At 38.7% G+C, this 71,135-nt stretch overlaps 2 protein-coding genes across 2 annotated transcripts in view; both read right to left on the bottom strand.

Moving 5' to 3' along the window:
* Positions 1 to 10,880: 10,880 nt before the first annotated feature.
* On the bottom strand, positions 10,881 to 56,484 carry LOC114662114 (ubiquitin-conjugating enzyme E2 N). Its single transcript, XM_028815458.2, has 4 exons — positions 56,324 to 56,484; positions 22,420 to 22,666; positions 15,225 to 15,365; positions 10,881 to 11,605 (listed from the first exon to the last, which is right to left on the bottom strand). Exons 1-4 carry the CDS (start codon positions 56,351 to 56,353, stop codon positions 11,565 to 11,567), a joined length of 459 nt encoding a protein of 152 aa, XP_028671291.1. The 5' UTR covers positions 56,354 to 56,484; the 3' UTR covers positions 10,881 to 11,564.
* A 12,759-nt stretch (positions 56,485 to 69,243) lies between these two features.
* The window catches only part of mrpl42 (mitochondrial ribosomal protein L42), a 10,405-nt gene continuing 8,513 nt past the window's right edge, over positions 69,244 to 71,135 (bottom strand). Inside the window, exon 5 of the mRNA XM_028815446.2 lies at positions 69,244 to 69,454. Coding sequence (XP_028671279.1) covers positions 69,409 to 69,454 — 46 coding nt within the window. The 3' untranslated portion in view covers positions 69,244 to 69,408. The remainder of the gene's footprint in view (positions 69,455 to 71,135) is intronic.

Genomic DNA, 71,135 nt, shown 5'->3' with positions numbered 1-71,135 from the left:
GGCCTTTTGGGCACAGCCATCAGCAGTGTGTCGGTTTGCGGAGAGAGTGTTGACCTTGTTGAGAGGTTTACTTACCTTGTCCGCGATATTCATGTCTCTGGTGACTCTTCCTATGAAGTCATTAGATGGATTGGGAGAGCATGGGGGGTCATGAGGTCGCTGGAAAGGGGTGTGTGGTGCTCCCGATATCCATGCAAAAGGACAAAGGTCCAAGTCTTTAGAGTCCTGGTGCTTCCTGTCTTGCTATATGGTTGCGAGACATGGATGCTATCCAGTGACCTGAGATGAAGACTGGACTCCTTTGGTACTGTGTCTCTTCAGAGAATCCTTGGGTACCATTGGTTTGACTTTGTGTCGAATGAGCAGTTGCTCATGGAGTCCCGAATGAGGCACATTACCTGCATTGTGAGGGAGCGTCAGTTACGGCACTACAGCCATGTAGTGGATTCCCCAATGTTGAGCCAGCTCGCACGATCCTCAATGTTGGGGACCCAAGTGGCTGGACCAGGACAAGGGGTTGCCCATGTAAGACCTGGCTGTGGCAAATAGAGGGTCATTTCCGGAGAGTGGAACTGGACCACGTGTCTGGTGGGTGCGGCAACACACTGTACCAGTGTGTGCTGTCCATCCTGACCTGTTTTGCCTATATATTGATGCATAGTCAATGGAAGTTTCTATTATAACCAATGGCAGTCTGTAATGCAAGGTGCTTCCCCCAAGTATTTTAAATTACTTAGGTAATGTGAAATAAATATGTTTAGTTTCTCAACATGCCTGGTGTCCACACATGTCAACACCCATTAAATTTTTTTCCTACTTGTTGTTTATTTTCTGTGTGAATTCCTATATTTCCGGAGAGAAGGACATTAGTTAAATGAGAGTGTAAGTGAGCCCTTGATATTTTGGCAAGCATATGACCTCAGGCTGCCCTTTAATTGATCGCTATCAGACTTTTCTGCAGACACAGCGCTGTGTACCACCCGCGACACTCCTACATTTATTGGCAGGTAATAGTTTTATTAGTTTTAGTTTTTTATCCTAATGTGTTTGGACAATCGTCGACACACTAAGTCATCTTGGACGTCAATGGTTCACAGTTCACACCCACCTTTAAAATCGTGCTTGTTCATCTGTAGTTATGCAACTTTAGAGATAGCAACTTAAAGTGGAACTTCAGAAATCCAAAGAAAGTTTGGTTAATTCTTTAATGAAACACCCCTTTATAAATCATTCACTTGAAGAAAGAAAAGAAGATAATGGAGCTTGGACTGAACCAACCTGACTAAAGAATTCAGCAGCAGGCAGGTGACAAATTGAGTCGGCTAACTGGATGTAGTGTAAGTCAGGGGTAGGCAACGTCGGTCCTGGAGAGTCGCAGTATGTGCAGGTTTTTGTTCCAACCCAGTTCCTTAACGAGAACTCAATTATTGCTGATGAAGCACATATTGCTTAAGTGACATTTTGATGCTTCATTTTAGTGGTCTCGCTTGTTAAGGTTCTCCAACCTTAATTGCTTATTTCAATCTTAAACTGCTGCATTCAGTGTTTTAATTGCTCCTTATTAGCAATAAGATGTAAAAGACAAAGCAGCCAGCAGTTCTCCAGCTAGCTTTTTTCCAATTACATCTGTGTGTGTTCATCATGCACGGTTTGATTTAATAAAACACTTAATAGAAAAATGTGACAGACTGAAAATGATCTGTTTTAGGCTTCAAATCATTTGGATGATATCCTAGGAAAGGAAAAAAATCTACGCTATAAAAGCCTTACATTGCACAGACTAACAAGCCGTAAAATTAAATAAGGTCTGAGATTGGCAAAGATTGGTTTCTAATTAAGCAATTGGGTTGAATGAAAACCTGTAGCCACTGCGGCTCACCAGGACCGACATTGCCTACCCCTGTTTTACATCTTATTGCTAATAAGGAGCAATTAAAACACTGAATGCAGCAGTTTAAGATTGAAATAAGCAATTAAGGTTGGAGAACCTTAACAAGCGAGACCACTAAAATGAAGCATCAAAATGTCACTTAAGCAATATGTGCTTCATCAGCAATAATTGAGTTCTCGTTAAGGAACTGGTTAGGAACAAAAACCTGCACATACTGTGGCACTCCAGGACCGACGTTGCCTACCCCTGGTGTAAGTAATGCCTTTTTTTTCTATTTTGCCTTTCCGTTTGCTGTTTCAAAGTGTTGTTACCGAAGCATTGTGGGAAACCTCAGGGGTACGAGACCCTCCTTAAATGCTGTAAGTCGCCTTGGATAAAGGCGTCAGCCAGTCAAGTACATGGAAATGTAAAAACTGTGGTTAATCGGGTAACCCACTTTGCATTGCCACAGCGTGGCTTAGGACCCGCTGTGTAAAGCCAGTGAGATCTCACACACGTCATGCTGGAGTCAAACAAGATAAATAAGCAAATGTATCTTACCAGACGGTGTCCATTTTGTTCGTGCAGTGCTACAGTAGTGCCAGTTTACTTTGAGCCTCCTGTGTCCCCAAACTGAATGAATGCCTTAGAAAGACGGCTCCAAAAGTGCAGGCGTAATGATAGCTGAGACCTCCTCACTAGTGATTTCTCTGAACTCGAGGTGAAGCGAACACTGTGGAGTTTGCTCATCACTAAAGTGTTTGTGAATATTGCGGATTTTGTTGAACTACATTAAAGTCAGTGGGGAACAGCTAACTGAACTAGATTTGACTGGATTATAATGGTGCAGTTGTCTTTAAAGTGGCCCTAAGGGCCTGGGGAACGTCTGCCAACTATACTGGACTGGTTATTGTAGCCAAAAAAGTGACCTGAGCTGTGTGGCAGCACTGCCAACCACTGCACCACCACGTCTCCATGCTATCAAAGAGAAAGTACACAGTCAGAGATGCACAATCATAGATTTCATCAAAACAAAACGGAAATGCAGAAATCCTAGTCAAAAGTATGAAAAATCCGTAAAGGCAGAAATTTCGAAATGGCGTGTCACGACTGAAGCCATGCGCTGGTTTGTTCAGTTAGATGAAGTTGCACTGAAGGCTCTCCAAACTGTCTGTGCTGATGCTTTGCACTTTTCCTTCTATCTTGTATGTCTTGTAAATAGCAATAAATCTTTCATTATTATTATTTCATAGAGTCTTCTGTGTTGGCGGGCATCAGGCTCCTTCAAGGTTTGTTTTTTCATCTGCACGTGGCTTAATTACACATCATAAGGCAGGTGCCTCCTTTTCTTATACTGACGTGGCCTGCACATTTGACGACAAGCAGAGAAAACTCGTTATTTATACATCTTGAGAATCTTCATTATTATCTGTTCTACCTCTAAGTAAGTGCTAAAGTGTCTGTAATGCAGATGATCAACATTGTATACCGGGGGGCAGTCCCATCCAATGCTGGCTGTTACAGCTCTGGGGAGATGGTGCACTGCACTTGCAAAGCATTGTGGGGCGCTGGGGGAAAAAAATTCTCCTAAAGCGGCTGAATTATCACTAAATAATTTGAAGAAGGGGGAACGTGAACACAGCAGATTCGCTGCGAATAACACTTTAGTGAAATTCACAGATCAGCAGTAACAGTGTTAGATGTATGCGCCAAACCCAACCTGGTCGTGATCGAGGGGCCGCAGTAGTGGGTCTTGTTCTGTCATGGAACAGCCATTCACAGGCCGTGACTTTCCTTGGAATTTCCCACCTGTGCCTCAGTGTTGCTCCAGCCCATACATTTTTTTTGCTCAGTCTACCCCTTTATGTGGAAACCATCAAAGATGAACATATCATTGGTTTTAACAAGATCTTGCTGAAATGCTTAGAAAGTACGTTAAAATAAAAAACAACCAGGTTAAAAAAAAAATAAAAGTACTGTTATTGAAGTCCACTCTGGTTCAGGGCCTGCTTCGTGTGTGCGCAGTCTCGAGGAGTGGCGCTCTCTGCTTCAGTAGGTGGTGCAGCTTTTGTGTCCATGCTGGACTTGTGCCCTGTTTCTCAGAATTGTAAACTGCAATTACATAACATCCCTAATCTCACTTAATCCATCTGCCCCGGCAGCATGTGGCACTAGTCACATAACTCACCAAGATACATAACAACAGAGTCTCAATTTACTTAGCATACAAAAACATAAAACTCCACGTAGACGACAACTCAGTCCAGGGTGCAAACCTACGTCTGTGAGACAGCAGCGTCGTCGGCCACTTCACATCTACGCGCAACAAGCAGATGAAGCAGACGCCTTCGGGCTGGGCCAACATTGCCATGAGCTAAATCAACAAGACTGACGGACTGGATGGCCTCCTCTCATTTGTCAAATTTCTTATGTTTGTGGAATGGCAGGACCACGGCTTGATGATTTTTAAATAAATAATTAACATGAATGGCCGGCTCGATCCCCATGGGTGTGCGCCCACACACAGCTCAGGGAGTTGGTGTGGTAATTGGGGCGAGACGTGAGGGTGCAGTCTGTCTCGGCTGCTTCATTGGCCTTCTGTGGTGCGTGATTGAGGGGGGTGCTGGCATGAGAAAAGGGGGAAGAAAAAAAAAAGAATGGGAAAGGAACAGCATTGGTGGGGGGAGGCAGGACAAGGCAGTCAGCCAATGCTGGAGTCCAGCAAAGGATTGGCGCCCAAGGGGCGGATCATCATGCCACTGGAGTGGATGCGATTGAGAAGGAGTCCTACCCCAGGGATCCTGAGGTATAGCAGGTGAGTGAGAAGGGAGATGGGAGGACAAGTGACCCCCAAGTGGTCTGGTTGACCCCACTCGAGGCAGCTAAGATGGGGGTCAGAAGGTGTGGACCGCAGCAGTTAGTGTCTCCACCAGCCGAGCGAGCAATGGGTGCGCTGGCCTCATCTGTCAGAGCACACAGGACCCGGTGACTGTGGGTTTACTCTCATTTTTAAATTTTCATTTTAATCTCATGGAGTGTCGCCTGTTTTCAAGGATTATTTATTGACGAGAGCGCTGCCCTTTTCGATTGTTTTTAATAAAAGCACTGGAGCACCTGCCCCTTGCTGTGTCTGTATGTTATTTCCTCATCCGCTGGTTCATCCCTCAGGTACGTTATCGGTGGTAGCGGGCTCGAGAGGCTCCCAGGAGGCAGCCGACACGCACTATCACAATGTTCTTATCCCTTTTTTAAGTTTCATTTGTGTTTGTGGCAAATTAACACATAACTTAATCTTCAGGGGGGAAAAAACAGTCATAAGTTGAAACTGTAACGAGATTGTTTATTAGGCCTTTCCTATCAATGGGCTGCAGTTCTGTTATCGTAGTGGCGCCACTCACCAGCTCTTTGGTGGCTTTCTCTCGACTTTCTCCCAATTGTGCGTCTTTCTTGAAGTTGTGCTCTTCATATGGAGGCTCCTGTCGTCAGGCTGAAATGGTTCTTGAAGAGCAGACGAAGGCATATGTGAGGGGAATCGCCAGCCCACCCAACACAACAGCGCTGATGTCTTTCAAATGGTGGCGTTAAAATGAAGCAACACGTCTCCGGTTATTTTTTAACAGTGCCTGCCGAGTTCACAGACGATGAGGCCTATTTAAGAAAAGGTCTTAATTAAATGTCGGCATTTGAAAGCCCTTTGTGTTTAGTGTTCTGCAGGTTTACATTATTTAAAAAGCTTAAATGTTACCAAAGAGAAGGGATGCATCCACAAGGAGGGCACTGCCAGCGCACTGTGCTACCATCCTGGAAGCAGAGCCTTCTTAACAGATGGGCACTGCCTGGGGGTCTATGATGTTTCTGTTTTGCTATCAAAACAGGGGACCAATGCACTGCTTTGCCCGGGGGTCTATGATGCTAATAAGACGGCCCACCCTGGAGGAGATGCTCAGCTTGTCTCGGCTGCTGCAGATAGTGAAGCAACATTTTAGTATCCATATTGTAACAAGTGCATTTAACCCTACATGCGGAGGCTACCTGGTTACAGCTCGAAATTCTTACTGGCCATCATTCACTCTGGGCTGTGGTGTAAGAAAATACATCCATTATTCAACCCGCTATATCCTAACTACGGGGTCATGGGGGTCTGCTGGAGCCAATCCCAGCCAACACAGGGCGCAAGGCAGGAAACAAACCCCGGGCAGGGCGCCAGCCCACCGCAGTAAGAAAATACAGTTCTGATATTTCTGCTTGATCTGATGTTTCTGTGTTACACACAGACGCAATCAGAAATAATTGACCCAACCCAAAAGACTAAGATTTACCAAATCAGGTTTTTCAAAGTGCTAGATTTGCCTTGGGTGTCTTCTTTAACAGTTGAGTGACGCATACAATCAACAAAGAATGCGCACGCTGTAGTTAATATCCCTAAGTAACAGATCATTTTGTTAATATAGCCAGGTCTCAATTATTCAACACCCATGTGATATTGCTGTTTTAAAACCTTCAGATAGTTTTGATGGTATAAAGTTCCGTTAAAACTCAACTAGGCCTTTGGGAACTCTACAATGACCCTTCATTAGCTTCAGGTGGGATGCATAAAACAAATCCCACCCAAGAGTTTGTTCAACGGGAGTCACAATAACGGTTAAGACTTGTGAGCTTTCACAAAAGCACAAAGATGAAATCATTTCATTGCACCAAAGGGCATTGGTATAAGAAGATTTCCCAAACTTGTAACATTTCATGAGACACCATCAGGAGCAGCATAAAGAATGCTGTATGGCAGAGGCAGTGAAAACCTGTCTGGCCATGAGATTTAGCAACTAAATCAAGAAAAACTCCCCAAGTCCTTGTGAAACCCTTCCAGGATGATCTGATGAAGACCAGGACAAGTGTTTCAATGGCAGTGAATAAGAGCCGAACACTGAATAAACAAGGACTTCACCGAGGACTCCTAGACGCACTCTACTCTTGATCGCAATGAACAGCAATGGTCAACTTGAATGTGCCAGGAGTGATTTGGTTAGGGCGGCAGAGTTTTGAGAGACACTTCTATGGACTGATGAAACTAAACTGGAACTTTAGACATCTGGACCAGTGGCATGTCAGACAAGAGAAAGGCCAGGCATCTGACTAGAATAATACCATGCCTATGGTCAAGCGCAGAGGTGCCTCCTCGATGATGTAGAGATGGTTTTCTATTGTAAGGACTGACAATATTGAACTTGTAACTGGCTTCATGGATTCCCAGAAATGCCAGGCCATTTTAAAGAGGAATGTGGTGCCTTCTGTTGGGAAACTGAACTTAGGTGATCAATGGACTCTCCAGCAAGTCAACAAAAGCTTGGTTGAGAACAAATCCTGGAATGTTCTGGAGAGGCCTTCACAGTCCCAGGATTTAAATCTAGTACAAAGTCTTTGGAGGGCATTTATAAAAGACGGCAGTTGTAGCACAGAAGCCAACAAGCATCAGTGAGCTGAAGGCCTTTGCGTGTGAAGAATGGGCAAGAATTCCAATAGAGGGGTGCAAGAAGCCAGTCGGGAACTTCCTGAAAACCCTTGCTAGAAGTTACAAAGGCACCTCCACAAAGCTCTCGAGTTGAATAATAATAGTGCCTGGGTAAAGAATAGCCGAGTTCCAATGAAAAGTGTAAAGTCAATGTATGTTTTCAAAATAAATTCAAATATGTATCAAGAATTAATTTTTGAGGTTAATGAAGCTTTTTGTTGTATATTCTACTCGATTAACATCACTATTTCTTGAGGAGACTTAATATTTCTGATTGCCACTGTATCTTCACACACACTTTGTAAAGCCATTTTGAACTACAAAATAATTTTTTATGGGTTTGCAGGACAATAATAATTACAGCTTTTGAAGCAATGCAAAGACATTTTTTAAAATTGCAATCTTATGGACTGGGTTTGGAGTGGTGTATAAATTGTGCTCCAGTCTCAAAGGGAGGTGCGTCTACACTGCGTGGAGTGTACAAGTGAAGGATCAGATGATATCACTTGCTACGCACCACCCATGGACCTTCCTTAAAGTGCGCCAAGCCAAGCCTTTGAATCGGAGGTGCCACCAGTTCAGTGTAATTATAAAGCCATCATGGGGATGCCATAAACACATCACTAAAACTTTATTAACTCAGGACTACTGACCACCACAATAACAAAACAACAGCAATACATATTTCTGTGCTTTATTACTGGGAAAGATGGTACTTTCTAGAAGAGAACTTCCAAGTTCTGTTGAGCACTAAAACTAGTCACTTGATTTAGTTTATTATACTGAGTCATCGGACATTTAAAGAGTTGACAACTTTACAGTTGCTTTTGGAATTTTGCTAATGTTGGGCAGAACAAGTTTATATGCTGGCTTTTTGATCTAATGTGTTTACTACCTTTCCAAGGATTTCTTTACACATTAGCAAGTAAAAAAACCATCAGTACAGTAAGGGTACAGATCCGATCTTCCTATTCTTAACTTCATATCTTGGTTTACATGAAACTTCTGAGCACCAAGTCTGCCATGTCCTCTTCATCACCCAGCCAACCCACTCGAGGGCTCCAGAGTTTCCACACATGGCAAACCCACCTAACAGTCGGATAGCAAATGCTAAAAATAAACCACAGAAACACTTCTCAGGGTGACCATGCCCCTTAAAGACACGGAGGGACTTGAATGGCCTCCCTGATCTCAGTCCTATTGAACACCTTTGGGATGAATTGGAATGACAACACTGAGCCAGGTCTTCTCATCCAACATCAGTACCTGACCTCCCAAATGGCTTTTGGCTGAATGGGCGCTTCCATCAAGAGTGGAGGCTTTTATAGCCACCAACAGGGGGACCAACTCCATATTAATGTCCATGGGTTTGGAATAGGATGTCCAAAAAGCTCATATACTGTAGGTGTGAAGGTCAGTTTTGTCCATAGTGCACATAAGTGATCTTGAATTAAAGATGCATGATGACAGATGTTGCTATATCCTGTAATGGATGCCCCTCTATTTGTACTCTTACCTCTGAATACTCCCCATGTAATTTAATTAAAACCCATACCAGGATTTCATTCACGTGTAGTGATGAGAAGTTAACTTCACCAGAGCATTATTCACTGCGAATTTGCTTAATTTGCCCTTGTTGGCCAAATTATTTACTGATAATTCAGCCGGTTTAGGAAAACTTTTCTCCCCATCACCCCATAATGCTTTGCAAGGCTAGTATCAAGCAACATTGAAAGCCCCCTCTCAACACCCCCCCCCCCCCCCAACCCCAAGTATAAAATGCTGATAATTTGCATTACAGCCTTTGAGAGACTTAGTGGTAGAACAAATAAGTAAATAATGCAGGTTCTCAAAATGTAATTTTTATGAAACATATACAGCATAAATGCATCACCAACGTGCAGGTCAATCTTCGAGTTCCATGTCATTATAAGAGAAGGATATTCCCTATGCATGTGTATTTAGCCATGAGATAAAAAAACAAGCCTTGAAGGAGCCTGATGTTAAACCACCCTCACACCCCCCAAAAACACAGGAGACAAAAGATTTACTACATGACGAAGGGGCCTGACTTACCTCAATAGCTTGCATATTGTAATCTTTTTAGCTCGCCAACAAAAGGTGTCATTTTGCTTGGCTTCTCACTACATTCATAATGGCTAACACGGTACAACACCCTAGTATTACTATTTACAAGACACCTCTATCTTTTTGATAGAAGAAAAAGTGCAAAGTATCAGCACCGACCATTTGGACAGCCTTCTGCACAACTTCAAATAATAGAACAATCCAGCAACTTCAATCATGACTTGCCACTTTGAATTTTCTGCCTTTAAAAGATGTATTTTTTCTGACTTTTGACAATAGTTTCTGCATTTCCTCTTTGTTTTGACGAAATATATGATTGTGTGTTTCTGACTGCATTCTTTTTTTACTCTCATTGAGGTGCTCAGGTTGCCTTTTTTGCCACAATAAGCTTCCCAGGCCCTCAGGGACACTTTACAGATGTTTGCACCAATATAATCCATTCACATCTAGTTCAGGTAGTCCTTCCCCAATGACTTCAATGCATTTCGCAGAATTTGGCAAAATTCACAGACACCTCCATGACTTCTCTGAACTCGAGGCGAAGTGAACATCTTGGAGTTTGCTCATCAACATTCAGGTGTAGTGTCAGTGTTAATAAGGCATCGGTTACTTCTGTGGCCCACTCAATGTGAGTTAATTGAAACCTCACATTCAGAATTCAAACACAGAGTCATCCAGACAGCTCCATAACTGCACATAACATGTTAGATGCAAGTATTCTTCACCTTTTAAAAAGCTAGCATTTCTCTATCATCACATTATTATTAAACAGTAAGCATGTGAGTGCTTGTGCCACTCAGACACTTACTTGTGGTCTTGCTCAGTGCATGATGGAACTATGGAAACCTGCTACATGACATTGTTAAAGTTGGCACAATTTTAGAAATAAATAAGGTGCAATTGTGTGTGGAATTCAATTGTTTTTGTAATCCAACATGTATTAAATTGATATCTGCAAAATAATACACAAACACTCAACCCTGAAATCCCAGAAAGACAGTAACAATACCTATTATTAATCAACAGAGTTTATTTACAGAAAGAACAAAAATATGAAGGTGGATTGATGCTTTACTCATAACAGTAGGAAACAGTTATCTCCTGTATGGATAGAAATGTATGAATTTACAATCATTAATTTCTTACATCCTTTTCCTGCACCAGTCAAGATAGTAGCAACGTCCTTTACACATGGAGAAAGGCTTTAGATAACATCAGTCTTATTATAGATCTTTCCAGGTTTTGCTGACATTTTAATTTGCAGCTTCAAATTTCATAGTAAATAAAACAAGAAAATCCATCTGTGATGTGCTACGCATTTCCAACTTATATTATGGCCTTTAGAACCCAATTGTATAGCAATGACAGTTAAGAATGAATTCAGCAGGCAAAATAAAATACTAAGACCAAATAGCATAACAACAAAAATATTTTACTAAAACATAAGATTTACAGGATTTTTTTCCCCCCAGACAAGCCATACAAAAGTCACAAGCCGTTTGCAAGATCTACACTCAACAGCAGTCACAAAATTGTTACTGATGGCTTTTCTTTTTGAATGGATTTTTAAAGCCAAGCTTTCTTTCCTTTATCTTGTTTGTCATTATTTTAAATTCAAGGATTCCAATGTATAGCTCCTAAAAGGTTAACCAGACCTGGCTAAAGGGCAAAACATAACATGTTCAAGTTAGCTGTATAACAACTCCATTAGCATTATCAAAACAAAAAAGCAACTTAAAACGACACTGTGCCCGTGGTCAACTCTGCCTACCTTCACTCACAGTGCTTGTGCAGTCAGACAATACCAGTTATATGCAAATTAAGGCAGAGGCAGGACAACATTTCAGAAAAAAAAAAAAAAAAAATCAATAAAATTACAAGTGGTGTACTTTCTTGCCTCTGCTCATGCACTGTAAAATGAATAAGGACAAGACAAATTTTTGCTAATGTGTATTTAAATCACCAAAGGACTGATGTTGTCTGGTTGGTTAAATTTTCTTTAGTTTATTTCCCCTAAGACTGTCCTTAAATGCAAACGAAGAATGAAGAGATCTTGGCAGAACAGAAGGAGACGTTTTCACACTTGACTTGGGATTATGTTTAAATATTGTTGACAGCATATAGCCTAGTCCATGCTCTAGCTGAAAAACAAAGGATCAAGTTAGCAACAAAGAACAAACAGCCAACACTGACACCACGTTACAAGTCAACCACATTATCTACATTTTCTTCAAGACGGACACACTCTTTTCACTTAAAAACTTAGTCGACTAACTAGTTGCAAAGAAACATTCAAGACATCTAGTCATTTATCACTTAAACCTGCCATCTTATGCTCAATGTTCCCAATAAATAATCTGAATTTAATTCAATAAATTCTGAGCATTCACATTTTTCTTTCATTTCTTTTTTTTTTTACAATCACATACCTGAGGTTAGATGCAGTGATATACCCATTTTCAAAACTGAATATCAATATATGTTTAAGGTACCTTTCAGGTGTAATTTGATAAATGAAGAATAACATATATATATATATAACTGGAAAATTAAATAAAAATCAGAATCTGAAATTAACGGTTGATGAATACAGGGAGAGCGGTATAATGATAATGAGATCTGTGCCACAGGAAAGAATTACAAGTAGAACACTAAATATATGGGGGGAAAACTTAGAAAATTAAGTTAGACCTCTATAAATATAAGCTACAACATATAACAGTAGAAATGTCAGCTGCCATACTGCAATACATGATGCCTCAAATCTTAATAAATTGCTCATCATTTTTGCCTTAATATATATCATTTTTTATTTATTATTAGATTTTAACAGTCTTATTTCATTCATGTTTCACATGAAATGTTGACAAGTCAAAATAATCTCTCTTTGAAACAGAATTTCATGGAATCTAGTGTTTCCATACAGCTGGGTACAATTTCATTTCCTATTCTAAATCCAGGAACCAAATTGGAATTTAATGTGCATTCTCAACCCAATTAATTAATGACCACAACCCTGTTTGCATCACTCTCTCCTCATAAGAGAAAATATATAAGTAAATCAATAATTTATGTGATGTCAAATGTAAAATATCTGTTCCAGACTGACAATTATCACTATATACTGTAAACACAATATAACCCATTCTCTTCAAAATAAAACAAACCACACATACACTACAAAAGGCCTGCTTTCCTTAATGCATGAGTGCTAACACTTCATATTAATGTCTTTCAGTGCCATTACATAGAGTGGTGTGAAAAACTATTTGCCCCCTTCCTGATTTCTTATTCTTTTGCATGTTTGTCACACAAAATGTTTCTGATCATCAAACACATTTAACCATTAGTCAAATATAACACAAGTAAACACAAAATGCAGTTTGTAAATGGTGGTTTTTATTATTTAGGGAGAAAAAAAAATCCAAACCTACATGGCCCTGTGTGAAAAAGTAATTGCCCCCTGAACCTAATAACTGGTTGGGCCACCCTTAACAGCAATAACTGCAATCAAGCGTTTGCGATAACTTGCAATGAGTCTTTTACAGCGCTCTGGAGGAATTTTGGCCCACTCATCTTTGCAAAATTGTTGTAATTCAGCTTTATTTGAGGGTTTTCTAGCATGAACCGCCTTTTTAAGGTCATGCCATAGCATCTCAATTGGATTCAGGTCAGGACTTTGACTAGGCCACTCCAAAGTCTTCATTTTGTTTTTCTTCAGCCATTCAGAGGTGGATTTGCTGGTGTGTTTTGGGTCATTGTCCTGTTACAGCACCCAAGATCGCTTCAGCTTGAGTTGACGAACAGATGGCCGGACATTCTCCTTCAGGATTTTTTGGTAGACAGTAGAATTCATGGTTCCATCTATCACAGCAAGCCTTCCAGGTCCTGAAGCAGCAAAACAACCCCAGACCATCACACTACCACCACCATATTTTACTGTTGGTATGATGTTCTTTTTCTGAAATGCTGTGTTCCTTTTACGCCAGATGTAACGGGACATTTGCCTTCCAAAAAGTTCAACTTTTGTCTCATCAGTCCACAAGGTATTTTCCCAAAAGTCTTGGCAATCATTGAGATGTTTCTTAGCAAAATTGAGACGAGCCCTAATGTTCTTTTTGCTTAACAGTGGTTTGCGTCTTGGAAATCTGCCATGCAGGCCGTTTTTGCCCAGTCTCTTTCTTATGGTGGAGTTGTGAACACTGACCTTAATTGAGGCAAGTGAGGCCTGCAGTTCTTTAGACGTTGTCCTGGGGTCTTTTGTGACCTCTCGGATGAGTCGTCTCTGCGCTCTTGGGGTAATTTTGGTCGGCCGGCCACTCCTGGGAAGGTTCACCACTGTTCCATGTTTTTGCCATTTGTGGATAATGGCTCTCACTGTGGTTCGCTGGAGTCCCAAAGCTTTAGAAATGGCTTTATAACCTTTACCAGACTGATAGATCTCAATTACTTCTGTTCTCATTTGTTCCTGAATTTCTTTGTATCTTGGCATGATGTCTAGCTTTTGAGGTGCTTTTGGTCTACTTCTCTGTGTCAGGCAGCTCCTATTTAAGTGATTTCTTGATTGAAACAGGTGTGGCAGTAATCAGGCCTGGGGGGGGCTACGGAAATTGAACTCAGGTGTGATACACCACAGTTAGGTTATTTTTTAACAAGGGGGCAATTACTTTTTCACACAGGGCCATGTAGGTTTGGATTTTTTTTCTCCCTAAATAATAAAAACCATCAGTTAAAAACTGCATTTTGTGTTTACTTGTGTTATATTTGACTAATGGTTAAATGTGTTTGATGATCAGAAACATTGTGTGTGACAAACATGCAAAAGAATAAGAAATCAGGAAGGGGGCAAATAGTTTTTCACACCACTGTACATCTATAAAACCAGAACTGGAAGATCATCACACAACCCTCCATCTGAAAAGCTTAAATTTTACCAAGAATAACGTAATCGTTTTGTGACTTATTTTGTGTGTAATTGAGGCCCAGAACCTGAACAGGTTACACGAAGACATCAATCCTCTTCGTATTTGGCCACTGTCATGTTGCATTGGCAGCGCTCATGGCACCACTGTCCCATGAAATCACAAGATACTTCCTGCACAGGCGTTTAATCCAGTAGAACTCTGTATTGTGTCCCAACAAAAAGAAGACTGTCAGTGCACCGTAACATGCCAACATTATCATATAGTGGGGAAAGAAGTAAGCTGTCCAATGTGTATTGTCTCAGTTGCTTCACAAATACCCCATTCCCACTCTCTCATAAAAGGCTTCCACAAGCATCAACTTAATTTAGGGTCACAATTATAGGTTTTCTGTATGTTCCCAAAGAAGAGTCCAGACTGAAGAAGTGGCAGTAGTTATGTGCTTTCAGTAGTTATGTGCAATGGACTGAACTGAGAGTTAAGAAATAAAATGCTTTTCATATAGTTTTGGGTCCTTTCCAATACTCGTGTGTCTGTATTGTCATCTTTGTGTTCTATTCTGTCTTCATTTTGGAGCTTTCTTTGAAAGTCTCAGGGAGGGTGGTTATAAATTATTTTTACAAAATTAGGGAAATTGTATATGCTAATGTGTCACAAAGGAGACATTTATGTATTAATTGGGAGACTTGCCAAGGTAATTTTTGCATCTACCCAAATTTAACATTTTCTATTTGACCTAGTGTCTTCCATATTGGGTATCTACATATTGGGTATCTAACAGAACAAATCTTAAAACAGACTATTAAGATATTCATTTTTGAAGATGAAATAAGTATACCTGTTTCTATGGCTTGAGCTTCGTTGGTCTTCCACTGCTCCGCTACATCATTTGCTAATGGATCATCTGGATTGGGAGCACTTAATAAAGCCTGGATTGATAGCAGGACTGTACGGATCTGCAAGGCTGGGGACCACTTATCTACAATTGGAGAAATAACGCAATGTAGAGCAGATTATCTGCTAAAATGGTATTTTTGAACTCTCTTTGTAAAAAGAAAATTTAATCAAATGCTGCTCCAGTTTTCAGTCAGTCAGTTAACACCTTTTTTATATCTTAAGGAAAAAAAGGATTAACAAAAAGACACCATTATACCTGGTATTAATACTGTTAGTTGTAAGTTGTTAAAAAAAAACCATCTTGGTACAACAGCAAAAAAGTTTTGTCTTAAAATCTAAATAATTGTGCTGTACAGTTTAAAATGTTTTATTTAAAATAGTTTAACATTTTGTAAGATATAAACATATATTCTAAAGTAAGTATTAAACAACAAAGACAAATGACTCTCCAATTATCACCAGATAAAAAATAACCAAGTGCACAGAGATGTATTAATCAGTTTACTCATATGTCAGATGTTTGTTAGAAATGTCAGTCCAATTATAACATTTCTGACAATATCAGTTTTTAATAAACAGCTCATTTTTTATGGATCATTACACTGCAGAGCTATCATTTAAACCAAAAGAGACAATTTGAATGTTTATATGACATTCAGTACAAAACTTTTCATTTGAATTTGGGTTAAGAATTGTGGGTGCTTTCAAGCATGTTTCCACAAAATTTACAACACTAGCAAGACGACCACTATGAAAGTTGTAATTAATCGATCACTTACTAAACTATCATCACATGTTCACCAGGCTCTGGAAAATAAGCAAAATGTGTTTGAACAGAGTGTTTCTCAACAGTTCAAACAAACAGAAAAAACAAAATGTTTTCATCTTAACCCCTATGGATCCTGAAATGCGACAAGGCTACCCCTCACTAAGAACTGAGGTTAACATCAGTAAAAAAGGCCCTGATGTTAATATTTCTTTTTGGGAACCTGATGTTAAGATTCCCATGTACGTTTTAATTTAGTCTTGTCTAATTGTCCCACAAAAACATCTTGTACTCTACATTAAACTTTTCAACTCCACCGTGAGAATTCATCTTTACTAAGAATTTGACTTAGTACCATGTTTTGAAATTAAAGCATCTTTTTCTGGGCTACAATACCCAATATATATGGATAGCCACTTTGCAGCTATTATATTATGTATAGATGGCACATGCTGTGCAAAGTTCTTATTTTAGTTTGTGCATTGTTCCCATAACAAAAAAACAAATTAAAATAAAATTAAGAAGAAGCTTGGAAAGCTATTCCAAGAACTGCAAAGCTGAAGCTACTTAACTGCATTAATGAAGAATGGCTTAAAAATGTGATCTACAGTAAGTGTTAACATTTATCTTCCTGTATGGTCAGCAAAATATACAAGCAACTATTCAGGTGCTTACATTACAATGAATGACTACTTACATCACCATTGCTGCCTTTTTACTTTTACAATACATGTGTAATGGTTCATTAAGTGTGCTATTAATGGCACTGTATTACTGATTTCTTTTGCCTTTTTGTGATCAATTGCTTACTGAACATGCAACAACTCTCATACCCTAACTAAACTGCCAAAGAGTTGAGGAATAAAACAAAGGGGCTAAAATACGAAGTAATAATAGAAAGAAAGCTCCAACAAGAATGGTAAAGTCTCAGCAGGCAGGTCTGAGTAAGAAAAATTAAAATGGGCGGCCAACATCCATGATTTATAGGACTGAACAAGTGGTAGACCAGGCCTTAATGGTCTCTGTGGATGCTTTGGCAATCTGAGATAAAGGTAACTTGATTTGTAACAAACTGTAAAATGAAGATGCCCAATTATCACTTGTGACAAACTTGCGGGATTTCTAGTGTAAATGCAATAAACGTTTAGCAGCAAGGCTTCTGGGAGCAAAGCTCTAAAAGGTGTACAGTTAGAAACAGCAGTGGAATCTCGATAGTCAAGTAAGAGGAAGAGCAGGATACAGAAGATCCCAAGGGAAAGAAACATGAGAGCATATGCAAAGGATGAAAGAGGGAGGATTTGGTTCCAGATGCATCAATGACAGGGAGCAGGACACTAGTTTTATAAAGGATTTTAAAATTGGATTTATTGAGAATTAGGATGTCAGGAACACAGTTTAACTTTCTGGTACATGAGCTCCTAGTCTTGAGGAGTAATTTATTCTTTATTTTGTAATTAAAAAAATGAACTCTGCAAATATCCAGTAATTTTTTATGTTTGTGAGTGTAGGTGTATGGTGAATAATTTATAATTGAATTTAACTTGAGTATTTGAACACATACAGTGGTGTTAAAAAAAAAAAAAAAAGTAAATAAAGTGAAATATTTTAAATAGCTTTTATTTCCATATTTCAAATGTAGTGGAAACATTACACATTCAATTTCATATCAACGCTTTAACAAATTTTATCAAGTCTGCATTATTCTTTTACAGGAAGAAAAGAAAATGAGTATTAATCTGTTAAAAAAAATAGCAGTACTGACATTTTTCTCTTTAAATTCAAGTTCTGTAAGTTTCTGTGAATTTTTTGGTTTTGCTTCAGAAACTGCATTTTTAATGTCTCCCACAAGTTTTCAATGGGAGTGAGGTCAGGGAATTGAGCTGGTCACTCCATTACCTCAATCCTTTTAGTCACGTTGCTTGTTTACTAATGTGTTTGAGGTCGTCTTGTTAAAACACCCATTTCAGGGGCATTTCCTCTTCGGCATACAGCAACATAATCTCTTCAGGTATTATGATGTACTGAAACTGACCCATGACCAGTGGTATACAATAAATAGGCCCAACACCACTATATGATAAACAACCCCATACCATGATTTTTGCACAACCGTGCTTCACTGGCTTCAGTAGTTTGGGGGTCATCTGCCATACTGCTGATGACCACTCGACCCGAAAAGAACTATTTTACTCTTATCAGTCCACAGAAAGTTATGTCATTTTTGTTTGGACCAATCAATTTGCTCCTTGGCAAATTTTAACAGATTCTGCATATGCCATTTTATTCAACAATTGTATTTTATGGGGTGCTCTTCATGATACCTTCGATCAAAAGTCTTCTGACTGTAGAAGTTACTTGCATGTAATTTTACATCATCTTTGATCTTTCTGAAGGTCATGACTGACCGAGTCTTTGCCATTCTATTAGTTGCTTGCTTTCAATGGTGTGTTTTGGGGTTCTGTTTCCATTTTAAAGCATGTTAGATCAGTTTAGCTGAGCATCCTATAATTTGTTGCACTTGTTTATACATATTCTCCTTCCCCAATCAACTTTTTAATCAACTTGCGTTATTCCTCTGAGCAATGCTTGGAATGGCCCATTTTACTTAGCAGTTCAGAAGGAAATATATTTTATAACAATGTGTAAAACATTTGCTTTTTCCTTAATAAAGGACAATTAATAACACCTGTTTTTTCACAGAATGAATTCTCTAATTAAACTCCACACTGTTACTATTTTGAAAGTTCCCCTTTCAATGAATGAGTCAATTACTTAGAACAAGCAGTGTGTGTGTGTCATGACAGCTGGGTCTGTTGCTTTTCTGTTACACTACATCTACAAATAAATTATCTGCCAGGCAGAAATATCACTACTACTAATAACAGTGGTTCATCAGGCTACCGATGTTGTACTGTTAATTTATTTATTTTAACCACAAGTCTAGGTAAGCGAGTTATATATGGTTGTGAAGGTTGGTGGGATTGGAGGCAGAGTATCTGGGGATGAAGCTTTTGGGTGGAAGATCGAGGGGATTTGGTGTGTGGGGGGTCATGCTCCTACTCACTATAATGGGCTCCCAAAGGCATGCGTCTCTTTATAGCCTGTGACAATTAGTTGCTTCGTTTTAGTACCTGTACTGTGGTCCAAAAGTTTATTACGATATCAAAGTCAAAATTCTACTACCAGTCCGACACAACTGGGGAGGACACCACAGCACTGACTTGTGTCACAGACAACAAAGGAAGCATCAGTTACCGGTTATAAGCCTTGTACTGCATGGCCCCACAAGCTGCTTCTGATGGAGGGAGGGATTCATTTATCTCAACAGACAGCTACCACCCACATCAATGTTGGCAGCCCCAAGCCATTTATGTGCTGTCTCACTACAGTTTGCTTTCCTCATCAGTGGCATGGGGATTTTAAAAATATATACAATCTGTGACACAATTTGCTGAGCTATCCTTACTTATTAGGTGGCATCACATGGCTTCATATCACTAAAGTGCCTTTTTCGTAGCAGCCATAGTGACATTACACAATATTGCAAGCACAGGTGTAAGCCATGACATTAATTAAGGCTCCAATTATGCTACACTGAAATTGAACAGAAGCTTCATTAATGTTATTAGTGACAGCTGTGCTTGCCATACTTTTTCATGCCAAAATGGCTGCTATAGAAAGGGCTCATTTCAATGTGGCTAATAAATGCCAATGCTCCGCCCTCCATTAATCAGAGGGGAGTGAGATGTACAAATCAGTCAGGTGTAATTAATCAATAGCAGATGCTGTCAATTACCTGATGGGGATAAAAGAATTGCCTTTTCTGAAGTAGCATACATTTTCACAATGTCTTCAGTAGAGAAGTTGTTTAGACTCAATCAGAAAACTTGTTGTGACCCTTTCAATGCCATCTTAAGAAGAGATGTGCCTGAGACAGCAATACAGGATCACTCAAGTCTCAATTTAAGGTCAGGCAGAGCATCTGTAGAAACTGCTGTATGAGACTGTCAAAACTCGCACCCGAGAACAAACAGATCTGTCAGTCTGGCTCTTCCATTAGTGATTTATCAGACCCTCCCGATCCTGAACCTATTGCTGGACCCTCAACATCTGGTGATGAAGGTACAGTACTTGGATAGCATGTGTGGAAGAAACTATGCCCAGCATTATAAAGTTGAAACTGAACTTTTTACATCCTTGTGGACCATCTCCATCCTATTCGTTCCCATATCATCTTGATAAACTTGTCATGGATCATTGGGATGTGCTTTTAGTAGTTGAACCTGTGATGGCAACAGGACGGACATACATAATTTCAAGCAAAGAAACAATTGCAGCATCAAAGGCTCTGATGGAGTATAAATTGAGAGTGTAGCCATTGTTTATGTTCTAACATTCTCACCTTATCATTCAAACAGTAGAGGTTGTATATAACTTATTCACAAGTCCACCAAAGTTGGATTTCTTTCCTCACTTTATTTTTCTAAGAACCCATCTAGTTTCAGTTTAATTTTTGTGTTAATTTTTCAGGTTTATGAGGAAAGGCTTGATCTATATTTTCTGAAAACATACAATGAAAGAGTTCATGATCTCAAATATCATTAACTTAACTCAAGGCCCTTCTGAAGAGAAAAACTACAACATTTCTGATTTTGCCATTAATTCTATTTTTTTTTAGTTACTTTGGCATTATTGTCTTTTTTATTCATTTTTAACTGTCTTTTTTAAAATTTCAATTAAAATTATACTTCATTGATAGTTTTCATTTATTCTAATTACCCTGTACCATTCATTGATCACTTATTGCTATTCAACAGCATTGTATGGAATTGTGGTTCTGATGCACACTGGCAGATGCAATGATACCTCAGCAATGACTCAAAAACCAAAGACAACATTTTCTGGAGATGTTCATAACATTACAATCTAGCTTTAGAAAGAAAAAAAATTTTTTTGAACAATTATAAAATAGTTTTTTTTTTGCTATTCACTTTAACATTACAATCACTCATAACATGGCAATTCGTCATTATGGGGATAACATAGTATATATGCAGAATATAGAGTTGTAAAAAAAAATTAAAACAATATGGGAACCATTTCTGTGAAAATCGTATTTAGGGAGATATAGCCAGTCAAAGTCATATCCCCTAACCCAAAATAAATTCAGAATTTGTTACTTCAAGTCTCCCTTAATATTGATACAAGACACATGCAATTTCAGTTCCATGGGTTACTCATAAGACCGAATCAGCATGCCAAACGTTTCGTTAAAATCTGTGACAATGAGGTCCAAAAGTGTGATGATTGGACATGGAATTCACCTGCATCGTCTCCGGTAGTACATGATGGCTTTGAGATAATCTAATAAACTATTGCAGTGTAATACAAATAAACAGTTCTATAATCCTTGTCAATTACCAATTTCTTAACATTTCTGGTTTAGTTTACTGTAACAGTAGTTATGTTAAAAGCACTTCAAACAACCACATAATCATACAATTACTCAAATTTTGGGCATAACATTTAAAATTATCTATACAGATATCACTGTTCAATTTTTGCTTTAGTGGAAATTGTACACATTTGCATAAAATGTGAAAAATATAGATAACAGGGTAAAATCCTAAATCATCAGACATGAGACAGACTTAAAAACTAGTATCTCTGCATGTCATGAGCAGAAAAATAAGTTTCTGTTTGACATTTTACCCAGAGTAACTGCATCCTTCATGGTTACATCTCCGTAGGAATGAAAACTGTTCAGTATAATAAAATTACTGTTAAAGTACATCCTGTTGGGCAGATCAGCTACTATGATTTCTTATACAGTACAGAAAAGTAATAGATGTTACTGTCTCTTTGAATAAATTCTTGGGTACATTATGTCTCAGATTTTTATTTATTTTATTTTTTTTTTTTTTTAAACAGAAGTATTAGTGTAGGTTATGGGAACTGCTAACTATTCTCTGGACAGATGCCAGCCAAAGCCATTCAGGGGCTCTTCAGGCCTAACCTTGCCTAATCCTCCTCAGGGCTACAACAATTTTACACTAATGCAAAAATAATCTATAAAGCAGTGGAAAGTTGTTTAATTTCAAAGTACTTATGAACTCTCTTACATAATACCCACTGTAAAATATTTTTTTCAGTTAACAATATATACCACTTAAAATCTGCAAGTGTACTTGTTTAAGCAAAAATATTAATAAAATAAAAAAATTAAACGATTTGCCAAGCTGACCCCATATAAATCAGATTAAAAATTCTTAGCTCCAAGGGTAGTTGTGGGTTACATAGCAGATATTTAATCATCAACTGTTACCCATCTGTTTCAGTTTTATTATGTAACAGAGAGAGAAACACTCACCTTTTAAAATATCTAAGCATATTCTTCCCAATTTGTCTACATTAGGGTGATATATTTTGGTCATGAAACGTACTTTTGGAGCTGCCATAGGATATTCTTCAGGAAGGAATAGTTCAAGTTTAAAAGTCCCTCCCTCAAAAGGGGAATCTTGTGGGCCTGCAATGACTACATGAAAATAGCGTGCGTTGCTTTCATCTGGTTCTGCTTTTATCCCAGGTACTGGCTCAGCCAGCAAGCGCTGAGTTTCCTACAGAGATAAGAAAGCAAAATTAAGCAATCTTGAACCTCCAAAAAAAATTGAAAACAAGAATAGATCTAAAATGTGAAACAATAGTAAATCACATTTATTAACAGTATTGAGTTACTTGTCAATAATGGCCAACTGGTATATCCAGGGCTCAGAACACACATCACAACGACCAACAATTATCTTGCCCTGACATAGGATTGTGTCTGTCATATAACCGGTATCACATTTATGACATACAACAGGAGACTACACATAAAAACAATGGCACAGTATTATGGGTAAGCATCTTTCCTGTTTATTTTGTACAGGAGTTTTCCAGACGTTTGTGTGTTTTGAGCATACAAATGGATAACGGAAATATGGGTAATGCAGTAAGTTCTGTTTTTTGCGTTGTTTCCCTGAACATTTTTTAACATCACTTCCCGTTGTCCAGCATTGGTCACTACTGGGTCCAGTTCAATGACAATCTTTGTCATTTTGTCATTTACTTTGTCCACTTTAAAGTGAGATAAAAGTTTTTCACAGCCATCACTACAAACTATATATATATGAATAAATGTTTTGGGTGTAGTAGCTGTAGTATTCCTTTAATCAAATTCCGGTTTATGAGGAGCCAGACCTTATTCCAGCAGCACTTGACCACAGCTGGAGGGACAACAGGACTGGGCTCCAGTCTATCACAGAGCCCTCTCAAAAATCACAGTAGTCCAATTTGTAAGAGACAATTAAAGAAACATGTATGTCTTTCGGGTTGTAAGAGAAAGACCAAAAAGCCTAGAGAAAATCCAACACAGAAACAAGGAGAATGTGGAAATTCCACCCAGACAAACTCACATGGGATTAAAGCCAAGGTCAACAAATCCATTGAAGCAACAGTACTAACCACTGCACCATCATGTTGCCTTTGCCTTTCTAAATCGTAACCTAAGTATTAAATTACCCCCACCATCCCACTCAAACAAACAGCTCCAATTAGCAAATGCAGTGCATTTAGATTTCTTCATATTGACTCAAGTAAAATCTCCAATGCTACAAATCAAATAAAAATATAAGCTGAGGAAAGAAAAAGTGTTTTTGAGTAAGCACCTGCAGGCAGCAGTGCACTATTTATGCTGCTAGCGGAAATACTTCCGTTTGGTATCATGAAAGCAGCAGTAAAGCGTACAGTGCACTTGGTTTCTCATCTTTCTTCTAGAAACAGCTCTTCACAATTTATGTATTGCTTGACAAATCATTTTAAATAGTGTATGAAATGCTGTTTCCCATGCACATGCCTAATAAGCTCAACGCAACCATTCATGAAAACAATTACCAAATACAATATATATAATAGTAAATGCAGGTGTCTTGATCAGTAGTTGCCAACTATTCAGATCTTTCTGGCACCACTGTTTGATTGATGTTGGGGTGCTTTTTACATTGTAATTACAGTGCATCTTCAAAACAGAAGACTTCTTTACAATGAACAAAAAAAGTAAATATTAAAAGATTAAAAAGAACAAAAAACTAACAATAACACACAAAAGACAGGATTTTAAAACAATACAAATGTAAATGGGGAAAAGTCTATTCGGGGGTCCTGGAGAGGAGGGCCCGTCAGATAGTCGACCCTCGGATTCGGATTCGGATAGATAGATAGATAGATAGATGGATAGATGGATAGATGGATAGATGGATAGATAGATACTTTATTAATCCCAATGGGAAATTCACATTCTTCAGCAGCAGCATACTGATACAATAAATAATATTAAATTAAAGAATGATAATAATACAGGTGAAAAAAACAGACAATAACTATGTATAATGTTAAATATTAACGTTTACTCCCCCTGGTGGAATTAAAGAGTCGCATAGTTTGGGGGAGGAACGATCTCCTCAATCTGTCTGTGGAGCAGGACAGTGACAGCAGTCTGTCGCTAAAGCTGCTCTTCTGTCTGGAGATGACATTATTTAATGGATGCAGTGGATTCTCCATAATTGATAGGAGCCTGCTGAGCGCCCTTCGCTCTGCCACAGATGTTAAACTGTCCAGCTCCATGCCAACAATAGAGCCTGCCTTCCTCACCAGTTTGTCCAGGCGTGAGGCGTCTTTCCTCTTAATGCTGCCTCCCCAGCACACCACTGCGTAGAAGAGGGCGCTCGCCACAACTGTTTGATAGAACATCTGCAGCATCTTATTGCAGATGTTGAAGGAAGCCAGCCTTCTAAGGAAGTATAACCGGCTTTGTCCTTTCTTGCACAGCGCATCAGTATTGGCAGTCCAGTCTAATTTATCATCCAGCTGCACTCCCAGATATTTATAGGTCTGCACCATCTGCACACAGTCACCTTTGATGATCACTGGGTCTATGAGGGGTCTGGGCCTCCTAAAATCCACCACCAGCTCCTTGGTTTTGCTGGTGTTCAGGTGTAGGTGGTTTGAGTCGGACCATTTAACAAAGTCATTGATTAGGTCCCTATACTCCTCCTCCAGCCCATTCCTGATACAGCCCACGATAGCAGTGTCATCAGCGAACTTTTGCACATGGCAGGACTCCGAGTTGTATTGGAAGTCCGATGTATATAGGCTGAACAGGACCGGAGAAAGTACAGTCCCTTGTGGCGCTCCTGTGTTGCTGACCACAATGTCAGACGTGCAGTTCCCAAGACGCACATACTGAGGTCTGTCTTTAAGATAGTCCACGATCCATGCCACTAGGTATGAATCTAATCCCATCTCTGTCAGCTTGTCCCTAAGGAGCAGAGGTTGGATTGTGTTGAAGGCGCTAGAGAAGTCTAGAAACATAATTCTTACAGCACCACTGCCTCTGTCCAAGTGAGAGAGGGATCGGTGTAGCATATAGATGATGGCATCTTCCGCTCCCACCTTCTCCTGATATGCAAACTGCAGAGGGTCAAGGGCGTGTTGAACCTGTGGCCTAAGGTGGTGAAGCAGCAGCCTCTCCATGGTCTTCATCACATGTGATGTCAGAGCAACAGGCCGAAAGTCATTCAGCTCACTAGGACGTGATACCTTTGGGACTGGGGTGATACAAGATGTTTTCCAAAGCCTCGGGACTCTCCCCTGTTCCAGGCTCAGGTTGAAGATGCGCTGTAGAGGACCCCCCAGCTCCGATGCACAGACCTTCAGCAGTCGTGGCGATACTCCATCTGGACCCGCTGCTTTGCTGGCACGAAGTCTCCTCAGCTCTCTGCTCACTTGCGCTGTTGTTATTATGGGTGGGGATGTTTTTCCAATGCTGGTATCAGCAGAAGGATGTGTGGAGGGTGCAGTACTCCGAGGTGAGAGTGAGAGTGGGTTAGGGTGGTCAAACCTGTTAAAAAAGTTGTTCATTTGGTTTGCTCTCTTCACGTCTCTCTCAATGGTGGTACCCCGCTTCGAGCTGCAGCCAGTGATGATCTTCATCCCATCCCACACTTCCTTCATGCTGTTATTCTGCAACTTCTGCTCCAGCTTTCTCCTGTACTGCTCCTTCGCCGCCCTGAGTTGGACTCGGAGTTCCTTCTGCACGCGCTTGAGCTCATGCTGATCACCGTCTTTAAAAGCCCTTTTCTTCTGATTCAAAAGGCCCTTGATGTCACTTGTAATCCATGGCTTGTTGTTAGCATAGCAGCGTACTGTTCTTACTGGAACTACAATGTCCATACAGAAGTTGATGTAGTCAGTAGTGCAGTCAACAACTTCCTCAATGTTCTCATTATGAGATCCCTGCAGGATATCCCAGTCTGTAGTTCCAAAAAGTTCTCTCAGAGTATTCTCAGCCTCCAGGGTCCACTTCCTGAATGATCGTGTGGTTGTAGGTAGGACTCTAACTTTTGGTTTATAGTGAGGCTGAAGCAGAACCAGGTTATGATCTCCTTTCCCAAGCGCAGGCAGCGGGGTGGCACTGTATGCGTCTTTAACGTTTGCATACAGTAAATCAATAGTCTTATTTCCCCGGGTGTTACAGTCCACATACTGGGAGAATGCAGGCAATGTTTTGTCCAGCGTCACATGGTTAAAGTCTCCAGCGATTAGCACAAGCGCCTCAGGGTGCTGCGTTTGTAACTTAGCAACAGCGGAATGGATGATGTCACTCGCTGACTCCACGTCTGCCCGAGGAGGAATGTACACGATGACAACAATGACATGTCCAAACTCTCTGGGCAAATAGTAGGGACGTAAACTTACGGCCAACAGTTCGATATCCCTGCAGCAAGTGGAGATTTTGACGTTAACATGTCCAGAAGGAACAGTGTGGTTTTCGTCCTAGTCACGGAACAGTGGACCAGCTCTACACCCTTGGCAGGGTCCTAGAAGGTGCATGGGAGTTTGCCCAACCAGTCTACATGTGTTTTGTGGACTTGGAAAAGGCGTTCAACCGTGTCCCTCGGGGAATCCTGTGGGGGGTTCTCCGAGAATATGGGGTACTGGACCCACTGATCTATATTACTAAACCACAGTTTTAATTTATGCACGGAGGCATCAAAACGCATGCGCTCTACGCCGCGGCGGCTTCCCAGAGTCAGTAGGTGGCGCCCAAACACCACAACCCACAGTCAAACGCAGCAGCCTCCCAGAGTCAGTAGTATGTATGTGCCAGCGGTCCGTGTGGCATGTTTGAATCACATAACGGACTGCATGAAGAAAGACAGTAACAGAGGCGCGTTGAAATGTACTGTTCCAGGACGCACCCACCCTCCATGATATTTCATTACGCAGCGGCTTCCCACCGAGGCGCATACGTACTCAAACGCAGCGGATTCCCAGAGTCAGTAGTTGGCGCCCAAACACCACAACCCACAGTCAAACGCAGCGGCCTCCCAGAGTCAGTAGTATGTATGTGCCAGCAGTCTGTGTGGCATGTTTGAATCACTTAACGGACTTTACCATGCCTATGACCTGTGAACTAAACCTGAGGTGAAGCGTGCACGCCAGGTTCTACAGCCGCCCGGACGCGACCGCCCACACCACCGCATATACGACGACACAGCCATAATAACAGAAGCGCGTTGAAATGAACTATCCCAGGACGCACCCACCCTCCATCATACTGTATTTCATCACACAGCGAACGATGGCGCCCACACAAAGAAACTGCTTTAGTTCAAATGGGGTTATTGAATTAAATGGAAACTTTACCATGCCTACGACCTGTGAACTAAACCTGAGGTAAAGCGTGCACGCCAGGTTGTACAGCCGCCCGGACGCGACCGCCCACACCACCGCATATACGACGACACAGCTATAATAACACAAGCGCGTTGAAATGAACTATCCCAGGATGCACCCACCCTCCATGATATTTCATCACGCAGCGGCTTCCCACAGAGGCGCATACATGGCGCCCAAACAACACAACCTGTACACTGCACTTGCTCTAATTCACTGTGCCAGTAATATAAATCACATAACGGTCACAGACTCAAACCCAGCGGCTTCCCAGACTCAGTGGCTGGCACACGAACACCAAAACCTGTAAACTAAACTTGCTGTGCTCCACTCTGCCAGCAGTCGGTTTCAGCAAAGGCAACGGAATCACGTCTCCACAAAACGAAACCAATTTAGTACAGATAAGCTTATTTAATTAAATGACATTTCCCCAGATGCACCCACCCTCCATGATATGTCATCCATCCAAATATCGGACGGAAAAGAAACTGATTGCCATTCTTGGATTTACGATTCTCTAGAGAATCGCGGGCTTACTTGTAAGGGCTGTTCAGTCTCTGTACAACCGGTGTCAGAGATTGGTCAGCACTGTCGGCAGTAAGACGAACCCGTTTCCGGTGAGTGTTGGACTCTTCTAGGGCTGTCCTTTGTCGCAGAATCTGTTCATAACTTTTTGGACAGAATTTCTAGGCGCAGCCAGGGCATTGGGGGGGGTCCGGTTTGGTGGGCTCAGGATTGGGTCACTGCTTTTTGCAGATGATGTTGTTCTGTTTGCTTCATCAGGCCATGATCTTCAGCTCTCTCTGGATCGGTTCGCAGCTGAGTGTGAAGCAGCTGGGATGGAAATCAGCACCTCCAAATCCAAGACCATGGTCCTCAGCCGGAATAGGGTGGAGTGTCCTCTCAGGGTTGGGAGTGAGATCCTGCCCCAAATGGTGGAGTTCAAGTATCTCGGGGTCTTGTTCACAAGTGAAGGAAGATGGAGCGGGAGATCGACAGGCGGATCGGTGCAGCGTCCGCAGTGATGTGGGCTCTGCATCAGTCTGTCGTGGTGAAAAAGGAGCTGAGCCGTAAGGCAAAGCTCTCAATTTACCGGTTGATCTACATTCCTACCCTCAACCTATGGTCATGAGCTGTGGGTAGTGACCGAAAGAACGAGATCGCAAATACAAGTGGCTGAAATGAGTTTCCTCCGCAGGGTGTCTGGGCTTTCCCTTAAAGATAGGGTGAGAAGCTCAGTCATCCGGGAGGAGCTCAGAGTAGAGCCGCTGCCCCTCCACATCGAGAGAAGTCAGATGAGGTGGCTCGGGCATCTGATCAGGACGCCTCCCTGGTGAGGTGTTCTGGGCACGTCGATCCGAGAGCAGGCCCCGGGCAAGATCCAGGACACGCTGGAGGGACTATGTCTCTTGGCTGGCCTGGGAACACCTTGGGATTCCCCTGGAAGAGCTAGTAGAAGTGGCCGGGGAGAGGGAAGTCTGGGCATTTCTGCTCAAGCTGCTGCCCCCACGACCCAATCTCAGATAAGAGGAAGAATATGGATGGATGAACAAATGTATAAATACACTAAGACATATATACGTAATGACATACAGGACAAAGTTCAAATGATTCATCAACCAATTACAGCAAGCATAGTATTGGACCAAAGCAATGTATCTTCTCCTCTCAAAGTTTCCAAAAAATCTTTTCTTGTAATTGCACATATGTGAAAGCACGTTATTTTGAATTAACCATGTCATGAGAAGCTGAAAAGAAAATGCTGTCATTGAGAGGTAAGCTTGTCTTAATAGCCAAGTTGGCAGGCATCAAGATAGGAAGTCTGATATGATAGTATCATATCATATCTTTCTGCCTTCACAGAGAAGAACTATAATTTGATATATATGTATAGACATTTATGCTAGTTTGTGACCATTTGTTGTATTTTATTTCAGTCTGCATCTTTTGTTGTTAGAGGCACAGTGTTTAGCATGGTTCCCTCACAGCTCAGATAACATTTTATGGCCCCCAATTCCAGCATAGTTGGCAGACACTTTCCAAGCCCCCTGGAACACTTAACAGACCCACTGCACCTTTATAATCCATTCAAAATTATTTCTCCACTGACTCCAATGAATTTCACAGAATTCTGTGTAGTTCCCGAACATTTAAAGTTCCACTGTGTTCGCTTATCACTACTTTTTAATTTTCCTTATTATACAACTGAAAAAGTAACAAATTTAAAATGCTATCTAATGTTTAAAACTTAAAAAAGTAACAAAGTAGTATGATACATAAGTGACAAATAATGGACTCATTTTCAAAAAAATTAACTAAATTGCATCTGCAGGATCCTCTGACAATACATTGATGAACATTACCCAATAGCGAACATGCACAGTGAAGCATTCCACTGTGCCTGTTATATGATGCCAAATTAGAGCACAACAGAAAATAACTAGAAACTACTTTAAAAATGTCTACTTAATAAATACTTGTCAGAATGACAAGGTTCCAGGAATTAAAACATCAGTCTAAGTGCTAATATTATGATTGACATACATGCCCCACAAGAGGGAAAAAATGACAAAGAATGAAAATGCTAGATAAAGCTGTAGTTACCTAATGGTGAAGGAAGAATAATAAGCTTTGATGGTACAAATTCACTATCCTATTAATTAAACTTTATAAACAATTACTGTAGCAGCAGAAAAAAAAATCATTGCTATAATGACAAACATGAATGACTTGGTTAATGTCATTTTACCACACAAACTAATGTATTTTGTTAGTTCTGCCATTGCAGAAATAAGAGGAAATAGTATAACGTGCAGCACAGGCATAAAAAACTAACCAAATGAGGGGTTAATAAACGCCAGCAGTGAGAGATTACTAAATATGCTGTAAAATCAGTACGTAGCAGACAGAATAATTAAAAAACAGACAATACATGTAGCCAAGCTACAGAAAGGTTACTAATAATAAATCAGTTGTACAGGTGCTTAAGCAGTATACTCTTGACCACACATCCAGCAGGTGAATGTATGGGAGACTGCACTTTAATGGCCAGGGGGGTAAAAATGAAGTGTGGTGGTACAACATCTTACGTAACATCACTTGTTATATATCTGGAGGTTCAAAGTTTGTTGTTGGGGTGTATGGGAGTATCCACCTTTGAAATACATAAAGAAGCGTTCAATTCAAAACGGCCAAATCAAAGGTTTTGTCCTAAGAATGAATCGATTACATCTAAATAAAGTACTGAAATGGAATTTTTAACTGTGATGCTGCAATAAACTTGAATGACTAAAGCTTCTGGTCATTTCAACTGGTTATCCAAAAGGTCTAAAGTTAGAAACTTAATTTTGGGTCATATATGCATGAGTGGTATGAGAGTGAATTTATAGACATGTGACTGCCATTGAGCAAGCCATTCCTTTTGTCATGAATGTTTTCCTCACTGGTCCAACTGATGTCAGAAAGTGTATGCAAGGAGATGAGCTGTGGTCTGTTGGTGAGTTTAAGAGCCTCTTAGTGGAGTACCAAATTATATAAAATAAAACACACACATAGATACACTTTTATACATGAAACATATTTCAATTTAACACTTTCTATCAAATTGGAAGCAGTGGCTAATGAGGAAAATGTTTGTATATCCAGGAAATGCAGAAAGTTAGTGATTCCCGCAAATTCTAATTTTTAAGGCGCACATATTTATTTGGTAAGCACTCTTTCTTGCTTGCCAGAAAAGTGAACATCATTTTTTTTAAATCGTTTTAGAATTTTGCCAAATTTGTTACTTAGGAATTGATTTAACCAACTTATTCTTGCTGTCACTCCTCTTGAAAGGAACTCGCAGCAGCAGAATTCAGCAATCTGCTGTTCAGCAGAGTTGCACAAGTGTACAGCAGGAGTCAAGGACATGGAATATAGAAGAAACTTGACTAATCTTTGCGAAATTGAAGGCTAAAAAGAGGCCATTAAAGCATATTTTTCTGCACAAATAGGAACTTTATTTTTTTCTCGTGAACTCATTCAGGTTGGTTCTTTTTTATTTGACAACAGTCAGTTCTTGGCTGTGTTGAGAAATTTAAAGGAAACACAATTGATTACCAGTTCTTAAAAATGTTTGCAGTGGGTTGACTACCTTTAAATATGAAAATGAAAAATAAAATTCAGCGACACACATAAAACGATAATAAACAATGCTCAAGAATATGCTGAGCATTATGAAAATTGAAGGCTACCATGTCTCTATCAGTGCAAAAAAATGTTTCAGCAGAAATTTTAATGCTTTCATTAGGATACCACAATTCACTTTTACATTCTATTATGGCTTATTGGAAATTAACATTTAGAGAAACAATTATGTTCACTGGCAAAGTAATAATAGTAATAATTATTCTCAAACCCACTCTAATTCAGAGAAGCAGGGAGCAATAGCCTATACAGGCAGTACTGAGCACAATACAGGAAAAAGGTCGAGAGAGATTACCAGTCCATCACATAGTCCACTAATGCACACATGCAATCCAAAGCCCTGAGTCAGGGTAACTGGTAGACTACAACCTTCACAGTAAGACCTTGTGTGGATCAATGCAAGAACCTGGCCTTTGATACGGTATTATCTTAAGACAAGTTCCTGTTCTGCATGCTCTGATGCTCAGATACGCACCAGTTCTACAAGCAAAATTTAAAGAAACAAATGTCTCAAATAGAAGATTTAAGCAGCAACTTCTGTTTCACCATTTGGTTTGAACACGTAGCTTTTGTCTAGTTTTGGATGTTTTTACTACTTAGCAAAAACAAGCAGTAGTATAAAAATGTATACCAATTCATTTTTATAATAGTTTAATTGCACTGTAACATTATTTATATGAAATATTAACTGCCTTTACTTGTGAAAGTTATAAACAAAATGGCCCATTTAAATATTACCTAATTAAATTTATGTTTCGATTGCCACATGGCAATATGCAGACAAGCAAACAGCCAAAAATAAGGTTTTTACGGATATGTGATCATTTCATAAAATATATCTATACATATTAATAAAAGGCAAAGCCCTCACTGACTGACTGACTGACTGACTCACTCACTCATCACTAATTCTCGAACTTCCCGTGTAGGTGGAAGGCTGAAATTTGGCAGGCTCATTCCTTACAGCTTACTTACAAAAGTTAGGCAGGTTTCATTTTGAAATTCTACGCGTAATGGTCATAACTGGAACATATTTTTTGTCCATATACTCTAATGGAGGAGGCGGAGTCACGCCTCCTACGTAATCACGTGAACTAAAAACAAGGAAGAGATTTACAGCACGAGTCAAACGCGGGAACGAAGGTAAATGACGTTAATTTTTGACTGTCTTTTAATACTGTGCAAGCATACATATTAACACATGTGCAATTAAACGTGTGCATTTACAGGGTGATTTCTCAGGCTTAAAAGCTCGCCTTTTATCAAACGTGGGAACAAAGGTAACTGACGTTGTTCACTGTCTTTTAATACTGTGTAACCATACATATTAACACATGTGCAATTAAACATGTGCATTTACGGGGTGATTTCTCAGGCTTAAAAGCTCGCCTTTTACTAAAAAGGTAAATGCAAAACTATTTTCAATCATTCTATGATCTGCTTCTCACAACTGAAGGCACTGTGGCTGATGTTACGTCACTTGCTGTCCAACCATAAGCGTTACCTGGTAGATAACCGGACACTCTCTTCACTCCCTTTCGGGAATCGAACCTCTGAGGTTTTCTTTTGTTCTTAATTAAAATTTAAAAGCAATACTTCACCGCTGCTAAGCCCCTCTAGCGCTGACGTCCCAGGTTCGATTACCGTAAGCAAGTGCAGTGAGTGTGTAATTACATTCACGGCATTCGTAGTCTGATTCACAATCTGATTGTATGGGTGGTTACCTACCAGGTAACGCTTATACTTGGCCACCAAGTCAGGTCGAAGTGATCACTCGAGTAAAGGCAGCTTCACAAAAAAACAGATCCTTAACAAACTGTTATTAGTATATTTTCCCTCAATTTAAAAACGTTTTATTTTCTTCTTAATAAAAATTTAAAAGCGGTACTTCGCCGGTGCGAAGCGCGTGGATTTGACCGACTGACACATACAGACATATTCATAAGTGCAGGTACTTCGGAAAAAAAGCACCGTGTAAACCTAAAGTTTAAATTAAGTTCATAGACCTACAAAAGGTTGCCATTCATTTGAGGCAAGATTGCTTTTCTTCTGTACAACTATACGTTGCATTCTCAAGAGTGTGCTTGCATGGCTTCGGATATATATATATATATATATATTTATATATATATATATATGTATGTCTATATATAAATATGTAAGCTTATAAGTACTGCCTTACTTCTCTTTAAGAAAGGAAGATGTAATGATACTTGATTTAAACGATTCCATGTCTTCCTGGGTTTGCGTAGCTTATTGTCAATATCTTTACACCTGTTTTTAACACTTATTTACTGAAACGGGCTTTCACGAAAAAAGTTACGGCTTTGCTACAGGATACACCCTCCACAAGTTAAGCAAGTAAAAATAAAATATATATTTCTGTTTTATTTAAACCTTTTAAGTTCGTATGCATAGCCCCATTTGGCTGTTTAATTTTTTTTTTCTTTCTTCAGTGATATTTAATCTCCTTAAAGAAAAAGAACATATCTATCCATTTTACTTTTTTTGTATCTCTTTAGTAATATTTTAGTGTAAAAGGATAACCAGTATTTAAACCTTTTATGTTTCTTTATACATTTATTTTACACAATGTTGAAAAATTAATAAGAAAGCTACATATTTTGGCAGCTGCTGCTTTAATTTTCAATGAAATGAAAAAAGCTCTCCAAGAGAAAACGTCAATGAAGAAGAAACAGTTTGCACTATCTAAAAATCAGAAACCCTCATTTATAAAAGTTTGCAGCAGATGACTTAACTGAAAATAAATGAATAGTTCCTATGTGTATAATACATATTTATCTATTTTACTTATGCCTTTATTCCACCAACTTACAACATCTGAGGTACAATTTGTTACATTTCTTTTGTTTTTTGCAGCACAGGCAGGTGAAGTGACTTCCTCAGGGTCACACAGTGGTGTCAGTACCAGGATTTGAACTGACAAGCTCCGGGTTTACTGAAATATTACTGAACAAAGAAAAAAAACGAAAACGGGCAAATACGACTATGCATACAGATGTCCATCCGTCCATTATCCAACCTGCCATATCCTAAATACAGGAGCCAATAAGTACATATGTATATATACAGTATATATATATATATATATATATATATACAGTATATATATATATATATATATATATATATATATATACAGTATATATATATATATATATATATATATATATATATATATATATATATATATATATATATATATATGTGTGAATGTATGTATGTATATATGTATGTCTATATATATATATATATATATATATATATATATATATATATATATAGATATGTAAATTTGTATATGTATATATATGTTTATGTGGATTTGTATATGTGTATATACGTATGTATATGTAGATATGTATATATATATGTATATGTATATATATGTTTATGTGTGTGTGTGTATATTATATATATAAAAGACAGCAACACTCATAACAATGACAACACAATTACATTGACAATCATGTTACGTTATTTTTAAAATGTTTCCTTTTTTTTTTTCATAACCTCTTTAACACACTACTTCTCCGCTGCGAAGCGCGGGTATTTTGCTAGTAAATACCTAAATGTAACTATTTCAAACACCAGTACTTTGCAATGTACCTAAATTCAGCATTGTGTTCAATATTTATTATTTAATACACAAACTCTTGCTGAGAATAATGTTACATAGTCTTCAAAGCTAATATGTGGGGTTGAATACTGTAAAACTAAGTGGTCATTACCATTTTTTACTAGCCTTTCAATGGCACACAAAGCCTTGATAAAGATGCAGAAACCTTTCCTCTTGCTCAAGGAGGACAGTGTTCAGTGGATCAGATATTTTATTGATAGCTAACTTGTTTATGTAGCCATAGGAGTTTCATCTAACCTACCAGCAATCTTAAAGAGGGATTACAACTCTCAATACTTTGCTAAACAAAGTGGTGCCTTGAAGGGCAGTCACAAACTGACCTTCTATATATTCAGCAACTGATAAGCAAACTTTGACACATACCTGTAAGTACATACTTATCCAATCAAAAGATATCAAAGTGCTTTTTAAACTGTGGGCTTCAAAAATAAAAGCAAGTCTCTCATACTGTCTTTGGAGGCTGAAAGCACTCTCTCACTAGAGCCCTTTCTGGATGAACACACTCTGAAATCCCTTTGAGCTTTTTCAAGGGATCACTAGCTCTCAGATTAGCTATTCCAAACTCTGGATCTATGCCATAATTGAACTCGATCCAAGAAAAGAAACCTTACTTCTTGATGGGATTCTTAGTAACCAAGCTCTTCAGAAGATAGCTATCACATTCACAGGGTGCCCATAAGAGTTACACTTTCGTTTATAATGAAGCAGTGTGCACAGAGCTAAAGAGGGGAAACACCACACCATACTATTATGTATTAGGTGATATATAAATTGATGTGTAACTTTTTTTAAATGCCTTTTGTGCATATAGTTGACATCTGTTCAAACATTTTCCAACAAAAAGTAAGAATGACAAAACACCATTGCATCTAAAAACCCAACATTTAATATGTATATGGACATCTGATAAACATGTATTCAATCTCAACATGCAGATCAATAATCAATTTTTTAATTTATAAAAAAAAAATGTTTTATTTTGGATCACAATTTCAATGTGGTAAATGAATATGTAACATGACTGTGAAAAATTATTTTGACTTGAAAAATACTGAACTTCTCCTTTAATAAGCTGTGTTTAATAACTACTTCCTTATCACATCTGAAAAATGTAATTATTTTAATCATCTTTTCAATCAAATCTCAATGTTAAGCGACTCTTTCAAAAATAGATTGTCTAAACTCTCTCATTAATGACATACTGTGCTTATTTTCCAGTACTCAATTTAACTAACAAAGCCAATATATTACTATTTACATTTATATATAATTTTACAATTGGCTTGAACGTGTATTAGTAAGCTCCAGACAGGAAATTAACATTGTGGTCCCTGGCCTTAGGCACTAAGCTACACGGACTGTCAGAATATCTTGCATTTTATACACAATGACCCATGGTTTAAGTCACTAAAGTTATACCTACAATTTGTGCACAAGATTCTAAAACCCCTTTAGTTATTAAATCACAAGTTTATGTCATAGCTACAATCACTACTACAATAATACACCATAGGTGTTGGCTCTGTGCCACCTGATTTGAAAATAACTTCTGCAACTCTAAAAAGGTTTGTCTTGACAGTGATAATCTCACTAATTTTAGATAAATCCCCACTTAATGTCCTCTAGAATATTTGGGCATCTTAGCTCAATCATTATTTAACCTGCAATGACTTGATTAAAATAGTCTCTGACCAGCTTAAGAGCTCAGCACAACTATTAATTTTGGTACAAAAACTAGTGATTTCCTTATAGAAGCTGAGTTGGTGCTTATCCATTTCACTATTAGACATCCGCACAGAATCTTATACAACTTATTATAACATTTTATTGGCCAGAATGAAGATAATCCTATTGTGTATTGAAATGTGATTCAAGTTCAATCTCTGTTACAAAAAAAATGTTTATGTCTGGCATATACTGGACTGATAAAAGAATGTTAAAGCTCTGTGTTTGGTGTTTTTGCTATTCCATATCTACTCTTCTCTCTTGTTGTGTGATATTGCACAAATTTAAGTGTTAAAAGTCAGTGATCAACACAGATATTAAAGCTCCTTTATACATTTAGACATTTACAATACAATAAAGCAGAAGTTTTTAAAACTAAATAGCAACTTTTCATTTGACATGAAAACCACTCTTGAAAGGGAAATAAACTTTTTCTGATACAAGGACTCATTATAATACTTACTCGGGTCTATTCTACTGCCCTGCATTTGAACTGGTTACAACAGTTTATTACTTAACACTGATGAAATAGAATTGACAGTAAAGTTATTACAATCATTTTAGAGGACTAGGACTTAACAGACATATTTTAACTTTGTCCAACTATCTGAAAAAAAGGAATAAATTACCATTACGCAGATAGCATTAGTATATTTGGTTTACACAAGACTTTAGGAAGAACAATGTACAATAACAGATATGCAAATATTAAATGGTACATGCATCAATTAACCAGAAATCAAAATTCAACCTCTTTGGCCTTTTACTGCTCCATCGGCAATCAGTCTGCTAATTTTGTAATACTGAATATGTTAAGACATATTCTGCAAGCAGAGTATCAGAGTATTGTCCTAAATGAAAAGGGCCAAAGAAAATACTTCAGTGTGTGAAAGTTAAAAATGTGTCATCTTTGATGTTAACAATGAAGATGTGCTTTGTAACTAAATTATACATTTTAAATGACAAATGTGAAAATACTCATGTTGGATAAATCAATCGATGCTTAGCATGCCAACTTTTATCAACATTGTAAGAACCACAAAACTGCTAATGCAACACCTCTGTCTCAGCCATACAATATGTTGGAGTGAGTTTGTTTTAAATCATTAGCCTTTCTCAGTTGAAGAAAATCTAAGATTACATAAATAATTGATACAGACGATATACTCTGCGAAGCAAACTATTCTTTTCGGATGGGACACTCTTATAACAGCCATTTTCAGGAATGTGCTAAATAGCCACTAAAGTTTTACAACTGGCAACTGGAAAAAAAACATTCTATGCATTGTAATTCCAACTGAATGTTCATAGGTTCTCAACTCTCGCAAGCGAAGAGCTCAGCCCTCCGACCAAATAGAAAATCAAATGTTTGATTTTACCTTCATCATTTACAAACTGGTTGGTCTTAGTCATTGGGTATGTCACATTAGTTGATCGGCATTAGGTTAGCACTGCCGGCTACCACCGTCTAAGATAATGTAAATTAAGGCTATGACTGAAAATCAATGGAAAAGTCATCTAATATGACATAGCCTTTAGTTAAGAAGTCATATGTATTTGCAAAACACATAAAATGCACAGTGCTTCTAAATTCAAGAATGCACACAAGCAGTTTCAATAGGATATTGAAAAAGATGAGAATAGGGTTAGTATTTTTAGGCTAACTCACAAATAGTGAGGCTTGCAAAGAGCAATTGGATGACTGTACTTAATATTACTTTACATATCACTGCATTGTGTTTTTGGATCTACTTTCCGAAGTACTGATTTGCAGTGTGACTGAAGTGTGGAATTTATTTAAATTATATTTGCATCAGAAAATATTAGACAGATATTTTATCAAACTGTTGTAATATATGTTTTCCATTTGAAGATAACGTAGACAGGCTGCATCTTGTCAAACATGGCTATAGATATTTCATGTGTACTAAAAGTGACTGCTCTCAATTCTTATGTTGTTTGTATTGAACAAACAGCTTTCTAAGACACACCATGTATACTTTTTTAAATCATTTGTTTCATGCCATTCTAAGGATAAAAAAAACACACACACCAGTGCGAAGGACAGAATGTCCTGAGCAGGACCTGTTAATTCATGTCCACAGTATACATACACTCTGCTTCCAGCAGCTGCTTAAATAATTCATTATGTAAATAAAGGAAAAAAAAATCTAATTATATTCTGATAATCTTCTTTATTCAATTTAGGGCTGTGTGGGTCAGCAGTTAGTTGTGGCAGGAATGAAATGAAAATGAATCTGGAATGCTATACCTGAGAGGAGGCAGAACTATCCTCTGTGCCACTGTGGAAAATATGTAATTTTGTTACATATAATTCCTTGACTCAATCAATTCCACTTATTGGTTTTAAACTGTGACAGTGAATTTCAAATATTTCAGTAATTTTCATGCTAAGAGTAGGAACATAAGACACATACATTGTATACAACATAACACCTACATTGCCTGCTAGGGAGAATACTTGTAAGATTGATTGCCCTGTCAAATGGGAATAGATACTTACAATATGACTACATGTATAGAGTAAGAAGTCAAGCAAAATGACACCTTTTATAAATACTATATCGTTATTTGGAGCACATGCATTTCATATGTGTTCCGTGTCTACAACAATCTATGTACAGTAAACACATCGTTAAAACAAACGTTTTTCATGTTTTAGTAATAACTAGCAAAATACCTGCGCTTCGCAGCGGCTAAGTACTGCCTTAAAACTGAGGGAAAATCTACAAATAATTATTTGTTAAGGATCTCTTTGTATACCACGTTGTCAGTTCAGCCCTCCGGTTGTAATATGACCAAGCTGTGCGCTGAGCTTACTCTTGAGCATGCAACGTACAGTTGGCCAAGTGAAAAGCAATCTTGCCTCAAATCAATGCCAACCTTTTGTAGGGTTTGTCCCTGAGACTTATTGTCATTGTGAAGCAGATCCTTACTGGAAATTGGAGGCGTTTGAATTGAAATGGGAGATCAGAGGGTATAACAGGGATGCGAGGAATAAAAACTCTCTTCCCTGAGTCACTGCCAGTAAAAATAGTTGCCTCAATTAGGTTCTTTTGCAGACACTTGACCTGAAGTTTCGGTGGCTGTACGCAAATCCACAGTCGGCTTTTTTGAGCCAAACCTGTTTTTGTATGAGCCGCTTTTTATTATTGGGATCGTACTTAGAAACAGAAGCTCTATTAACTTGTGGATTTGCGTGCAAATATTTAGCGGCAGCGTCTCTATTAACTTGTGGATTTGCCTGCGAGTATTTAGCAACAGCATCTCTATGAACTTGTGGATTTGCCTGCGAGTATTTAGCGACAGCGTGTCTATTAACTTGTGGATTTTTCTGCGAATATTTGGCGGCAGCGTCATGAAGTTGTTTCCATCTAGCTGCTTCAGAAAATGTACCACGACATCTGACACGCCTCCTTTTTACTATTTTCTCACAGCTTGGATTGCTGCTGTCATAATCGGTTTGAGTTTCATGGTTTGTTTCAATTACGTTAGTATTTGCAGGACTTGTTGTGTTGAAGTGACATTCGGCATCTGTCAAGCATTGTAAGCATACAACCGGTTTCATCGATAACTTCGCATCCAGCTTTTGAGAGTTGAAACATTCATAAACATCAAAGTGTCCACTAATCAAATCGTCACCTGTGAATCTAAGATGTTTAAGAGGCATTGGCAGTTCTCCAAACGTGTAAAATAGGCAGGCAGCCAACTACGTGGGAGGCGTGGGGATGGGGGACGCAATACAGGCAGGCAGCCAACTACGTGGGAGGCCGCAGTACACAGTACACCCCCAAAATTTGCGGGAGTTACGTTCCTAGAGCACCCGCGAATTGTGAAAAACCGTGACTTTTGGATGTGGTTAAAAAATGCCTTTTAAATGCCTATTTTTATAGTTTCAACCCTAAATACAGTATGCCCCCAAAGCACTTTAATTTCGTTGCAAACTTGGCTTAATACATTACCTAAAAAATTACCTTAATACATTACGTAAAAACAGAATGTAAACGTAAACCCGTATACTGTACAGCACTGTTATGTCTCCCGCGGTACTAGAATGTAAAATACCGATATTACCGCTATACGTACTGTAATTCATGCAAGCGTGCTTTCTTTGGTATGCGCTGTAGTTTTCTTTGTTATAAGTAAATACATAATAATTTCATTTAATTAAAATACAGTAAAGTGTACGGGTACTCACCAATGATGAATGATATTGATGATGATGAAGAGCTATGCGGTACGATGCACAGGATTTAAAACTACTCGGGTGTCACCTCTTCTTCAGTCGCTTCAGGAGGAGTCGTATCTTTGTACGGGTCTTCTTCTGGTGGGGTTTCGTGCTGGCTTTTTTTTATAGGTTTCAGGAACAATGTGATAGGAAGTTGCTACATTGTCTCCTGTAGCAAACTGCTGGTACAATTTCCATGCTTTCTCACGGATGAGGTTACCGTCCAAGGGAACGTTCTTCCTGCAGTCAGTGATCCACAGTGCCAAGGCAGATTCCATTATGACAATATTTTTATTCCTTACAGTCATTACCCTTTTGGCACTATCACAGAAACTTACAGATACGGTACTCCAGATCGCTGCTTCGTTCTTCTTTATGTAGCATACGGTGCTTTCATTAATGCCATAGTGGTGCGCTAGTGCAGCCTTCTCCTGGAGTGTTTTAAACTTCTTCTGGAGCTTAGGCTCAGTTCCAGAAGCCTTAGAAGGTGCAGGGCGATTCAATGACATTGTGTGCGTTTAAGAATAAGAAAACAATAACAAAATGGAAAACATGAGGACACTCAGCTGGAGACGCGTCACAAAGCAGCAGTCAATCATTAGCAAGGAGAAACGAATAACGCTCTCGGATTGGCTACTTTCACAATCCCAAACTGCGGTGGTAAACCCACTCACCTGGAGACGCGTCACATGGCAGCAATTAATCAGCATCAAGGAGAAATGAATAACACTCTTGGATTGGCTACTTTCACCATCCCAAACTGCATTTCCCTCAGCGGTTGCTTCCTGTTCTCTCTACAGCACAGTATTGCCACGAAAAAAGCCATAAAAAATTGTGGAGGATATTTGCGCTTTCCGCTAATAATTAATAGTTAGGTTCTAAGAAAAAATCAGTGAACGACCGAGTCCGCAAACCCTGAACCGCGACTTCGCAGGGCTCTACTGTAAACACTTTCACAAAAGGTAAAAATATAACAGAACAAGTGCGCTTCTATTCAAGAATATAATTTCAGAAAAAGAACCTGTGTTAGGGTGCAACATTGACACACATCTGCTACGACCGCTTTGGTGACACAAAGGTATCAACTGTTGACTGGTAATCAAAACTTCACAGGTTCGACCCCGGATGAGTCCGTTTTGAGAAGTGAGCTGCTCTTATTCTTACTATTTTAGAATAAAAACATACATTTGATTTCAGTCTGTAACAGCCGGTGTAAATGTATGATACTTGTAAAGGTTAGCTTTGTTTTTATTCATTTTTATACTCTCAGTCGCGTTCACAATCCCCCCTATCTGACACTGCTGTTTTCACATAAAGATGCGCTATAACAGAGGTGAACTCAGATCATGACAACGGTTCTACATCGGAGCAAGAATGCACATCGCACTTTTGCCATCGCTGTACTTTGTATAAGTACACAGGAAGCTCTGCAGTCCCCCCATCTGACACTGCTGTTTTCACATAAAGATGTGCTATAACAGAGGTGAACTCAGATCATGACGACGGTTCTACATCGGAGCAAGAATGCACGTCCACTTTTGCCATCGCTGTACTTTGTATAAGTACACGGGAAGCTCTGCAGTCTACTTGTGACTTTACGCTGTAGGAAGTAAATAAATTAGGATAAATAAGTAAATAACATTTGATCTGGCTCTTATATACAAAGCACAGCGACAGCAGCTTCCACCTTCAGCTACAGATTCTCCACTCTAGTGTTTAGATCTGGACGGTGCATGTGCCCAAAACATTAACATTTATATGTTACTTACATCTTGCCTGAAGAAGGGGCCCGAGTTGCCTCGAAAGCTTGCATATTGTAATCTTTTTAGTTAGCCAATAAAAGGTGTCATTTTGCTTGACTTTTCACGATGTTACTTACATAAAAGCCAGACTGAATGTTATTTAACTTAATTTATTTACTTACTTCCTACAGCGTAAAGTCACAAGCAGACTGCAGAGCTTCCTGTGTTTGATCGACACGGGCATGCTCAAAAAATACGTGTAATGCCACGAAAAGTGCCTGCTGACACTTTAGTACGCAAGCAATGGTACAAGAATGCAGTTAATTTTTTTTTTGGGCACATGCAGTGTCCAGATCTAAACACTAGCATGGAGAGTCGCTTGCGTACTGAAGAGTCTACAGCTGCAGGTAGAAGCTGCTGTCGCTGTACTTTGTATATAAGAGCCAGATCGAATGTTATTTACTTATTTACCTTTATTTATTTACTTACTTCCTACAGCATAAAGTCACAAGTAGACTGCAGAGCTTCCCGTGTACATATACAAAGTACAGCGATGGCAAAAGTGAGACGTGCATTCTTGCTCCAATGTAGAACCGCCGTCATGATCTGAGTTCACCTCTGTTATAGACGTGTCTTTATGTGAAAACAGCAGTGTCATATTGGGGGTGGGGTGGGATCATGAACATGACTGAGAGAATAAAACTGAATTAAAAAAAACAAAAACAAAACAAAGCTAACCTTTACAAGTATCATACATTTACACCGGCTGTTACAGACTGAAATCAAATGTATGTTTTCATTCTAAAATAGTAAGAATAGGAGCAGCTCACTTCTCAAAACGGACTCGTCCAGGGTCGAACCCGTGAAGTTTTGATTACCAGTCAACAGTTGTTACCACTGCGCTACCGAAGCGGTCGTAGCAAATGCGTGTCAATGTCGCACCCTAATGTGGGTTCTTTTTCTGCAGTTATATTCTTGAATAGAAGCGCACTTATTCTATTATATTAGTACCTTTTGTGAAAGTGTTTATTTGATACAGTGGAACCTCTGTTCACGAACGTCTCTGAACACATACAAATCGGTTTACGACCAAAAAGTTCACCAAACTTTTGCATCTGTTCACGACCACACACTCGGTATACGAACAAGCCAGTTTCCCTTTCGGTTTGTGCGCGCCGATGATTTCCGCACGTGTTCAGTCTCTCCCTGTGCATTCCCTGTGCAGCGAGCGAGAGAGAGAGTGCCACACACACAGAGAGCCGTGCCAGAGAGACACACACAGGCCACACACACACACACACACACACACAGACGCACGAGAGAGACACACACACAGACGCACGAGAGAGACACACACACAGGCGCAACACACACACACAAGCGCGCGAGAGAGACACACACGAGAGATACACACACACGTGAGAGAGAGCAAGCGAGCGAGAGAGAGGGGGCTGGACGCATAAGGCAGAGAAGGCAGTTAAAGAATGCACCGGGCTTGTTTTTGTTTTCACTTCTGTTTACAGCTATCGGTTCATAGCATGCATTGTTGCAATGTTACTTTTCTTGGTGGTTTATTAAATTACGGATTTTTCAAATGTTCATTTTTTTCCCTGTGCTTAAAACTCATTAAAAAAGTGTTTTTAGCGAGCAGTTCGTAGCGCTATAGCGCAAACTCTTGCAGTGTTAGTTTTCTCTGTTGTTCAAGGTTTTCTCAAGTGTTATTCAATGTTTTGACATTTAGTTTACTATTACTCTGTGCATTCTATGGTATAATTAACTATATTTGTGCTTAAAAACTTAAAAAATATATATATTTACATACAGTTTGTACGGTCTGGAACGGATTAATTTTATTTACATACAATCCTATGGGGGAAATTGCTTCGGTTCACATCCAAATCGGGTTACGACCAGATTTTTGGAACGAATTACAGTCGTGACCCGAGGTTCCACTGTATTTGGAATTCAGGCTTCACACATTATATACTTCATGTCTACATTTTGTCAATTATTACTAAAACATGAAAAAGTTTCTGTTTTAACAATGTGTTTACTGTACATAGATTGTTGTAGACACAGAACACACATGAAATGCATGTGTTCCAAATAACGATATAGTATTTATAAAAGGTGTCATTTTGCTTGACTTCTCACTCTATAAAACTCCAAGCTACTGATACGCAGGTAAACAGACTTGAACTGAGAAAACTGTGCGGCACACATTTACAGGACAAAAGATGCTGACGACGAGGTGCGAAGCAATTTAAGGTGGGACAGATCTACGAGTTTTTTCGTAGGCTCTGGTAATTCTAGTGTTAATTGGACCTATTCTTACTATTATTGCAACTGTTTACCGGCCCCCTAAATCAAATAATGACTTTCTGAATGAATGTTTTTCTTACACACTTATCTACATTTTCATCAAACATAATACTTCTGGGGGATTTCAATATACATATTGATAATATTAATGTCCCTATTACTAGAGACTTTACATCCTGCCTTGAGAGTTTTGGATTCCAGCAGCATACTGATGTTCACACTCATTCCAAAGGACATATCTTGGACTTGATTTGCTGTTCTGGAGTTACCCCGCTTGATTGTACTGCGGATGAACTCCCCATAACTGATCACTTTCGTATTTCATTCAATGTTAAACTTGCACTTTCCAATACTAAGCTTTCCCGTCTCATGTCTTTCCGTAATATTAAGAATATTAACTTAGGCTCACTTTCCTCTATTATTGATTCCCTTACAGACATTCACAATTTATCCACTCCTGAAGATCTTGTCTCACACTATAACACTGGACTTAATGGTATTCTTAACTCTGTCGCTCCATTCAAAACTAGATCTGTTTCTTTCTCCTTTTCTGCTCCCTGGTTCACACCTGAACTTCGGCTTTTGAAAGCCAAAGGCCGGCAACTTGAACGGTTGTATAAAAAAAACTGGACTCTTTATTTACAAAGATGTACAAAAACCATATACTTTATTACAAGGACTGTATTGCCCAAACTAAATCTAACTATTATACTCGCATTACTTCTTCCAATGAAGGCAACACCAAGTCATTGTTTTCACAGCTTAATAATATCACACAACCCCCGGATTCTTTACCTTCTCGCCTTTACTCAACTGATTTTTGCAATTCCCTTATGTCCTTTTTTTAATGAAAAAATCCAGGAGATTCATCAGTCTCTCAGTACGGATTCCGCCAGTACTTCATTTGAATTTCACCCACCAACTCACTCATTTTCCTCTTTTCAGCTTCCTACTTTCTTAGAAATCTCAGATCTTGTCTGTAAGTCTAAGCCATCCACCTGTCAACTGGACCCCCTTCCTACAGTTCTAGTCAAAGCCTGCCTCCCCTCTCTGGTCCCTCTTATTTCTGCTATAATCCACTCTTCTCTCACTACTGGTACTGTTCTTTCATTTTTTAAAACTGCTGCAATAACCCCAATACTGAAAAAACCTGGTGACGATACGACTAATTTCAGTAATTTTCGCCCTATTTCTAATCTACCTTTCATTTCCAAAATTCTTGAAAAAATAGTGGCTATTCAACTTCATTCTCATTTATCTCAAAATAATCTGTATGAACAGTTCCAGTCTGGTTTTTGTCCCCTCCACAGTACAGAATGACCTCCTTATGGCAGCTGATTCTGGTTTAATTACTATTCTCATCCTCCTTGATCTGAGTGCAGCCTTTGACACTGTGTGTCACACTACTCTTCTCAATAGATCATCTTCGACTAGCATTATCCACACTCCACTAGATTGGTTCAGATCCTACCTCTCAGGCCGCACTCAGTTTGTTCAGCTTAAAACGTTCACATCCCAACCCACCGCTGTTACTTCAGGTGTGCCCCAGGGTTCTGTCCTGGGGCCCCTCCTTTTCATTATTTACCTCCTTCCCCTTGGAAATATCTTTCAAAAATATAACATTTGCTTCCATTATTATGCTGATGACACCCAGCTCTATCTCACTAGCAAACCTACTGTTTCCTTTCCACCCTCCTCACTTATCGATTATATAGCAAAAATCAAATCCTGGTTTTCTTCAAATTTTCTTAAATTAAATAGTGACAAAACTGAGGTTCTCCTCATTGGTACAAAATCAACATTATCCAAAACTGATTTTTCAATTTTTCATTTGTTACTGATAATTCCTCTGTCTACCCTTCCCCACAGGTTAAAAGTCTGGGTGTCATCCTTGTACTTTATCCTTGCAGTCCCACATCAACAACATCTCACGGTCTGCATATTTCCACTTGCGTAACATTAATCGTATTCGTCCCTCCCTCACTTCCCACACCACTGCTATCCTTGTTCATAGCCTTGTCACTTCTCGTGTGGATTATTGCAATTCCCTTTTCTTTGGTCTTTCTCGCAAATCTTTTTATAAGATTCAACTGGTCCAGAATTCAGCTGCCCGCATCATTACTAGAACCCCCTCTATTCACCATATCACTCCCATTTTGCAGCAGCTTCATTGGCTTCCAGTTAAGTTCCGCATTCAATTCAAAATTCTTCTGTTTACTTTTAAGGCTCTTCACAACCTCACCCCTCCATATCTGTCCGACCTTCATGATGCCATTCCCTCCCGTACCCTCAGATCCTCTTCCTCCATCCACTTGACTGTCCCCTTCGTCCATCTTACCTTTATGGGGAGCAGAGCATTCAGTTGCTCTGCTCCCCAGTTCTGGAACTCACTACCATCTGAATTTAGAAATATTGAATCACTTTCACTTTTCTAATCTAAACTTAAAACTCATTTGTTTAAGACTGCTTTTTCTCTTTGATTATTACAATTGCTCTTACTGATTTTAATTTTTGTATTTTAGTTTTGTTCATAATCTGTGTTTTATCTATTGTTCGGTGTCCTTGAGTGTTTAGAAAGGTGCCTACAAATAAATAAAATGTATTATTATTATTAAGATAAAAGCTTTCCGATTATAATAATGGATAATCAATGAATAGTGAATTCACTTTGCATTAACAAATACACTGGTGATTGTCTTGGTGATCTTTGAATCTACTGTATTATTAGAGGAAATCAAATATACAACCATATTACTCTAAGTAGAAGTTAGTAAAAACATAAAATATCAATTAATAAAATAAAAATCTGTATGACTTTCTACTTTCAAAATTTAATAGTGAGATGTTAATTCACTGTTCATTGGAATTGAAAGTAAAAGTAAAATTTCACTGGGTAGTTGCAGCAACTGTGTTTCCTTCAAAATATCACCAGCCTCTTCTAAAATGTGGCATTAATACACTCCACTTAATACTTCCATTCTGTCTGTCAGGAATCAAGGTATCCCAGTTATAGACTGCTCTAAACAATAAATGAGTTTTGTAAACAAGCACAGACACATTCATTAAGAGCTAGTGCATTTGCAAATTGGAGGCAGGCCAACTTTCATGCAACCATCTAAAATTCAACTACATAGTTCATTATGAAAAATGCATTAAAGATAAGCTAACAGCATGAAGGTCCCAGTAATATTACATCACTGACACAAATTAATTACCTGTGTATGTTATAACACAGGTCCAAATCCCACAGACTATCATAAACAAATTCAGAAATAATATGATATACCAATATCATTTTAATGATGAAATACATTAAAGCATGTGTATTAACATTATACAGATAAATTGTTGACTTATTTTATTAAATAATTTATACTCCTAATAATTAAACATGTGGCTGGTGTATTGGTGCAGTAAGGGGTTCACGTCTCAGGTGGTCCCTGCCTGGTGTTTGCAGGTTTTCCCCCTGGACTTTCTCACCATGCTCAGGTTCCTTCCAAAGACATGCAGGTTAGGTGATTTAGTGATGCGAAACTGACGCTAGTGTATGTGTTTTTGTTTGTATTCACCTTGTGATTGAGCTGGTGCCTCATCTAGTGATTGTTTCTGCCCAGATGCCTGCTCCTGACCGTGTATGGATGAATGGAATAAACATATATAACAAAGATTTTTCAGTGTTCCTTAAAAGTTTTGAATATGCAGTTTTTAGCTGGTTTTACTTTCACAAAGACATTTATTGTGTGGTGATTGGTTATGTGGAGAAAGAAAATGGACGGATAGGATCTGGGGGTTTGAATGTTTGATAGAAACAGTACAGTTGCAATAAAGAAAGCCCACCCAGAGGAACATCCATTGAATTCTGTGTCTGTGTTTCTGACCACCAGGTCACAAACCCGTCAGTTACACACTAATTAAAACCATTCATATGATCAGCCTCATCATACCTGCCATAAAGGATCTCTGTATTGAATGTACAGCTGCTTTTGCAATCACTTTTTAGAGATACAGAAGCAAGCAGTCCTGGGAAATTTAATGGATGTTCTCCTGGATGGGCTTTCCTTTCATCCCTGGCACAGTGGTTATACTGCTGCCTCACAGTAAGGAGATCATGGGTTCGCATCCTGGGTCCTCCCCACGTGGAATGCAAAGCTCTTTGAGTAATGAAAAAAGCACTATATAAATGTAAAGAATTTAAAATTATTATTATTGGATGTGAAAAAAAGCATTCTTAAGTGTAATGTAAAAGCAACAACATAAAGGTTAATATGGAATCGATTTATGTTCACAAACATCCATAGACAAGTACATTTTTTTAATAAATATGTATACACATTTGTATTTTATTCAGAGTCATTAACTCTTTCAGGGCAGATGTCGATGTATGTTGAGTGGCTGAGGACGAATGTTGACGTCAGTTGGCATCTGGGATCCATTCAGCTCATGAGTGACAAGAAACAGGTATGGCAAGAAACTTTTGGATTCCCCTACTGAGCTGTCATCGCATTCTTGCTACTCAAAGTGGAAAACCATGTCCAAAGATGAGATGAAGGGCTATGTGGCCTTGCTATGACAATGTACAAACAAATTTATCATCCTGGCAGTGATCTGTGTGTAGACAGAGTCAATGATAAAGTAAAAAGGGCATCTGTTTTTCCTTCAGTATATACTGGACAAAATCAACAAAGTATGGTATAAAAGATTTTGTGTTGGCAAAAGCAAACATTGGTTCTTGTAAAAGCTCATGTATTGAAGGAACACCTCTTGTTTATCATCTTAGGTTCTAGCCATTTTTGATGGAAATTCACACATGTACACACAGCCAAAATATGTATGCCAAACTTTCTAAATGCTAAATAGATAATAGAAATCAAGAGAAAACAAGTGTGCGCTGCACAAAATAACATAGGCAAGTTTTATATTTAATAACCCCTGGAAGTAAAATTTACCTAAAGCTGATCCACAGCTCTCAAAAACACACAAGACAAAAGCTGCCTGAATGCACTCAAAACTGCACAGTGGAAAAGACAGGAGAAAAACCAACTATAAACTCCCAAACACTATTAAGAATGATCTCCTTGCTGCCATACAAAGGCTAAAACACCATCAATAAGTTTTGAAGATCTTTTAATTTTTTTTTATGATCAATTAAGAGTTTCATCCATGGAGCTAGGCAAACCAAAGCTAGAATAATAATTTGAAACCGAGGAAGACAGCAAGAGTTTTAGGGAGTGATTTGATTTCTTAGCTTGAGAAAAGGCACTGATGTAAACTGAGCTGGCTGTTTTAAGCATCTCTGTATTGCATTTGTCAGGTCACAAGTGGCAAAGACAGGGAAGAATTTTTTATTTACTTATCCCCAGCCCCACAGATTTTCCTTTAAATTTGAAGTGAAAAGAGAAAGGATACAGTAAATGAATTAAGTTTAACCTAAACTGCTTCAAGCACTTAATCACAAGATTGTTAAAAGATACGCAGTATAATGCAATTCTTGGACTAACACCAGACAGAATATTGAACAAAATCTGCTGTAAGTCTGCCTATAAAAATCAAATTTAGAAATATTTTGTAGGTATGCATGACCTAAATGTGAATTGTCTTTGATAAAGCTGCATATGTATTTTTGGGGGGGCTGGGGGTTGGTTTGGGATGGTCATCAGTTCCCCACAGGAAAATTCAAGCAGCAGCAAAATTTTCGCACTTGCCATTTTCATGGATTGCGAAGTAACAGAACCATTCTTGCATTTATTCTCAAGTTAAAATTTTTTTTTTTTTGCTCTCCGAGCAAGGGCACTGTAGACATTTTAAAATAAACGTTTACAGAAATAAAAAACACTGCTATAGTGAATGATGCATTATGCTGTGTTCAAATGCTATTGAGAAAGCAATGTTATCCAAAATCTCACACACAAAAAACAAAGCTAATCTTTTACAAACCAATTGTAACCTTGCATTTCATTTCTCACAAAAACCCAACTAGAAATTGAAGTAAACACAAACTAGAAGGGTGAAACATAACAACTGGGAACTCCAATACAACGGAGATGCAGCATTAGTCTTCACAGCACATTATCAATGCTCCACAATCAACAATGGATAAATGCCCGGTTGTAGCCTCCTGTATATATTTTGTCTGACCATGTGGTGTACCAGGTTTTAGAAACTAGGTTTAATTAAGGTATTAGGAACTATATTTCTGTTGCAATAGCCATTTAATTATGCTTTCCCATGCAACATGCTTCTAACACATAATTTTAAAGTTACAGAAGTGGAAAGTTTAAGAGGACATCTAAAATTGGTCGATATTACTCATATTACTCTCTTTTCAAATAACTTTACAATTTTAATTATTGTATCTCATGATGCAATTAAAACTACTTAGAAGAAGCCATGGAATGACAATTATGGACCAGGTCTCCATGATCTTTCTTAAACCTCATACCACAGAAAGCATCTTTTCTGTATTAACACATTACTTAAAAGTTTTTATTTATATATGAATGTTGGACTTCAATGTTAAAATATTATAAACTACAGAACATCCAAAAGATTATGTAATGCTAAAATCTACTAAATGATTTTAAGCTGCAATAATTCCTACAAAAACCAACAAAGCAAGAGTTGCTTATAATTCATGACACATATATTAGCATGTAAAAACTAATGACAGTCAGTAGAAAAATTAAATGAGACTACATTCAGAGAATAAAGCAAAACTTCTTGATTTTTTAAATGCGATATACTTTATTAATCCCCAAGGGAAAATTGTCTTTTCACATGAACTTTAGATGGTACCATTGTATTTGAGTCCTAATATGAAGGAGTGAGTGATCGGCCAGTTACGGAATCCACATTCTATCCCTATTGCTGCTCCAGTATAACAGCTAGCAGACTAGAGTATTAAACAAGACACTATTGGACAAGCTTACACAGGCCCACTTCTCTCTGTTCATGTGCATTTCAAGTTCGAGTTTTGGAAGAAATACAAGGTCACCGTTTATCTACTGTCCAATCCATTCCATATGAAAAGAAATGTTATGCAATTTTTTTAAATAAAAAGATTACACATTAAGTAGATGCTAAATCAATCCAAAGACAACAAGTTGCTAGTAAATGATATTTCAGGATGATCTTTTTTTTTCTTATAATTAATAAAAAATAATGTGAGCAGCTAGTGCTGCGACAGAACCCAATAAAATCCTGTAAAAAAATTATCTCCACAACGCCCCACTGGGATCTACCATTCAGAAGGGCATCCTTGTGAACACAGAATATGCATTCCTATATAGTTTAACCTTAATGAGACATGATCTTTACAACTTACTAACAAAGAAATAATTTAGACATTCACAAAATGTACCTTTTCAAGTCCCTTTAAGTCATTATTAAAAACACAGATCAAGCATTATCTCTGATGTAAAGAGTAAACAAACCCCTAGTGGAAAAAACTATGTTAGCCAAATGTTTCATATACCTCTTGATCTCTCCTATGTATCACCTTTTAGATATTCAATTAGATTATATGTGACTGCTTCAATTAATTTGAGATCTTTCAAGGGTCTTGCATGAACTGCACATTACACTTGTAACATTACAGGGATCAGGAATCTAGCCCCAAATTAAAAATGTATTTTGCTTAAAATGTGCGACAGAAATGTTTTGCTTAATATTGACAGAATCATGTTTATTTCACCTCAAGTACACATTCTATAGCAGAATTTGTGGTACAAACAAGATCCATGTGCAGACTAGGGATGTCTCAAGAACCTGCACTTCAGTACCTAGTCAATACCAAAGCTCTGAAAATGTAACAGCACTTGATTTTTCACAGAATCTGTACTACCAAGTGAAAATCAGTACGGCACTCATGAATGACTGCCAGGTAGACTAAGTACTTCGATAGGCACAATAACATGTGGACAGTGGTGATGATAAAGCACCACATTAACACATGTCAAAAAAAAAAAAAAAAACACAGCTGTAGCCGTGTCTAAAATGGCTTTGTGCTCAAGGCAGGAGAATTTCAGCACGTGATAGTGGCAGTTGTGTTTATTATTCAAACACTCACAGGCTTTTGTTATTGTCACTTATTTCTCATTATGAAGTTAGCTCAAAAAACAACTTGTGCTTTGCTTTGAGAGAGCAATGATTGACAAGATGTGAGCTATAATTTAACTTGCAGTGTCACAAATATCCAAAAGAAAATGAAAGGTTGGTGATATTAATGTATGTTAATACATTGTCTACACAGTCCTGAAAAAGGAATGGAGGTTCCACATTAATTCACTGACTAAAGTGAGCACATTAACTGATGCCCATCCTGCAAGAATCCATCTATTTTCTATCTGCTGAGTACAGTTCAGGGTCGGAGAGGAACCACACACACACACCCACTTCAACATCTGCAGGACAGCTGTAACAAGTAAAAATCAAGGCAGGTTTCAAATGATGTAGCTATTTGGCTTTTCTACCCCGGCATAAAATGAGTAGCTCCATTAGTTAATATTACAAATTAAACTTAGGCTTTGTATTTCAATATTTATGCATGCCAACACAAGATTAGTTATATGACATGTCTATACACTGAATGATACCAAGCTGGTCAGGCTGGAATCTTAACACTGACACCATATGCAATATACTGCAACACTGACCGACATCCTGTACTGTGAAACTGTAATTTTTAAGTATGTGCAATTCTAATCACTTTACACTTAGTAAATACCAACACTTTGTTCATTTACTTGTAATTCTTGTGTATGTGTATTGGTACCTTGTTAGCATATTTAAGATTATTGTAATTCTTGTTATATGTATAGTTGTGTATGTTTCTGTCTACTGCTGTAACTCTGCAATTTCCATCAGGATTGATACAGTTTCTGTCTATAACTATGGAAAAACTGATACTTTAAAGCTGCTGTCACTCTTAGTATATATGTCTTTTACATTCTATTACAGAAAACGCACTAAATTATTCACTTTAATAATGGAGGTACTTTTAATAAAATAAATGTGAGTTCTGTTTTTGTCGTGGTATTAAAATAGGTATCAAGAATAGTGAAATGTCACTGGTATTGATATCAAATACTGTACAAAAATTCTGGTATCATGACATCTCTAGCCTAGACTATAGTAAACTTGCTTCAAAACTTGTAGAATACGGAGTTCCTTGCCTGCCAACCATAATGTTTCTCAATTCTAAACTATACAAAATAATTCCAGCTCGTTTCTCTTGATCCCTCCCGACTGCCACATGAAAACCTGAGAGTGCAGTTTTTGTTTTGAGTCGTTATGGTTATACAAAGTTGGGTTTGTTGGGTGGCCATGACGGTCTGTCATTTTGTACACTGTCTGACCATGTACTAAAGTAGAACAGTGTTACATTTTTTTTTTGGAAGAACGACTCTTAAAATTCAAACCTACTTGTCACCCCAGGAAAGGAGTCTTCCAGCTCAACAGGCCATCCTAGAACGCCTGATTATGGTTTGGGCTCAGGAACATTTGTATGAAATACAGAGAAAATTGGCTTATCATTAATGAAATGCCAGAGTGTACATCTTCTTTGGTAGAATTTTTTATTAGGATTTTGAATATCAACTCAAACGTTTCATGAAATAAATGCTGGATAACAGACAATGCTCAAAACTTTCTCTCCAATATGACGTTATCAGAATCTCTTTTTTAAACATTTATCAGCATTTTGACAAAAGGTTGGATCATCGATGAAATAAAAATAACCAAATTTCAAAATAAGACAAGCACTCACAGACGATATAAATATCCTATTTATATATTAGCTTATGGAAAGATCTGGCTCAACTAGGCTTCACTCGCTCCTCAGTGGCCCCTCGATCGTGCCAGCGTCTGACATCTCATTCATTTCAATGGACTAAGAACGAAAGCCCGCCCATTCTGAGGCCTTCAATCTGAAACCTACCTGCAGAAGCCTGTCTGCCGGCCTGGCGCACAGTAACTTGGGGAACGTTCAGCCCTTTACATGACTTTTGCGTTCTAATAATAACGCCCATTTGTATATAACAGCACACCGCAATTTTATTGAACGGCGTTGCCGGACTGCTTGATAAGCCTAGTATTTAGGGCAAAATGAATATGTTCGCAACAGCACGATTTTCAAACTATCAGACCTCAGCCATCCACCCTTCTGGATATCTGCTCACTGTAGTTTCACCTTGTTTAGCGCAGTCTAGATGAAATGACATTTTAGATCATCATGCTACATCACTTGCGCCATGTGGGTGGGTGTGTGTCGTCGTGGGGTTGGTGGCTGTAGGGGGTTCTAATTCACATCACCCCCCATTCCCCCACCCCCGGGAGACTGTAACGATTAGCCGGAGAGGACGAGGACCTAACTTCACCGCCATTTTAACCCGGGCATGAGGCATTTTTAACCCATCCTCATTGGGGGGGTTTGGAGAGCCCTGAATAAGCGGAAGTTGACGAAAAAAAAGAGAGTCACTTATTTGTATGAAAAAGCCGCCCGAGAGTATCTAGCGGCAGGCTTCGTCCTCTTCGGCTTTCCCTCTCTTCGCCTCCTCCTTCCATTTATCCGACGGGATTGGGGCAACCCTAAACACAATAAAAGAGATTCGGACATTACCTTAATAATCCTGCGGGGCAATCCTGCCATTTTGTTTGAATGCGGTTTTTATGGTTTGCCTCTCCCACTCGACTTCTTTACTCGCTCGCATACGCTGTGCGACGACGCAGCCGCAGAGACTTTCCGGTAGTTGGCTACTACATCCCGCACCATGGAATGATGGGAAATGAAGTCTTCCTGTTTGTTCCAGAAAGTGTACTGTAGAGCGGCGTGACTCTCCGCCTTGCTTGCTCAAGAACCGCTCCCGTGCGAACACAGATCAGCAGAAGAACCAAGCAGGCGTCGTTCTCACTCTGCTGTTATTCTTGTTAGCAGTCTTTGTGCCATATATTCGATAAATGAAGGAAAGTAAGTCGGCCAATGATGTGCTGGATATATTAATAGCAAAAGGTTCCTATAAACTTAAATGTTTTAGTTCGTTTATCTTTTATTTTTTGACGGAATTAAATAGCGCATTTGTTACATATATTGCACCTCTTTTAATGTAGAATACCGTCATGTTTATATGTACAGCACAAAATCAGTGGCTGAGTCATTGTTTGGGCCCTACCTAGCCATATCGAGATAAACAGAGAAAAAGTTCTGAGTTAGTGCAAGCCACTCTGCTTAGTGGTGCCTCGCAGTTGGGAGACCTGGGGACCCGGGTTCGCTTCCCGGGTCCTCCCTGCGTGGAGTTTGCATGTTCTCCCCGTGTCTGCATGGGTTTCCTCCGGGCACTCCGGTTTCCTCCCACAGTCCAAAGACATTTAGGTTAGGTGCATTGGAGATCCTAAATTGCCCCTAGTGTGGGTGTGTGTGTGTGTGCATGTGCCCCGTGGTGGGGTGGCACCATGCCCGGGGATTTGTTTCTGCCTTGTGCCCTGTGTTGGCTGGGATTGGCTCCAGCAGACCCCCGTGACCCTGTGTTCGGATTCAGCGGGTTGGAAAATAGATGGATGGATGGTACAGGTATGTAATAAACAAGAATAGTTGTGTCAAATATTTTAAATATTAAACTGTCTGCTTTAATGTACAGTAAATATTAAAGTCTACATGGGGCAGCACGGTGGTGCAGTGGTAGCGCTGCTGCCTCGCAGTAAGGAGACCTGGGTTCACTTCCCCGTGTTCTCCCTGTGTCTGCGTGGGTTTCCTCCCACAGTCCAAAGACATGCAGGTTAGGTGCATTGGAGATCCTACATTGTCCCTAGTGTGGGTGTGTGTGTGCATGTGCCCCATGGTGGGCTGGCACCATGCCCGGGGATTTGTTTCTGCCTTGCGCCCTGTGTTGGCTGGGATTGGGTCCAGCAGACCCCTGTGACCCAGCAGGTTGGACAATGACTGACTAATTAAAGTCTACTATTCTCGATTGTAACAGAGATTTGACATTTGTACTCTCTGATAGAGGTTTATAGGGAGCTACAGTCATGGCCGAAATTATCGGCACCCCTGGAATTTTCCCAGAAAATGCACCATTTCTCCCAGAAAATTATTGCAATTGCAAATGTTTTGATATACACACGTTTATTTCCTTTATGTGCACTGGAACAACACAAAAAAACAGAAAAAATGGCAAATCTGACATCATCTGCATGGATAGCGCTTTGAATACTGAGAAAAGCGCTATATAAATGTAATGAATTATTATCATGTCACACAGAACTCCAAAAATGGGCCGGACAAAATTATTGGCACCTTTTCTAAATTGTGGGTAAATCGTTTTATTTCAAGCATATGATGCTCGTTTGAACTCACCTGTGGCAAGAAACAGTTGCTGGCAATATAGCAATCACACCTGAAGCCAGTTAAAATGGGAGAAAAGTTGACTCAACCTTTCTGTTGTGTGTCTGAGTGTGCCACACTAAGCTGGAGAACAGAAAGAAGAGCAGAGAATTGTCTGAGGACTTGAGAACAAAAATTGTGGAAAAATATCTACAATCTCAAGGCTACAAGTCCATCTCCAGAGATCTTCATGTTCCTTTGTCCACTGTACGCAACATAATCAAGAAGTTCACAACACATGGCACTGTAGCTAATCTCCCTGGACGTGGACGGAAGAGAAAAATTGATAAAAGACTGCAACGAAGGATAGTCCGAATGGTGGATAAACAACCCCAATCAACTTCAATACATATTCAAGCTGTTCTGCAGACTCAGGGTGCAACATTGTCAGCTCGAACTATCCGTCGACATCTGAATGAAATGAAACGCTATGGCAGGAGAGCCAGGAGGACCCCACTGCTGACACAGAAACATAAAAAAGCCAGACTGGAGTTTGCCAAAATGTACTTGAGGAAGCCAAAATCCTTCTGGGCGAACATCTTGTGGACAGATGAGACCAAGGTAGAGCTTTTTTGGTAAAGCTCATCATTCTACTGTTTACAGAAAACGGAATGAGGCCTACGAAGAAAAGAACACAGTACCTACAGTCAAACATGGTTGAGGTTCTAAGATGTTTTGGGGATGTTTTGCTGCCTCTGGAACTGGATGCCTTGACTGTGTGCAAAGCATCATGAAATCTGAAGACTACCAAAAGATATTGGGGCGCAATGTAGGGCCCAGTGTCAGAAAGCTGGGTCTGTGTCAGAGGTCATGGGTGTTCCAGCAGGACAATGACCCCAAACATACCTCTAAAAGCACTCAGAAATGGTTGAAGATAAAGCGCTGGAGAGTTCTGAAGTGGCAAGGAATGAGTCCGGATCTAAATCCGATTGAACACTTATGGAGAGATCTCAAAATTGCTGTTGGGAGAAGGCGCCCTTCAAATCTGAGAAACCTTGAGCAGTTTGCAAAAGAAGAGTGGTCAGAAATTCCAGTTGAGAGGTGTAACAAGCTTGTTGATGGTTATAGGAAGCGCTTGATTTCAGTTATTTTTTCCAAAGGGCGTGCAACCAAATATTAAGTAGAGGGTGCCAATAATTTTGTCCAGCCCGGTTTTTGAGTTTTGTGTGAAATTATGTCAGATTTGGCTTTTTTTCTGTTTTTTTGTGTTGTTCCAATGCACATAAAGGAAATAAACATGTGTATACCAAAACATTTGTAATTGCAACAATTTTCTGGGAGAAATGGTGCATTTTCAATGAAAATTGCAGGGGTGCCAATAATTTCGGCCATGACTGTAGATCCCTAGTAATGAATGAAAAAAACATTAATAATCACTGACTTTGAAATAGTCTAAAGCAGTACCCCACATGCTTAGGTTTGAAATTTGCTATTTTTAACCTTCTGTTAGTGGCTCTCAGAGTTTTTTTTTCAAAGTTTTGCAAAAAGGGATACCTTTGAATAACTTTCACCTCTCATATCCTAACACTTGTTTTGGCATGTATAACTTCAAGATCATCTGATCATTTTTGCTGGAGACACCCATTGGTTTAGTCTTTATAATAAGGGTGTGATTTCCTGTACAAAATATGTTCCACAAATGGCCTCAAAATTTGACTTTTTCAGGTCAAGATGGCTAAAAATTGTGGGGAACCCAAAAAGCTTCTTCTATAATTAGACACTAAGGTGAGTAGAACAGTATATCATATTTGGGGCTTTTCTCGTACCAGTGAGTCAGAAGGCACTGAAGAGATTTCAAAGCAATAATAAGTATGCTTAGAAAAAAGACGAGACAAGTATGTAGTGTCAGAGGTTACCTAGACTTGAATAGCCACTACAGAAGAACAGCAAGTAGTACAAGAGTAGGCAATAGGTGTATACTGTAGATAGCCACAAGTAACTAATCAGTCAGGCTTCAAGAAGGGCCATCCCTCCAAGATAGCTCTACTAATAGTTGTCAAAATTTTAAGGCAGGCTAGAGCTGCCCACAAGTATCTATGCTCATTCTGCTGGATCTCCTCTGCCTTTGAGACAGTCAACCATCCATCCATCCATTTTCCAACCCGCTGAATCCAAACACAGGGTCACGGGGGTCTGCTGGAGCCAATCCCAGCCAACACAGGGCACAAGGCAGGAACCAATCCCGGGCAGGGTGCCAACCCACCGCAGACAGTCAACCACCAGATCTTTACTACCACCCTCTTTGAACTTGGAATATTGGATCAACCCTAAGGTGGTTTGAGTCCTACTCCTTGGGCAGATCTTACCATATGTCCTGGCATGATGCACCAGGCAAGCATGGTTGTACTCCAGAGATCAATGCTGGGCGCTGTTCTCTCTATATACAAATTCACTAGGCCCTATCATCCAGTGCCATGGTTTCTCAAATCAGTGCTGTATCAATGATATGCAGCCGTACCAGTTATTCCCTCAAGAGGACCACAGGTATCAGCTAAAATCTCTGTCTATCGTACTGATATTGCAACCTGGATAAAGAAACACCATCTCCAGCACAACTTGGAAAACTTGTACCTTCTTGATATCCCAAATCTTCCATCTGTTCAACACCCCATCTCTGCTCAGCTCAGGTTATTATCACTAACACCTGACAAGTCTGCAACCTTAAGAGTGGTGATTGATGCCAAGCTATCCTTCAGGGACCATGTTGCTATGGTCTCATGGTCTTGCATATTCACTCTATACAATATTGGGTCTGCGGCTGGGAAATTAGTGGCCCATTTTTAAATAAATAAATAATTGAATGTCCGGCTCAAGATCGGTGGGCGTGCGTGCTTGCACATCTGTGGGAGATTGGTGAGGTAATTGGGGAGAGGACGCACCTGCACGTGAGGATGTGGTCTGACTCAATTCCTTCATCAGCTTTCTGCGGTGCATGATTCAGGCTCTGTGCCCATGGAGGCCTATAAGGAAGAGCCAGCACAAATCAAAAATAGAACAGGAAAGAGAAATGATGGAGGTTAATGGGCAGAGAAGGCAAGCAGGAGTGAGCAAGCGAGCCGGTGCTGGGAGAAAGGAAGCAGGCAGACAAGAATGGACCCCCAGGAAGGAGCATGTGGCTGATGCTTAAGAGCGGGCTGAGGGGTCATTCCTGTTATGCAACCATGTAGTAGAAGTGGCCATTATGCTCAAGGTGTGCACTCACCAGGAGGAGCCAGGTATCGGCAGTATTGTGAGCGGAGGGCTTGGCAGTCCCTGTGGAACACCATGGGATTGACGGCAGGGACACTGGCTGGGATGAAAGGTTGTATGCTCTCTTCATGCTGTGAAGGTCAATTAGGGTAAGACGGAGAGATGTTAGTTTTAAAAGGAAGGCACCAGAGCTTGGAATTGTAAAGGACTGTTTACTGCCTGTTCACTTCCCGGGTCCTCCCTGCGTGGAGTTTGCAAGTTCTCCCCGTGTCTGCATGGGTTTCCTCCCACAGTCCAAAAACATGCAGGTTAGGTGCATTGGCGATTCTAAATTGTCCCCAGTGTGTACTTGATGTGTGGGTGTGTGTGCCCTGCGGTGGGCTGGCACCCTGCCTGGGGCTTTGTTTCCTGCCTTGCGCAGTGTGTTGGCTGGGATTGGCTCCAGCAGACCCCCGTGACCCTGTAGTTATGATATAGCGGGTTGAATAATGGATGGATGGATGTTTATGGCCTGTGTTTTTGACCTTGTTTTTAAGGATATTTACTGGATTTTAACCTTCACAGAGACCCTCATTTTTATAGGATTATTTATGGACTTTTGAGCACTGCACTGTTTTAAACACTGATTTGGTTTTGGATTTTTAGTAAAAGCACTGGCACTAGTTCACCTACTCCTTGCTATGTTTCTGTGTTGTGTTCACATTTGCAATCTCATCTTTGGGTATGTTATTGGCAGTAGCGGATTCAAGTGACCCAGTTGCGTGGAGCCAAAAAATCAAACTCACTATCAGGTTTAGGTTTTCACCAGTTGGTGGACTCAACACACTTTTCTAAATCAACCAATAAACTTTACCAATTGTCCGTTAGAGATACTGCCAATTAAGTTATTGTACGAAGCATGTATTGCTTCATTATCAAACATCCTTTCCAAAACATGATTCATCAACAACAACATTCTCCTCAGGAATGTGAACCCTAGTGAATATCTGTATTAGTGTGTCAAAGAACAGTTTTAAAAGGATGTCACACTACTATTTGTCTATAAAATGCAAACTCAGATATAAACTGAAACATTTTTTATTAGTGATCTATGCTTCATGTGACATTTCAAGCTAAGTTTTTTTTGGCTAGCACATTTCAGATTCAGGCTTTGTATTACACCTTGCTATATGATGGGTGTAAAGAAAGCCAGCAGCTTGTCATTACTGGCCTCAGACCACATATGCATTCTGTACTTTGGTTTCAGTATGTGACAGTGGATCAGTTGCCTGTGCCCATATTTTGGGGTCAGTCTGCATCTAATGTGCAGTCACTTAAGATAAGTGATCCTCCTGTAAATCTAATGCATCTACTGTATGTTATGCCCTGAAGATACAGTGAACAGCAACTTTGTGATACTACACACATTCAGGTGGTGTCACTGTTTGCCACTTGAGAAAAACATCAGTCAGCTCCCTATGCTTCAGTATCATTAGAACTAGACTCTATAATGAAGTCACTTACAGTATCATTTCTAAAGAATCATCACGATAAAAACACTTTCTTCTTCACACAGTTTACCACCCTACAGCCATATTCAGATGAGCTTGCAGCCACAAAACACCGTTTCAACAGTTGACTTCCGTCTAGCTGCTGCTCACTGGAGACAAGTAAACCCGGGGATGACAGTGTGTGTGACTAGCCCAGGAGGAGTCATCTCCAGAATAATGGTAAAGAGGTTAAAGAGGACTCGATCATTCAGTCTAAAAGCAGGAATACTTCTTTGAAAAACAAAGAATAATGTTTTCATTAATTTTGGCACCCCTGCAGACTGCAGGGACGTGTTTTATGTATGCATAAATCCAGCTGTGCACAATATTAGACTGAAGCAAATTTATACAGCAGAAATACAAACAACTAAAAGACATTTTAAGACAGCTATGGGAATTCCATTTGAGATCTTGTGAATTTCCAGGCCAATAGACTTGTTTGTGTTATGGCCAGCAGCTTAGTTTAATTCAGGCAGTCTCATAATATTGTGGCAGCTAATGAGAATCAGACAGTTTATGACTGGAATGTGGTGGCACACAGGTGACATTCTTTGTTGAAATGCTTTAAGGTTGAAACAATGATTAACTCTCCTGTAGTGTGCGGTTTGTGGCCGCAAAGCACATTTCTAAAACATTACACATAGGTTGATGTGTGGGTCACAGACTTGCACAAGAGAGAAGGGGACGAGTCCAGGTTTCAAAGAAAATCCGCTTTATTGTTGTGAAGACAGGAACATTTTCATAGCACTTATTCAAATGGTAGCTATCACTTAAGCACCTGTGGCATACAAACAGTGACAACAACATTGTCTCACATTTGCTCCCTTCTCAGATTAAAAAAAACAGATAGCCTTCCTGCACAAGAGAGAAGATGGAAAATGAGGACACGGCCAGGTCAGCAGACAGTTTTAAATGTTCCCTACATCAACCAAAGGAGACAGACGCATTGCGTGGTGAGCTGGTGAATTTGTAGTTCTAGTGGCAGCAGACAACCAATTCCTGCCCATTTTAGTGCACAGTGCGGGGGGGATTATATGCCATGGTCATAAAAAAAAAAAAAAAATCACTATACAGAGTGTGTGTGTGTGTGTGTATATATATATATATATATATATATATATATATACATACACACACACACACAGAGTATATATAATTTTCCTGCTCTTCATTCTTTTACTCTCATTTCTTATATGCTTCCCTATCTAGATGTGAAGATTTCTTTGTACCAGCTCCTCTCCATCCACATTCTAGCACTCTTCATGGTCACTCTTTCCCCTATAACTCTTCTTCTCTCTCTCTCTCTCTCTCTCTATCTATCTCTTCTGGATGTGCTCATACTGCCCCATGAAACTATAATTAAGTAAACCAGAACCTCTTCTAAAAAATGCGTGCTCTTCTAACATGTGTCGGAAATTAAAATCTGTTTTCGGGATTTCTTTTATTTTGCACAATCTCACCAATACTAAATTTCGTTTCCCAAAAAAAACATCATTGAATGTTTGGTTAGGGCAAACTAAAACTTTTTAGACTCCATGCAACAAAACAAGCTCCAGGTGTAATTCAAAATAAAATATACCAAGCCATATAACAAACAAATAAATACATTTTATCAGATTAAGACTGAAGTGGAAGATTTGGTTTCCTGTATGTTCTAGAAGGATTCTTCCCATCTGGTCATAGTATGTTTTTGACATTTCCAGTGCCTTCAGTATCATCCAGCCATTTCTGTTCAAGGGTAATGGATTATCTGTCGGGCAGACCAGTTTGTGACACTCAGGGACTATGTTTCTGATTTGGATGTGAGCAACACTGGAGCACCTCATCTTTTCCATTCACTCTGTACACTTCAGGCTATCAATATAATACTAGGTCATGTCACTTACAGAAATTCTCTGAAGGTTGGTTACTAATGGGGTGTATTGACAAGGGGGATGAATCAGAGTACAGCAGCGTTTCTCAACCTTTAAGTATTTGTGACGAGAGTTTTCATAACAGTTTTAATTGCGCCCCCCCCCCAACGTTTCTTTGAAACCCTAATAAAATTTATTCCTATATTTTTTGCTGCCGATACATCTCTACAAGTTTCAAATTTCCCTACGAATAGTGAAATTACGCCACATATAGCAACATTCACACCCCCTTTTTTGTTACTTCGTTACAGGTTGAGAACCGCTGGAGTACAGGATACAGGTGGAGAACTTTGTTTCTTGGTGCAAAAACAATTGTTTTCAAAACCTAGGAATTGGTTATTGTTTTTGATGGTATCAAAAATCTTCAATGTCTAATCACTATTCACTGCTACAAGTATTTGGGGGTCCATATCAATAACAGGCTGGACCGGTCGAGTAACACAGATGCATTATACAAGAAAGGGTAGAGCAGAGCCTCTTTTTATTAAGAGACTGCATTACTTTAAGGTGGATAGTGACATCCTTGACATGTTTTATAACTCTGATAGCTGTAGGTCATTAGCCAAGTCACAAGTTTTGTCTTCTTTCGTGTCATTTTTGTGTGTTGTTTTTTCTAATATTTATGACCTTGTGTCAAAGCTATAATTTCCTTTGCAACAAATAAATTACTCTCCATCTAGCTGTGAAAGAAAATGTACGTTTATGTTAATCTCAAAATAGCATCTTTCTATATATTCCTGCTAGAAAATACTGGATAAATTAAACAATACTGACTTGACATAGTGAGTACTAACTATTCAGGAAATGATTTGCTATTAGAAACATATACTGAATAGTGTAAGTATTTTATTGTGGTGTACTGAATATCTATATGACTGCATTTAAACCAAGTATTCAGCTCCCTTTTCTAGTGACATCATGCCAAATAAAAAAACAACAAAATGAATACCTTTTAACAATTTTCTAAAAAGAAAGAATCAGGATTGTGAAATTTAAAAACCTAATGTTTAGATTGTGCTTTTTTTAGAACTCAGGATTGATCCATCTTGCACATTTTTTGTTGTAAAATACTTGAGAGGAGGAAGCTGACATTACCTCAGAATGTTTTAGGTCACCCAACTCAGGATGCATGATCTTCTAACTGACAAAATGGAGTCCTGCAGAACTAATAGGAACCACATACACCTCTTTCAGAGTAACATGTGGCAGTAGTGAAACCCAACCCCACAGGTGAGGACAAGATCAGGGGGGTATTTTTCGTACGTGGATTACTCGCTTAGCCGGATGTAATTGTTGACGATTTGGCCTGATCCTGGATCTGTCGGTTTTTCGAAACTCTTGCTGGAAGTGTTGTCATAGCAACACATCCTAATCCTCAAACCTGCTCGGAGCAGGTTTGTTCTACGTAAACAAGGATTAGTTTACACATGTAATCAGTGACGGTGCGTGGAAGTCATCCAGTCATGGCTTCGCCGTTCATGAATGAGTGACCAATTGATATTGGTGCGCAATTTATACGAAGAGAATTTCATATAGAAAGGGTTTTGCGCGATCGGCAAGAAATGAAGTGACCACTGCATCCTGCCACTGGTTCTGAGGAGGAGCTTCCCCGTGGAATGCCCTCAGAAACAGAGCGATGGGCATTTTGCTGGAGAGCCAACTCTTGTGCAGGGGTTAGGTCTGGACGGCGTGGACCTCCACCTGTTTTTTGCTTCTCTGCCTTCTTATTAGCTTTAAAATTAATGTTCCTTATATTATATATGATTCTTTATGTCATCAGTTCTTTAAATAGTTATAAACCAATATTTACCAGTTTGAAGTATATTCTTGTACTTCACTTTAACCTGTTCCTGTGTTCTCCTTGTGCTCACGTTTGATCTGGAAGTGACATATTAAATAATAATTAATCTGACACATAGGAAATGAAACGCTGCTTTCAGTAAGTACAATGCACACGCATTTAATTTGTCGGCCACTTTTTGCCAGCCGTCTTTTCTGGTTTGGGCTGCTTTTGCAGTGTTACCCCTTGTGCATATTAAATCTTGAAATTCTTCATGTCCTTCGAATGAAAGGTCCTGCTCCGCTTATGTGAAAAAAAAAAATAAATGCGCCCGTTCTTTCGTCATTTTGTTACAGCCTATCAAAGACTTGCTGATCATGTTTTCTAGACTCAATATATATGGTCTTTTCAATCAGCGTGGGCGCGTACATTCATCTCGGATGATTAGATCCAGCTAGACTAATCTACTACACGGCTGCGTTTGAAAAACCGACTTATCTGGATGAGTTTCACTGGCATTAACTCATCCAAGATGAGGCATCTGATCTCGGATGGTTTAAGCGACGTACGAAAAATACCCCCCCAAGAAAGAAAAAGTTATCTAAGATGTTATCTTGAAGACCTGCCCTTTACAGGCTACTCAACGTTTCATGAGCTCCAGCCACTGCAAGAGGGCACCCACACCAAATGAGCCTATAGCTGTGGATGTTTTTTTTTTTTTTTTTTTAAACTCAACTATGGAATGGATTCCTGGGCTTGTCTTGGAAGTAATCTTTGAATGAGGTTTATATATTAAATCGCTTTTTTTCCACAGCTCAATCACATCTTATATTATTTCAAACTAGCAAAACCTTTCATGAGAACAGTGCAAAGCATCTTCAGTATAAGGAAAGAATGAATTAAATTTGTAAAATGACCTGCTGGGCCTTTGCCTCCATTTTCTTTTATTGGGATGTTTCAATATACTCATAATGAGCTTTTGGTTTACATAAAGTGTTAAGTATTGGATATGTTTTATGTATTTTAATTTTTTGGGAGGTTGTACTTATGATTGAATTGGGTTTTGTTTCATGTAGTGTGATTTTAAGCTGATTTTTTTTAATGTTCTTTTAGAGCGTTATAGTGTCTCTTAATTGAAATTATATTAAGTTATTTAATAGTAAATGCCACAGTTTAATCCTAACTCAAAAGGAAATACAGACCTAGTGTGTCAAATAAAATATCCTATCACAAAAACGATAAAGACTAAATGTTGCCAGACAGCAAACTCGAGTAGTTATGATAAAAAAAATTTTAAAATCAATATAACAAAAACAATGGGTTATTTTAACTATGAGTTGTAAGCTTTCTACATTTTAGCAAAAGTTAGGCTTATACTCATTGAGCTCATATCCTAGTTTTTATCAAGCAGGTTGTTACTTTTGACAACATACAATTAAGGAAATAATCATGTCGAATCAGATCAATTTTAGTAAAACTTCCCATCATTAGACATTTAGATTTTCCAAATCTTTTTTTCCAGTTTCCAAATCTACAGTGTGGTTAATGGTTGTAAATGCAAATGTATATGCACTGATGGCTGAAAATTACTAAATAATTTCCTTCCTTGAACCACAGAAATGGCTATTTTCTGAAAGGTGTACTTTAAATTGTATAATATCCCAGTATGTTGCTCTAAGACATAATAAAATTGGGAGGTCAAAGTTTAGATTTTCCTTTCCTGTAAACTTTTATCATTTCAAAATCTTACCATTAATACAAATACAGTAAATAAAAACATGGCTAACAGGTAAAGAAAGTTTTTTTGATTACTGTAGTCATCATCTAAAATGGATAAAGTTTTGTGACTGCAATGCATTGCTACAGCTTTGCTTAACTATGGTGTGTTTGGATGATGCCGTTACTCAAGGTGGCTTACAAAATCAGAGTTTGCTCAGGGTCACATTGCAAGTCTGCCTTTACTTCTGCATATGCAGAAATCATATACACAAAAGGAAAACAATTGCAATGGAAGAATTCAGATGTAAATCTTTCCAACAAATTCATTAACAGGCTATGTAGGAATTATGTAAAACAATGCTTAGAGATGTCAGAAAATTTACAGAACTATGTGCTGTGGACTTATAAAATGAAAATCTTGTTTTTGATCACAATTGTAAAAGATTATTTTGGAACAAGACGATTGACACATTTGAAAAAACAATCACCATGTGGATTTAATATGCTTATATTTCTGTGGCAGCTTGTGATAAAGCATCAAAAGTGTAAGGAAGAATAGATTCATGTAAATAAACCAATTCTAGAAGCTAATGTTACAGAATTAGTAAAGACACTGAAGTTGAAAAGAAGCAACACAAAGATCCTCATAAATAAAACTTGTGAGTACTTGCAGAAACAAGAAGATTCTGTCATTCATGGTTCTCATACTTGAATAAGAAAGTTAGTGAGGAGATCTCAAAGCTGGATTACTTGCATGATAACCAAATTCTCTCTTTAAACTAAGAAACACATTGCTGCAAGTAACAGAAAGACTCTTAGTTGGCTACAAGAAATGCTTTTTGTAGATGTTGCTAAATAGAGACTGATGAATATTCACCCATGGAATATTCTTGGCTTTACTTTTAACCTGTCACATTCAGCAAATAAAGAATATTTTTTTAAAAAATGTAGAATTCACTGTCAAATTCTATGTAAATTTTACCCTCTAGGAATAGTATTAACTTTTGCTAGGCAATAAAGGTGAAATGTATATATTACAAGCAGAATATTTTACTGAGATGGTAATGGATGCATAACATAGTTTATTAATAATTCCAGTAAAAGTGTTTTGTGACCATTTATATAAAAAAAAAAAAAAAAAACAATAAACATACTGCATATAGACATTTTCAAGAAGTATAGTACACTGGTTAAAAATTATCTGTCTTTAGGAGTAGTGGTTTTACGCCGTCGTCTGTGGTACCTAAAAAACAACAAAAAAAAAAAATTCTCATAAAAACCCTCATCTTTTAGAGGGTAAGAAAACAGTTATTGTCTGTAATGTAATTTAGGACCATTTAACTGGTGTCCAGTCAACAACAAAGTTTTAGACTTACAAGACAAAGTGCATTCATTTAGATTTGCATTAAATACATTAATGAAATAAAAGGAACTGGCCTATACATAAAATTATCTTTGAAGTATAGTACATCTACTATATCTTAGCAAAAATGATTTAACAGAGCATGTGACTAAATCTTAAATTTACTGATAAGACATTAAGTTTTTTATCTTCCCATTTAGCAGTTTTGTGTTTAAAAGCATTTACTATATTAAGCAGAATATAGTACCAGCTTGGTGCCTTTAAAAGGTTACCTCACAGAGAAATAAACATTTTAAAACAATGGATCAATTTTAGTCTTCACTATTACAAAACTAATGTATGCTAATTTATATATATTATGCAGATTTTATGCTAAAACCACATGACAAATGGCTGGTAGGGTGTTCAGAAGGAAACACAGACACAACAGAAAAACAATCTAATAAGCGAACTTTGGTGGACACAACTTATGTCCACAGTAAAAATAAATCAGATTCTGGTTTGTATTCATTGATAACTGCCCAAAACGTTCTTATTAACTTCAAGGTTTTGTGAAATGCTAAATATCAGGGCTTTGCTACTCTGAAATTCACTTGGGTTGAGGGAATGCACACATCACAAGTGTGGTAATTTATCATACAGTGCGATTTTTTTAGTGATCACAGTGATCAAATTTACAGAAATAGAAAAAAAAAAAGATGCATTGTATATGGATTAAAATGTCAGTAAGAATCACTCTTAACACCTTGTTTTATACGAGAATCTGGAACACATTTATTGTATTACTACAAATTATATAATGGTATAGGTCAAATAGTGAAAACATAGTAAAATAGCAAAGGGAGATTTTTAAATTAAAGTTGACCCCACCCCTCTATAGTAACTTATTTATTACATGGTCACACAGAGCCATATCTTCCTTACTATTATCAAACAAAAGGCAGGAATAAACTCTTCATAGAATACTTGTCAATTAACAAGGCTGCACCATTTCAAACAGTCAGTTTACAGTGGCCCAGTAACTGAAAGGGTTGGATATTTGTGATTTAATGGGGAAAAAAACAAGGACCAGCCAAATGAGGTCCATCATACTACCTCAGAAATAAACACACAAAAATAGAAAAAATATACCAAAACATGTGGCAATGCATTTGAGCTTTCTCACAGCAGAAACATAAAACATTTACTTATACCTTATTTTAATATACTGTTATTAAAAAAAAAAAAAAAAAAGGAGATCAGCGCATAGCCTTGAATATTGCATGTGTAAAGAATGTTTTTAGCAATTTTAAAGTTAAAATTAAATTGTTTTAAATACTGAAATTTTGCTATTGCTTATTTACTCAAAGACATTTCTAATTCAAGCATAAAACAGCCCTATGTTAAGACTTGTAAAATTTTAATGATAAAACATAATACAGGTATGTTATTCCCATGATAGAAAAAACTGAAAATTAAAATATATATAGATAAAATTTTGGTTGTATAGTATTTATTAGGTTTGTGTGTCCCAAACACCCAAGGTCGGTTACACATCCAAAACATTGTATCTATTGTATTT

The sequence above is a fragment of the Erpetoichthys calabaricus genome, chromosome 1 (assembly GCF_900747795.2).
Source record: "Erpetoichthys calabaricus chromosome 1, fErpCal1.3, whole genome shotgun sequence".
Taxonomy (NCBI): Eukaryota; Metazoa; Chordata; class Cladistia; order Polypteriformes; family Polypteridae; genus Erpetoichthys; species Erpetoichthys calabaricus.
This window is presented reverse-complemented; position numbering and strand designations above follow the sequence as displayed.

Coding starts and splice junctions, on each gene's coding strand:
- LOC114662114 (XM_028815458.2), bottom strand. CDS start 56,353: ATGGCAGGATTGCCCCGCAGGATTATTAAG. Junction 22,667..56,323: donor TGCCCCGCAGGATTATTAAG/GTAATGTCCGAA, acceptor TTATCTCTGTAG/GAAACTCAGCGCTTGCTGGC. Junction 15,366..22,419: donor ATGCTTAGATATTTTAAAAG/GTGAGTGTTTCT, acceptor CTCCAATTGTAG/ATAAGTGGTCCCCAGCCTTG.